Below are 66,160 nucleotides of genomic sequence, written 5' to 3' on the forward strand. Positions count from 1 at the left end.
AGGGCCCCACGGAGTGGTCCTAATACCCTGGCCAGGGCAGCACCCGCCTGAGTGGAAAGCACTTTGTTTTGTTTCTGGCTGACAGAGGTCCTTGTTTTCTGCAAGCACAGCTATGTCCACCTACCCTGATAGACTTTCTCCTGCCAAGAGCTCCATAATAGGTTCTGACCCCCAGAAAAGGTACAGAGAGCCCTGGAAAGTCTGCAAACCAGGGCCTGGCTCTCTAATACTTATAGCCACTACTTTGTGAGTACCTAAACATATGAGGGCCTGCCCCAGGTGCTTTACCCGTGTCATCTCTAAGCCTGGCACGTCCTGCCTGGAAATGTAGGTACGATGATCCCCTCTGGCTGATAAGAAAACAGGCTAGGAAAGGCTCAGCTGCTCCTCCAGGGTCACACACAGAGTATGCAACAGTGTCGGGATTCAGTCTCAAGCTGGTGCATCCAAATCCCTTGTTTTCTACCCTGCGGTGGGGAGGAAGGCCCCCTCCCCTTTCTGGCACCTGCAAGGCTCTTCTTAGTGTTTGGGGAAATGGGGCTATTTCTCCCTCCTTGGGAAGGGCTTTCCTGGAGCCTGCACCCACATGGACACGCTCACCCCATGGCAGACAGCAGGCAATGGAGCCAAAACTTGTCCCTGGGTTGAGGGAGGGGCCGTGACTCAGCCTTCCTGGGAAAAATGATGGGCTCAGAGAATGATGGCTGAGCTGTACTGTGAGAGAAGGCAGAAGACTGATCAGACTGACCGTCCTAATGGAGAGAGAGTACGAAGGGCAGGGCAGGACAGAAACAAACCCCCGTAACTGCGCCTGAAGGCGAGGCCAAGGAATGACTCAGGCAGATAATTGGCTAACCCAATTTCCAGCAGGCTTTGCAGTGTGTCTTTCAGCCACAATCATTTCCCACCAGGCCTCTAGCTTCTCCAGGAGCCCGGACTTCTGCATACGCAGCCACTTACTTTCTTTGCCACTTATTTGGTAAGTTCTAAGATCTGAGCTCTGTCTCCCAGTCTGAAGGGTTGAGGAGGGTTAAGTTCCTGTAGGAGGTGAATTCTCTGAAGGCCCAAGTTGTAGCATTCTTGCATCCACCTGCATTCAACCCGAGTGCCTAATCTATAACAGGTGCTCAAAAAACATGTGCAAATACACTAGTCTGTCCATAAATATTTAGGGACTGGAGCAGGGAACTAGGTGGACATCTGGGAGTTGATGCTTTAGCAGGGAAAGAGGAGACATTGATCCTGTCGTATCATTTGCTTTCAACCAAGAAGCAAGTGAGCTTTGAATGGAGCTGCTGGCTTGTGTCCTGGTGACTCCAGGGTACGAGAAGAGACCAGTTAGCACAGACTGGGAGCCCACCGTGTATCAGGCATCATGCTAAGCATCTTCCTTGTTAACTTACTTCGTGTTCACAACGGCCTCAAATGATTGGCTTTGTTATTATTTGAATTTTAGCGATGAGAAAACTGAGGCACAGGGAGATAACTTTCCTGGGATCACACAGCTTGTAAGAGTTAAAGCTGGGATTTCAAACTCAGTCTAGCCTCAGAGCCCAAATCATACAGGAGAGTACTGATGAAACCCTGGGCAACGACAGTCCTCAGGCTTGTGGCTTTCTGTCTCCATGGCTGGACGTGCAGCCGCTGTGACGTGGGGAGGTGGGGTCGGACTCCCCTCTGTGCTGTGGAATGAGACGTGGACAGGGAGGCAGCACCATGACGGACCCCCACTCTTTCCCTCCAACCTTCAGGAGAGCTTTGTCCCACACATCCTGACGGGACTGGGACAGACCCCAGCTCAGGTGTACCTACAGAAGGGGTTATCTCAGGGAACTCACTTTTGTCTCCCTCTGGCCATGGATCTGACTTTGTTGATATAGATAATAGGACCAGAAGGGACTTTGCTTGTTTTTTTCCTCATTTACTGTGTTAATGAGATGCCCGTATAATGTTAAGTGTTTTCCATCTGTAAGAGACTTCTGCTAAGGCCAGGGAGAGAGAGCTCAGATACCAAAGGCGTTCCAGACCAAGACAGCACTGCTGAGAGGGAGTGGAGAACCAGTGAGAGGGCACTCAAAATCTGGCCCACAGAGAAGAAGGTCAGGGGCTGGGAAGAATGTGTGAAGGTTTGTGGAGAGAGCTGCTAGTGTGCTCTGAGTCCCACCCCACTGGAAGAGGAAGGGGCGGGGTGCCTGACTCTCATCTCACTCCTAGGGAGAACGGGTACGGTGGGTCCCTTGGAGAGCTTGACATGTGTCCCCTGAGACTTGTAGACTCGGTAGACTGGTGTCTGATACCAGCCTGGAAAATCAAAACTGTGCGTAGTGGGCTGGCTTAGGATTCTGGCTGTACAGCAAAGGCAGAGCAGATGCTACCTTGTGATTCTCTGGGCAAGTAAGGCCCAAATGCTTCCAATGGGCCAACTATGGGCCTCTTGAGACAAAGAGACTGGCATGGGGTCATCCTAGGAGCTGTCCAAGAGGGTGTCCTGGAGGGACAAACAGACTGCAGCAGAGAGAAGCTGGGGCACTACCTAGGAAGGAGCAAGCCACCCACCAGTGTAGAAGAGTATTTATCCTTGTAGAGAGAGGTGGAGGGAATAAGGAATCCTGAAGATAGGATCTCCTCCCAGGCCCAGAGAGCCCGAGGCCTGGCCCGGAAAGCATGTGCTTCAGGTGTAACCCCCTTGATCCCTCAATGAGAACTCAAACAACTCAATGAGGAGTCCATCACCTCACCTCCTTTCCTGCTCTTCTTGGTCTTGGAGTGGTCAGAATCACTGCCCCGCCACCCCCACCCGCCACCACCACCACCACCCCTGTAAGCAATTGGGATAAGAAGGAACACAGCAAAGCTGGGAAGAAAGAAACAAATCCTCCCCGGTGGCGTGCCACCTGTCTGCAGCAGCCCAGGCTGCCACCACGCCTTGCCCAGTCCACGAAACTAGAATTTGGGGTGATCATTTGCATTACAAAAGACTTTTTCATTTCACCTAAAGCATTTTCCTTAGAAGAAATGTCAGCTTTCCTTTAAAGAAAGACTTTCTCCGGTGCATTTTTATTATTTGGATTATTATGATTTTCTACATCTCTATCTTATTACCACACCTGAAAAACGAGCTTTTGTGAGCAGATAATACCCCTTGTCCTCCCTTCAGCCTCCTCTGCAGGACCCGATCACCAGAGACACTCAAAAATTCAGTGACAAATGCACCCTTTTCGGGGCACACCGATTGTATAAAGAGTGCAGTCACAAGCCAGACGAATTCCATTTTCAGATTGCCCCAGCTGAATAAATATACAAACCATCCCTCCGCCTGTTCTCTCCCTGCATTTTCAAGCAGTAGGTGGGACTAATAAAAACACTACCTCCTGTTTGTATAGCACTTGACACTTTCAAGGCGACTCTCATAACCCAAAATCATTCTCCATCCCGACACTCATCCGAAACCATTCCCATCCCATTTCCACCCTCACCACGGCCCCTTTTTCTGGTGGCCAGCCCCGTGCCAGCTTCTGCTGGGTGAGGCCGTGTGCCCCCGCCCCTGGCAAGTCCATGTGTTCTGTGAAGCGCTTCCTCGTCAAGAGTCAGCCAGCCAGAAATGTGGGCAGAGAGCGGGGGCCAGCGTGTTCAGGTTCTGTTTATTATGTCTCACAGCCTTGTTTATAGTCAAGGTGAATGACATTATTCCACTTTGCATGGTAATGAAACAACTCAATGAGGACTCCATCAGCCAAGCGCTTTATATGGCAGATGAGCTGCTACAAATCTGTCGTGCACGCTGCGTGACTCAGCTAATGCTACCATGGTTGGAGAGCACACCAAGACCAGCCACCATGTTCTGCACCTGGCAGAGGGGAGGGAGCAGAAGGGCCAAAGGGAGTCAGAACCAAGAAGGGAAAAGGTGATTGACAGGGCTCAGCCCCCAAACCTGGGAAGGCCTGTGGCCCCATCCTGTAGTCTCCCATTTGGTCCACAGCATCTTGTGGAGTCCTGAGAGGCCACAGTAACAGGAAGACATCTCTGCTCTTGGGTTCTTCCTCCACAGTCTCACGCCAAGTGGCACAGGCTTTCGACGACAGGGGTGTCTTTGCCACCTCTCTTGCTTCCAAACCGAAGGGATACAGATTTAAAGAGGGCTGACATTGGCCGATGGAAGGACAGCCTTGGATGGAAAACCGTATTTCCCCTGCCTTCCTTGGAAGTGGCACAGACAGGGTCAGGAGAGTTCTGGGCACTCCTGGGGATGGGAGACCATCCGGCCTCTGAGTGTGCTTCCCGACCCCCCTTCTGGTTCATGGAGAAGCAGACACCACACTGACTGCTCTCTTTTCCCCCAGCTCCTTCCCCTGAAGTCTTCCCCGTGTCACCCTCCCCAGGCTCTCAGCCCAATGGGATTCTCAGCCCAGGACCTGCAGTGCCTGGACCCTCACTGTGCATAGGAGACGCTCCCAGATTGGTACCCGGAGGCTGGAGGCCCAGCCTGCAGCCTGGGCAGGACACCATTTCACAGCTTCAGTTGATTGAGAGCAGCAAGTTCTGGGGAGAGCACCCGAGAGTAAAATCAGCTAGGAACTTTCCGGCTGCCCATCCCGCCTGAGACGAAAGAGGGAAGGGTGAGGGCTTAGAGCAGGAACCCATACCTCACCGTGGCCTTGGAGAAGGAAGCCTCAAAGAGCTTAATATTCCCAGGATGTAACGCCCTCCTCTGAGGAATTTGGAAGTTGTGCTACTGCTCTTATCACTACCACACACCTTCACCCACTGCCTGAGTTCCAACTACCATGTCGCATGGCTGTGGGGACAGAGGCACAGCCTAACACAAAATGGCCACACACAGGAGTACATGAAAACAAATGGGGGGAACAGCCCAGGAGGCCAGCTTGGAGGAAGCAATGTGAACAAGATGGGAGGTGTGGCAAAACCTCTCTCAATCAAGTCCCCCCCGCCCATTGTTGGCACACCTGCCACTCCACAATGCACGTAGCTGGGGCAGAAACACACGGCCTTTGTATCACAAAGGAACAAGTCAGACTGAATGGGCACAGAGGCAGCCACCCCAACAGTCAACCTCAGGGCTGGCAGGTTCCCGGTCCCTGCTTGTTTGCATCTGGGTGTGCTCCAGCCCTCTGGGTCCACACTTCAGTGTTTTCTGCTCAGCTGCGTTCCCCCTCCGGCCCTAGCTTCCTAATTTGATCTGCACATTGAACCACCTGTGGGGGGGATCCCTCGGGCCCCAACGCCAACCTGTGCTGAGGTGGGACCTGGACACTTGGGTTGTAAAAACTCGCTCGGTGACTGCAATGAGCAGCCAAGGCATGAGAACCACTGTCTTAGACTACTGTCTTTTTTCAAATATACGCACCTGGGAGCTTATCAGAAATGCAGACGTCTGGGTCCCACCCCAGGTCTGTTGGATCAGCATCTCTGCATGTGGACCCTGGGAATTAGCCCTTGTAACAGGCTTTCTGAGGGGAGGAATTCCTGGATGCTCAAGTTTAATAATAAATACTGCTCGGAGGACCCTTCCTCACAGCAGAGGCGTCCAGGGCTGTGAATGGTGGTCATTGATTGTGTTCTATTTGGTTTGCCGAGGGCAACAGGAAATTCCACACCAGCCCCCAAACAGCTTAACACTCGAGTGGGGCCGAAAGGCCACTCAGGGTGGAGAACAGTCCTCAAAGTCACAGCTCTGCCCGGCCTACTGCCCTGGCTTGCCCTGGGCCTTTGAAGGTCCCGGGCACAGAGCACACCTCGAGCCCATGAGGGAGTCCACAGCACAAGCCAGAGCAAAGGAAGACATTAAATGGAAGACGCGGCACCTGCAGGTGGCCCAGCTAACGAGGCGATAAGGGCTTATGGAAGAGGAAATGGAAGAGGTCAGGGATGAGGTATGCTTGGATATTGCTCTAGATGTTGTAAACATTTCTCTTTGTTTTGTCACAGACCAAAATCTGGATTGGCATGACCAAAGTGCCTGAAAGTAGCCATGAGCGCGGAGGGCTCTGTGCCTTTTGTGGGAAGCAAGACATAAAGGTATGAGGACAGCTCCACCCCTCGGGGAGATCATCTCAGTGGTTACTAGCTTAACGCTCACAATTGTTAGACACACACACACACACACACACACTCCATGGGAGTACCATAAATATTAGCTATCACATTCCTCTACAAATGGCCCACGTACCCTCCCTTAGCAGCAAAATTCGGGATACCCAACCTTGGTCCTTCATGCCTCTCGTTGTGGGACGACGTCACCCTGTACCACGACACCACCATCTGTAACCTTCATTTCACCAATAGTTGGCAAGAACTCGAGGCCCCGGATGAAGCCACCGCACAACACTCTTGTTCAGATTTGTCTCCTGAGGAGAGTGGAAGTGGCAAAAAGGCCCCTCTTAGGACGTTTCATATTTCCATAACTCCATGCTCTTCCAATTTATATGCACCTTGTTTCAGCAGTAGAGTTGGCAGCAGATGTACATTTTGTATGTAAACAATGTTTAAAATACCCTGTTCGAAAATTTGATCATTAAATTAATTCTGGCAGCTTTAGCTAAGGATTTTTGTTTTGTTTTACTGGTGGGGGCAGGGGAATACTACCTGATCTAACTAGGAACATCCCTTTGAGGCTTCAGAGTTCTCGAACATGAAATTCCACAGGTCTCTTCAGCGTGAGAGCTAGGAGGCATGTGTTCTTTCTCCTTGGTGGTTCATACAGACACAAACTGTCACCTATAGACACGATGGGCCATGGCAGGGCAGGGTCCCAACACCAGTGGGACTCAAGAGCCTTCTTGGCATCGTCTAACTGCAGCCAAGGAAGGATGAGATTCACAAAGTTACTGGACAGAAATGCAAACACTGGAAGCCCTGCATATTTCAAAAGGCCCATCACCTCCGCAAGAGGAGAATGCTTCTGCCCCCTTTTCAGTCACCTGCACTCTAGAGCTTATGCCTAATCAGGTGCTGTTACATTGAGTCAAGCTGAAAGTTCTGAAGAGATGCCGCCACTCCAAATCCATCAGCTGTGAATTATCCCAATAGTTCCTCCAGCACGTTCTCTGGGATTGAGTCTACCTGGAGACCAGCCTCTTCCGGGGTCCTTCTCCACTTTCTGGTCTCCCTGACGAGGATTCATCTCCTTGGCACCGCAGTCTTGTGCCAAAGTCAGCTTTTCCTTGGGCAGCTAGAGGAGGTTCCATGCACCTCACTCATCCTCCAAGAAAGAGTTTCCTGACACATTTCCAAGAGCAGCCCCAGGGTGCCGTGAAAGCATTTTAGGAAGTTTCTCCACAACCCGATGTTCACAGTGATCTTCTTAGCCTCGTGTTCAATCCCAAAATGTCAGACATCAAGAAGGAAGCTGCTGAATAGCCAAGGTGGCCCTCGCAAGAAGGACCATTCTACGAAAGCATGCTCCGAGGAAGCAAGCTAGAGATTTATAGCCTAAGTTCCCATTCTCTCCCATCATAATTACATGACCTGCATGGAAGGTGGATGGAGAGAAACAGGGAAAGTACTAGACACCGTGAGAGCTGTCTATGCTACGGGAATTCACCTCCCTTGCCAAGCTGTCTGTCATTCTAAGAGATCAGTGATGTATGATACCATAGGAAGGCGAGGGCAGAGACTACATTAAGCAGCAGAAAAGTTATATGGTGCCCCATTGCACAAAAGTCTACTGGTGCTACATTTCCTGATGATTCGTTTTCTGAAAAACTTCTTGGTAGAATTGAGGAAGATTTGCCAGCTGTCTCTTCCTTAATAGTAGTTCCACATCAGAAGTCGTGAAGGACATCTTCCAAGACCCTTTCTGAAAGGGTCTTGCAAAGTTAGGGGAGTCTTGTGAATTTCTTAGACTAAGATGGGCAGTGAGCACAGCTTTTCACACTGGTCCTGTGGAAATGGATAAAACAGCCAACTCCATGGAGTTTGCACTTTCTCCCAGAAACCATCTGTCAATGACAGTGCTAGAAATCCGGGATTTCACAGAGACCTCTCTCCTAAACTGTGAGTTCCCAGCACCCAGAACTGGCCATTACACCGTGATAGCAAATCACAAATGTGAGCCAGAGTCTTCTAACTATTCCTCACAGGGATACAGGATGCTAGGGAGTCAGCAATCCTAACCGAGGAGGGTGTGGAAGGGGTGGAAATTGCATTTGCATTATTTACAGATTAGCCCGACCTAGTAAATCTGCCTTCTCAGTGGAGATGACCCAAGGAAGGCGTTCTGGAGGGCAAGTTGCTAATCCACGGAAGGGTGACCACAGCAACGTGCTCCCGCTGACTGAAACACAGGCGTGGATACGTGGAATAGAGTCCCAGCTCTGGTGGCTGGATCACGCTTTGGAATGGCCCTTTATCCCCTCCTCACCCCCAGCCTCCCAACCTAAACGCCACTGCTTTTGAATACCTATGACATTTCACATTAGAAGATGGTCTTGGCAGCAAGGGAAGGGGAAAGCTGATGATCTCCCAGAGTCCCCATCTGAGGTCTAACTGAGCCTCCTCTGGCTTTGGGACAGCAAATCTAAGTACATTTTGGACCTCAGGAACCTGGGGTAAGAGTCTTTCTCCATGAGGCTGTGTACTTTCCCTTGGGCTTGGTCAAAGCAAGTCAGGGACGGCTCTTCCATGTTCTTCCTCGTGGCTTCTCTGGTCTGGAAGTCTATGTTTACCTGGAGACACAAGTAGAGAGCATGGTCAGAAGCTCTGAAGGGCCAAGGCACCTGGCAGCTGGTCCTAGCTATGTAATAACCAGTGACAGCATCTTCTATATGTAAGGTCATTCTTGCTTTTCCAGCTGTTTTCATGGAGCTCCTCCCTTTGGGTCCCAGAAAGAATCCTGTGAGGTCTGAAGACCAGACATTCCTCGTCCTCATTTATAGATAAGGACAGTGAAGTAAAGAGACACTAAAAAGCTGGTCTAAAATAATATGGAAAGTTAGTCATGCGGCCAAGGCAAACCCCAATTCCCTTAACTCTTGACCCAGAGGCCTTTGCAAAGTCAGGCAGAGTTAGACTAGAGACAAGTTTTAATGCTGGCTCCCCAAAGTAAGCTTGCCCTCTTGTCCTTTATTAACTACTAAGAAAACAAACGGCCCTGGGAGAGAGACTATGGTGAGAATGCACATCTCTGTTCCAAGCATCACTAAAAGAAGCGTACAGCATCCTGGCCACTGACCAAAGGCGTCCTGCAGCCAAGTCGAAGTGTAATTGATGAGGTCTAGGTGTGTAGTGCACCTAAACTTATAGAAGGCAAATATTTTTCTTCTCTAAAATCCTCCCAAGTAAAATTTTTGTTGTTTCTCTCAGAACAGCAGTACACAGACATTCATTTTCTTATTATAAGGAATTACAAGTTATCACAAAATAAATTATTGTAATTACTCACTAATAAGCTGTGACAGATACTCAATAGGTGCTTTATCCCTAATACTCAGAGTAATCTTGATGGTCTATCCTTTTACATCAGGGAAAAGGTGACTTAGAGAAGCTAGGTAACTTGACCAAGATCACGCAGCTCGTAAGTGGTGGGACTGAGACTGGACCCAGCTTCCAAAGTGGATGCTCATTCCACGAAGCCATGTTGCCTTCCACTCGGACAGCTCACATGGATTCACTGGCATCCGTCCTTGCAGAATCGCTTTAGAAACAGAGTTCCCTGCAGGCACGTATTTAACTGACAGACAGCTAAAACATGCCTGATGGAGCTCCTTTTATGCAAGCTCTTGGCTCTGCCCCGTAAAATGATCCCCTCTCCATCAAGAGCCATCAGAAAGAGCAGTGAGGCTTAGTTCCAAAGCAAGTCCCCACCCACCCTGGCTCAAACCCCCGCAAGGAGGGAGCTGTGAGCTGGGAGCCATGGACGGAGGTCTGACAAGACGCTTGCCACCACCAACACACCTCCCTCGGAGCCTGCACATCCACAAACTCCTCAAAGATCCTATGGGCCTTGGAGACCAGTTTTGCAGTTGACCTGGTCTTCTTGTACTCCTCGCAGGCCAACCAGAACTCCAGGTTCTCCTCGCTGAACTCCGTCTTCAGGAAGGCGCGGAATGCAGCCACCCCACCTGGGCACATGGAGGGAGGTGGAGAAGAAGAGAGACAGGGAGAAGCTTAAGCTCAGGAACTGAGAAGAAAGAGAAAGGTAGTAATAACGTGAAAGTGGCTCTGACCATCTTGCCCCCCCGGCTCCTCCTCCACATGCTCGTGAAGACTTTATGCCTGTAGACACACAAGTTCTCTTAGAGGCAAGCCCGGCTCCTTCCTCAAGGATCACCGTGATATGAAGGGGAAATGTTTAGGAAACCACAGTAATAACAGTATGGGAAGGCCTGGTCACTACTAATCGCGGTGGCCACTGCCGACCCCCAAATGCAGAGTTGGCTGTCCCCAGGGTCTACCGGGTGAGCCTGTGTTTCTAATTAGTCCAAAGAAATGCATGTAATCCAGTCCTTAACCCTAATCCAAGTCAGCCACCCTGATAAAACAAGCTTATAAAACGAACTAGAGGGAGGTGTGAATTCCTCAGGGCAAATCCATCACTGCTACCAGAATAATGTCTGAAAATGAACACGTACTGAAATTTAGCTGGCAATGCCATTCTTATTATACCGACACGGTTCCCAGCCTTTTTACAAACACCTCTGAGGCGCTGTGTTTTAATGGCGTATGCCATTGATCGTTTACTTGGAAAGATCTTGCCTATCAAATTCTGTGTTTTAACTAAGATTATAATTTTTATACTAAATGAGTTAACAATTAGTACACCCTTTCATTTTGATTAATCAATGCCATGCCTATTGCTAAACAAAGCCTCCAATCAGAATAAGATGAACAGGGTTACCACATAGATTTGGAAAGGAAAATAAGCTTCACTGACAACCTATGCCTTCAGTTCATGTTTTTATTTTACAGTATTTTTTTATGAATTATTTTAATCCTTAACACATGCTTCTCTAATTGAATACCTGTGACAGTTTTCTACAAAACGCTCTCTGGGAAGGACAGATACAGCCTAGAATAAAGAAGTCACTGCATTAATTAAACATGAGTCCGGCTATAATGTTTTACTTCTTTTCTAAAATTCATTAGGAGGGCAATATGTTAACAGTTCTTAATTCTGGGGGATGGGACGCCTTGAGCATCTGAGGTCCACCACTGTGCAGCAAGACAGAGCACCACTGCCCAGGATCATTTGCTGGATGGGTAGCACCGTGCTGTTGATGTATTTAACTGTTTGTTTTTACTTTTCTGAAACATTTTTATTTCTCTTAATTAAAAAGTCATTGTTTGACAACACTATGGTGGTTACCAGAGAGAAAAGTAGGTTGGGAGAGGTAAAAGAGAGTAAAAGAGATCAAATATATGGTGATGGAAGAAGACTTGACTTCGGGTGGTGAACACACAATGCATTATACAGATGATGTATTATACAATTGTGCACTTAAAACCTATATCATTTTATTAACCAATGTCACTCCAATACATTGAGTAAAACCTTTTAAAAAGTCATTATCTTTCAATAGAGACGTCTTAATGTCCATGCTAGAACACTAGTCAAAAAAGCCAAAACTTTTCATTGCAAGAGACACAAACTTGAGAGAGAAACGGGTTTTGATGGGACTCCCGAAGCTAAATTTTAAATCACAAAGAAATCTAAGTTTGGAGGTCTGCTGAGCTGAAAGTGTCTAACAAAACTAGGGGTGGCCATGCAATTAATCACCCCAGCCATATTTTTGAGAATGAAGGGGGCACTTCTGTTAATTACATGGGGACAATGGACAAAAACCATGACCACCACAGGCAAAAACCGGGACATATGGTCACCTTAATTCTAAGAGAAGGAAAATGGTGAAATCAGAGTATGATGTTAGCTTGTTTCCCATCAGACAGGGTGGAAATAAAATTGTTTCTGTGCTAGGCAGGGAAGGAGGAGAAGAGTAACACAGTTTAGACTCAAATAAGAAAAAGGTCTGCTCAGGGCCCCATCCAACCTCATTCCTACATTGGGTTCAAAACCCTGAGAGGAGGGAGTAGAAACCCCAGATAAATTGAAAATCAAAGTGACTGTGAAACAGTGACATAGTCAACTCAATTTTTTTTAAACAAACTGCTAAGGTACAAGGTACTATTTGGGACACATCAGAGAACAAATCAGAAAATCTCTGCCCATACAATCCCTCATTAGGCTCTTTTTGCTGCCCCTTGTCTCCTCCAAGTTCTCCAAGACGAGGTCCAGAGGTTTCCACAGGCTCTGAGGAACTCGGATTTGAGAGCTAACCTGCCTGCCAGGAGATCACCACCATGGCAGAGGTTACAGGCAGGTGTTGGATGGAAAACCACCTCTAGCTGTGGAAGCCTCTGAGGAGACAGTGCCCCTTAAAAGGGGGTGGTGGTGCTGGTTCAGCAAGGTGGCCTCTTAGTGGTGGCCAGTCCACACATCGATGCATGACAAGAGCCATGGATACTGTCAGTGGACCCAGGGAGGACCTGAGGACCACAGGCTAGATTCACCTCCATCCGCAACCCCATTGCCTTTCCACTATAGTCAGGAAGCGGGAAGGAAAGGATGGCGGAAGGACCCTAACACACGGCATTTACCTAAAACAAATGCAAAGCGACTTCGAAAAATAACTTGGAAGAGCCTGTTTTGTTTCGTGTGTTTTTTAATTCTTTTTCTCTCTTTTATTTTTAATTTGAAGAGCCTGTTTTTAAACCAGCCGCGATTTAATTCCTTGAATGGGAAAGTTCATGTGTTGTTTGTGTTAGATTTTGTCTTGTTTTTCATCAAGCAAAAACAGATGCTTGCAAGCAAGCCGACTCTAGTTCCAGATAAAGAAAGAAAATTACCTTTCTGCCTCCCTCAGTGGTATTGGTGAAGATAACCCAGTGAAGGAGGAAGGAAACTGGCCTCGTGCTATGCAAGCTACAGGCGTTATCTCTTTTCATGTCTCGGCTTTGTTGGGTCTTCATGCGATTAAAGAGATAACACCTGCAAAGTGCTCTCAGGGATGTTGCTTGACTTCTTCCCATTTTACAAGAGACTGATGCTTAGAGAAGTGGCTTGACTGAGGTCACTCAAGTGATCATACGTGTCATTTGACCCCTATAAGGTATAGAACCTCCCAGTTAAACACAGCAATAACACCACCTCGATTCATTCTTTCACCCAATATGACCCAGTCATTCTGCGAGGCGCTAAAAACAGGCACAATTAAGCTCTCACAGTACCTGCAGTGAAAGGGCAATTTGAGCCCGGAAAACACCATGATGGTAATCCTGGTACATACAATAAGTGATAGGATAGGGAGAGCGTAGGCTGTGGTGAGAGTACCCAGGAGGGACACCTGAGCCAGACCTGAGGAGGGAAGGGAGGACTTCAGGAGGGAGAAGCTTCTAAGCTGAGACGTGAAGTTGGAGAAGGAAGCTGAGTGACAGAAGGACAGAAAAGATGGGGAAGAGAATTGCAGGAAGGGGGATCCACGTGAGCAAAGGCCTGGAATTAAGGCACTCTAAGTAACCAGAACTCGTTTAGTAAGACTAGTGTTTAATAACGGTAAAAATTATCGAGCCTACTTGTAGGATAGACATACACCAAGACGCCTGTGGAAGAGCTGGAGAGGTAGGATGAAGCCGGGGAAGAGAACGTTTCAAGATGGAGGAAGTGACCTCTGCGCCAGTGCTACCCAAAGGTCAAGATACCAGTAGACATGGTCTGAGAAGTGGTGATTAGATTCAGTGACAAGATTCGGCAACCCCTGGCAGGGACAGTCTTCGTGGTATGATGGGGGCCCTGGCCATAGGGGGGTAAGTATAGTGGTGAATGAGAGGGGAGGAAGTAGAAACAGTTAATTCAGATGTCTCTTGCAAGAAGGGAGGAGAAAGATCAGACCTCATAGCTGGAAGGAAATTGGAGGTCAGAAAAGAGGGGTTTTTAAATATATGGTGATGGAAGGGGAGCTGACTCTGGGTGGTGAACACACAGTGTGATTTATGGATGATGTGGTACAGAATTGCACACCTGAAATCTATGTAATTTTACTAACAATTGTCACCCCAATAAATTAAAAATAAATTAATAAAAAAAAAAAAAGAATATGGACAACTAAAAAAAAAAACAAGAAAAGAGGGGTTTTTTGGGTTCTTTGGGGTTTTCTGTGGGTGTTTTTTTTTTTTTGTAAGGTCATCTTGAGTATGGTTAAATGTTGATCTAATCAGAAAAGAGCTGTTGAGCAGGAGGAATTGAAGTTAAAGGAAAGAGTTTAATTGATAACACGTTGGCCTAGGAAGGTAGAACAGAATTATGATGGAGAGAAAGAGGGAAGGCTGCATATGGATGCAGGCAGGTTTCTAGTTTAGGTGCGTGACAAAGGAGCTGCTCTCTGGTTGTAGCTGGACAAGGAGGTAGGACTTAGGGAGCGTAGGATTTTGTTTTTATTGATTGATTTAGGATTTGGGGCAGGGAGTTTTATTTATTTCCTATAGGCCATGCTTTTTTGCTGGGGATTTTGCGAAACACCAGCTCCATTGATTTTCATGGTGTCACTCTCATTTTCCATAGGAAGAAACTAAAGCTTACAGAAGGCAAATAGATTTCCCACTTGCACAGCTGGCAAGAAGAGCCATGTTTCCCTACCAGGTCTATACGACTGCAAAGCAAGAAATTTCCAGATGTGCTTGCAGGCAGAAGAGAAAGAGCAAGGGAAGAGCAAGATTAAAGAAGCAAAAGTGTAGCATCTGGAAGAGGCAAATTCTAGAGAAGGAGAGAGATTAAGAAGTGGAAGAACTTGTCTTCCTTAGAATCAAAAGGAGAGAAAAAGAGGGCTGCGGAGGAAGATAGAAATGGTCAGGGAAGGGATGGCTTGGAGATGCAGCAAGTTGATCTTCCTTATAAATTTGGGGAGTAGGAGGTCTGCCTCCATGTGCCAGGTTTTGGGGATAAGGTATGAGTAAGACAGATAAAGTCACCACCTCCCAGAATTCACAAGCTAGTCTCATGCAACAGACATTAAGCAATAATTTTAAATAATTAATTGAATAAGTACAAGTAAAGTGTGTGCTATAGTGGGGATACCTAAGAATAGAAAGAGTTTGGAACGGCTACTTTGGGAAAATGAATGGGAAGATCATAAGAAGCAGGCAAACAATTGTAAAGGCCTAGAAGTTAGTTCCTGGAGAAGGTTACGATGCACCAGGAAGGGAGCAAAGACTTTTAGTTTTGAGGTGTACCCATCACTCAAAGAGAGGAGCACCAGTTCTTGGCTGGCAAATGAGACTTGAACCTGAACAAAAGCAAGGATTTAGCACCTGGCAGTTAGAACACTGAAGAAGGGGAGAAGGATAAACAGAAAGTTTAAAAAAAAAAGTTGAAGCGAGACATGGAAAAAATAACCACCCCAGGCATTTACTGAGACTTACTTTGGGCCAGGCGCCGCACCCAGTGTTTTATGAACCCTGTCGCATTTGCTCCACAGAGCGAGGTGGTAGCATAGGTCCTAATATGTTTCCATTTTGTGGGGAGAACAATGAAGCATAGAGCAGTTAAGTAGGTCAAGGTCACGTGGTGAGTAAGTGGCAAGGATGCCAACCTACAAAGCCAGCATCCTGATGTGAGTTGGTGGTCCAGTGTGTGCGGGGGAGGGGCCCGCTCCATGCTTGTGCCAGTGGCGCTGGAGGGAAGGGGAGGCAGTGCCAGTGCAGCAGGAGACAAGGAGGCCATGAGTAACACCACGGATGGAGACGTTTCCAAGAATGATGACAGCAGATGAGACGGGAGCAAGTGAAAAGTCACCGAGGAAGGCGGAGGAGTATCTGAGAGTAGAAGAACACCACAGAGGCAAAGATGGGCGTGGAAGTACCACTCAACTGAATTACATCGAAGCAGTTGAGACCATCTCAGTGGGGATGCGGAGTTGGAGTAAAACGTCTGGTGAACTCGTACCCCGCCCGCAACTGTCTGGCAGTTTCACTGAGGCAGCCTACCGAAACTTGCCCATTCCACCTGGGGCGGGAGCACCTCTGTCTCAGTCGGGAGCACGGTTCTGATCAGAGGCAACCCTGTAATTAGCTCTCTGACCTTAGACAGTGCATTCAACTTCACTGAGTCTTCGCATCCTCATCTGTGAAGCGGGAGGGTTGGATGTGATGACCTCTCCCAGAGGGAGTTGGCACTCTTGCTCTGTGTCCCTGTCGTCACTTAGATACGCCTGCATGAGACACAGCTCTCAGCTGCTTGGTTGACGTCCTCCTCCTCATCCATCCATCATACATGGAGGACATGCCCCGGGCAAAGTTCTATGTGGTCCAATCTACGTACGAGTATATCAGCCCACCTCATGCTTACACCAACGCTGTGATCAAGGCTGAGGTGCTGGAGCCAGGGTTTGAGTCCTGTACTGCCTGGACATCTCAAAGCCAAGTCTTCCATCTTTGAGAGTGTAAGCTAAACGTCTGTGGTCACGTGGGCCAGTGAGAGGGGGAAAGTAGACTTACACACATCTGTGTGACCTCTGAGCCCACAGTGCCTGTCTATCTTCTGGATCACTGGTGGGCCCCACGTTATCATTTCTGCAAAGGAGGGATGGACAATGAATGGCGCCAAATCAGACAATCATGCTGAAAGTATACCACAGCAGGGCAAACGTGCCATTTGGCTTACAGAGCTGAGGATTCTCCCACAGGAGGACATCCGCCGTCACCTTCTCTGAGGCCACTAGGTACCACAGATAACCTGGAATCTGCCTTCACTTTCTTCCTTCCCTTCCCACGGCACTGACACCCACTCAAAGCATCCTTCCTGAGATGCAGTGTCACCTCACAGAGCAGACAGGCACATTCCCCAACGGTGGCCTGGGCACGCTGTAACAAAGCATGGCTGAATGACCTTGTAAAGCTGTCTGCTCTTTCAGGCACCCTGACCCAAAATGTGGTCACCTGTATTACCAGGGCAGGCTTCCAAGGGAGTGGGAGGGGAACCAAAGCAAATACATCGTTTGAAATTTGCCAGAGATTTCAAGGGAAGAGCTTCAGGAGAGATGGGGAAGAAGGGGAGCATGGCCTGGGAGGGTCTGGACCTGAGAAGCAGCAGCATCTCGATAACAGATTATGGCAAAGACTCTGAAAAGCTCGCAAAGCCTTGCACGGACTGGCCTGCCCACAGCCCTCCTCCTCTGCTTGCCCACCCCGCTCAGCACCAACCTCCCTGCGCCCTTTCATATTCCCAGGGCCAGTGTTGAACAAGGTTGACAGAGAGTCATTGTGCAAAGAGAAACCATTGGGTAACAATGGACTTGAGAAGAGGTGGAAAGCCCCCCAGGGCTGCAGGACCCCTTCCCTTTCCCAGAGCAGATGGCCTCAGAGGGCTTCTGTGTACAGACCATTAGTCCCTACTTGGCCCACCTTTCCTGTCTATGTGACCAGCAAAGGGATGGTACAGGACCAGAGCCATCAGAATTTCTTCTTCCCATCTGTATCCTCTCCTCCCCCTTTTCTCCCTTCCCACCTTTTTCCACTAAGTTTTTCACCTGGTCCTCACCCTCGCTCCTCAGCATCTTTTGCTGCCCCCCTCCCTTTTCTTCTGTCCTCTGTCCCTTTTCACCCCCTTTTCCATCTTTCCCTTTCTCTCAACCAGGACCCACCCCTCCTGCTTGTTCTTAAACTACAGTTTGTCCAAACATTCAGGATGCTGGTTTATCTCTGAAAGGCTCATCGGCTGTTCCTGGCATCTTTCAGAATGACCTACTTTGCTTAACTGTGCTTCTTCTGCCAGAGTCCTGCCACGTCTGGCTCCGTGCCCCCCAGACACCACTCCCGCCCCTACACCCAGGGACCTGGAGTCCCCCCTCCATCTCATCCCCACAGATTCCTGGCAGGTAGACAGTGACTTTTCTCTGATCCCTGAAGCTATTCCCCCTGGGATTGTGGCCTAACACACACTAGCTAAATGTGACCTTGGGCAAGACTCTGGGCTCTCTGTGCCTCAGTTTCCCCATCAGTGAAATGCGGATCCTGACTGCACCTGCTCCATGGGACTGTGGCGGTAATCCTGTTTACGTAACACCTTGAAACAGCACACAGAGCCTGACATTTCAGACGGTGCATGTTCCCCACGTGTTTGTGACCATTACGCCTCCACTTCAGTTGTTTAGGGAGTCATCATCCAGAACACGGCCTGACTGGCACCAAAGGAACAGTGCTGGTCACTTAACGTGGTGGGTGGTGAACAATTCATGAAACTGGGAGAGAAGCAGGGGGACCTGCCTGTTTTTCATTTCATGTCTTCCTTTCACTTCGTAGGACGCGCTAAGAAGTCCAGGCGCTAAGAATCTTACCCCATTTTTTTGAGGGTGCCTCTCTAGTCGCAGGAGGGAAAGGCTGTGTCCAGAATTCCTGGAACACTGGGCAGAATATTTGCGTCCTCCTGAGCAATCTCCAAGAACACATGCTGTGGCCACACATGTTACCGGCTGCCGGCGTTCTCCCTCCAGTTCTTTGATGCAGGGTGCTTACATAAGGAGAGAAACTGGGTCACTATGAATGAGCAGTGCAGCTGGTGCAGCACGGAGGGTGGCGTAGGTAACAGTTCAAGGTCCAGGAGCCCTGATTTAGCTGGCATCGGGGCTGGGCTGGAGTCTAGCTCAGTTCCCAGGTTTGGAAAAATACGAACTCACAGGAATGATTTTTTTTTCCTCCTTTTTTTTGAGCTCTCTGTTTACCAAAGTGAAGTCTCAAAGACCAGAGTCCTCGTGCATCCCTGATCAATTGGAAAAAACAAACTGGTGAATGAGTTCCAAGGTCAGACAGAGGACACGTATAAAATCCAGGATACATGGACTAATCGTGAAGTCAAAACCGCTTTCATGCAGAATCACGTTCACTAATTTGAAATTTGTGATGAGACTAGCATGAGAATCAAAGCCTTTCTTTTGTGTTACCTATAAAATACACAAACAAATATTTGTTTTGAAACAAATAACTAGGGCTCAGCAAGATTTAGGTAGGGAGATTGTTTAGAGAACCAACTATTTCCAGTTACTGGCATTTACTGGCAAGCAATTGGTTTGTTAATTATACCTCTGCATTGTAGTAACATAATTTTCTTCAATGATCTCTCCTCTGTTAGTGTACATAGAGCAAGATGATATATTATGAGTAGTAGGATGTGATGGTAGTGACAGCTTTTGAGCCAGAAGGACACAGGAGATCCTGTCACCAAGCAAATGTTGATACTCTGAGGTTACCTGGGTTCTTATTCCCAGGACGTGGTAGAAGACTAAGGACAGCCTCGGTCTTACAACACCCCTTCCAAAGTTCTTTCCTATTTTATCACTCAGAAGCTGAGGCAAGAATCAGAAAGAAGCAAGCTACAGCCGGTAGCTGCAACTATTATAAGACATAAGCAAGGAGTTTTCCATTAATGGGGAGGCATCCGAGATGTGCTCCTGATACAGTGAAAGTGTAGCATCCACAAGTGACTTTTTTAATACCAGAGAAGTATCATAAAGCCCCATGTCCACCAGTCCACAGCCTGAAAGACTGCAAAAGTTAAGTGTCCAGGAATATTTGTCTCGTTGGTTTGATACAGGAAGACCACAGGGACTCTTCATAAAGGGGATATATCACATTTACCTTCTGGGCTTTTAAAAACGACATCCCCAGAGGGGTCTCTTACATATCTTGAGGGGAAATTGGGAAGGGATGAGGAAAGGCTGCCAAAACTTCATGAGGCAAAGAGGGTGAAGTATAACGGAATTTGAAGAAGCCCACCTGTGATTCTACTACAACCCCAGCCTACCCCCAATGTTCGACCTCAAGCTGTCTGTGGGCACCAGTTGCTGATGCCATCTCTAGCATATGGGAAGCACGAGACGCATGTTTTCTCAATGAATTTAATGTTGTGCTATAAGGAAAACGGTAACAACAGTTTTCTCTCATGGAGCCCCTCTAGGTACAATTCATCATGGTCAGCATCTCACAGCCATCATCCCATTTAATTCTCACGACAACTTGACAAGCTAAAATCTTATCGTTTCCCTTGTACAGATGAAGAAAATGAGGTTTACAGAGGTTATGTAATTTGCCAAGGTCACATAGCTGGTCATTGACAGAATGGGTGTGGGGGGCCTGTCCAATTGCTTTCATTCAAACTGTTTCCAACAAGCTTTTCATAGCTGCCTTATATATGCCAGGCACTCCTATTGAGGCTAAGTGCACCCACATTCCTGGGTGCTGGTAAAAATTACAATAGGGTAGAGAGAATGGCATATCTCTTTCTAACACTTATCCTCAAATTACCCAGACAGCACGCCCGCCATATTTATTTACTGTGAACACCCTCCAGCATACCTGCTACAAATGTGGAATCTGCCACACACAGACGACCTGCCATCAAAGGGACGTGCTGCCTGAGAACTTTGGGAAGCTGCGATGCAGTGTTTAGTATGTTTCTTGGAAAGCACAGACCACCTGCCCCACCATGGCTCAGCCTCATGGTTGTACTTACTGGTATCTCAGAGAAGTGCTTCTCAAGCTTCAGTGGGCATGAATATTACCGGGGGGCTTGAGGAAAAACAGATTGCTGGGCCCTTACCTCCAGAAAGTGTAAGGGACATTCAGTATGTAAGGGACATTCAGAATGTAAGGGACATTACATTCAGTAGGTGTAAGGGAGAACCCAAGCATTTTCGTTTCTCACCAGCACCCAGCAGCTACTGGTGCTGCTTTCCTTGGATCGCACTTGGAGTTATACTCTTCTAGAAACTTTTTGACTTGGAGAGGGATATGGGGAGAGCTGTGCAGTGAATGGAAACCTGATTGTTAAACTGTATACTGTAGAGCTAAAGACCAATAGGATGAATAATTACGGGATTTCACGAGCTGGTAATTTTAGTGTTTGTTTGTTTGTTTTGGGTTTTCTGTTTGGTTGCTGTGTGACCAGGTCAAGTCATTATATTTTTCTATATCTCAACCGTTATCCCAAAGGAAGCTAATTTTTTAAAATTAAAAGCTTCTTTATTGGTCTTTTCTCAGAGATGGATACTAACTCTGAAAATGCAAAAGAGCTTTCAATTATACTATTGCACTAACCTAGCCTTCCCTGGGTCTGGTGGGGACAGGTCAGTAGTGACCCTCCATGCTCCATTCAAACAACGAAACAAAGCTAAGGCCAAAGAGATGCCCAGGTGAGGTGCTCTGTCATCCAGGTGTGGGATCAGGCTGAAACGGGTGAGTGGAAAAAGGAAGGAGCCCTGCTTACGCCTTCACCTTAAAACTGGAATGAATCCACCTTTTATGTCCAAAGAAACCAAAGGAAGCATGGAGCGAGGGAGGGCGGGAGGAAGGAAGAAGAGAAAAAGGAAAGAAGGGTGAATTGATTCAGAGTTAAAGACTGAATGTCCCACTAAAAGCTGGACAAATAACAAGCATGTGCCTTACCCTCATGAGGAATAAAAGCAGAAGATGCACTATTTTGGGCCTGCTCCCCAGCAGCCTGTCAGAAAAGGTCTCCCACAGCCTGGGAGCCTTCACTCTCTCAGGTATGAGCTATAGAGGTAGAAAGGCTTCTGGGTGTCCACACACCCACCCTGGGGGGTGGACTACATGCACAATTCAGACACCAAGTCTAATTGTTACTGGATGAACAGGAAAATGATGCCAAATTAATGCACATTAGAAATCCTTTCTTATCTAACGAAGCCATCAGCAATTTTTTATTTCATGTTTCATTTGTTAGTTAAAAAAGAGAATGAGAGAGCACTGAGCAAGTGATTATTTCCCAGACCTCAGTGGGTGCTTCTTTAGCTTTGTACTGTGGTTGTCAGCAAATGTGATTAGAAATAAAACTGCTCCAAATATTTGCCTTCCAGATATTTTTTATTCTCAGATTTAAAAAATAGCAAAGTTGCTTTCTTTCCAACCTCCCCACCCCAAGATTGGAATCTGTGAGGTGCTCCCTAGACAGTGGGACCCTGCCAAGGACCAAGGAGAAGAGAAGGCATCATAACACAGGTGGCTTAGCCCCTCTTCTGGTTGCTCCAGCCTCTTCAGCTTTCATGTAGTTTCACATAACCCTGCAGGCAGCGCTGACTCAAACCACCTGCCTGGAGGTAACTAGTTATAGCCCAGCCTCAGTGGTTTCTATAGACAGCATTTTAGAACAAGAGGGATCGAGCCTCTGAGATGTCCTACTCCAGATCCTTCACCGTAGAAATGAGGAAGCAGCTTTTCCAAGAAGACGGAGGGATTCTGTCAAGTCCGCCCAGCAGGTGAGTAGCAGAGCTGGGTCAAAATCTGACTACCAGCCAAGGTTCTTCTTAACTGTGCAGAAGCATGTTCCCCGATGAAATGGAAACAATGCTCTAAACTAAAAGCACCCTTCTGCTCCCAGAAGTGAGGACTTCTAATATCGACAAGATGGAATTTAGGAGGAGCAAGCCCTAAACGTCCAGATTCTATCAGAAACCCTGAAGCCCCTTTGTCTGTAGCCAGCACACTGCATTATCTGTTGTGTTATTTGTGTGCGTGTCTGTTTTTCTCAGGAAGTGGCGTTGCCCACCAGGGAGGGATTATCCGTTCATCAACCAACCAATGGCTTAGCATAGATTTTGTACATAATGAACACTCGATACACATTTTCTAAAAAGAAATGAGTGCCCAAAACACCCGGCAAAGCAGGGATGGTAAAGACGTTCTGTAGACTGAGAATAGGAACAAAAATAATTATCTGAACTCAGGGAGGACAGCTGCCTAGGTGTGGAGAATTACCAGGGAGTAAGTTCTAAACTAACACACATTTTTCTGGAGCCCCGTCATTCAGTGATTCTCCTTTCTTTTTAGGACATTTTGTTGTCTTAATTGAAAGCCCTGCACACCTCTGATCAACCGTTGTCCCTCCGAAGGGACCAGCATACACGCAATCCCTTCGGAAAAGCTTAATCAACCCTAATTGAGTCACAATGCTAACCTAAATTAATTAGACTTTTAGAAAGTTGTTAACGCTCTCCAAGGTAACCTGGGCTCCACAGCCTTCACGGGGAGTAAATGTTCATATTCTAAAACCTTGAAATTCTGCCAGTGACCCCTGAATAAAGACCCCTTTCTTCTCACAGATGTTCACTCCACTGGCTTTTTATTTCCAAACTAAACAGAAATGAAAACAGAACATCAGGCTTCAAGAAGAATCACAGAATTTCTAAGTCCAAAAAAGCCTATTTCTGTAGTTTATTTCCAAAGAAGCAATCTGGTGCCAGCTTCTCGCCCCTTGGTGGAATCCCCATCTCAGAAGAGTGTTATTGAATTCCTGGAAACCAAAAGCGTCCCTAACAGAAGCAGAACCAAACGTCTTCAGGGCTAAAAGTCATTGAATCAAATCAAAGGAAACCTCTTAAATCTCCAGATCTTGCCACTGCAGCAACCCAAATATCCCCGAAGCTTCCATCCACTCATTTTACCACCCAAAACTCTCTCAATAATGGCTTAACATTACTAATTGGCATCAAAATTTGCAACCTTATTCTCCAGGCACCTTTATTTTGCATTTGATAAATAAAAGCATCATTTAAGAAAATACCACCATATTCTTACAAAACACCTTTGAGCCGAGAACCAAAAACTATCCACAAGGGTCCTCCTATGAAGATTCTCGTATCCAGGTGACAGGTAGCACACAGGTATTTCTAGCCCCTTTTCAGAATGAGGAAACAGCCTCAGGGATTTGTACTAAGTGAGTCAGTCATGAGTCTGAAATAGAAACAAAACTTCAAGATGACCTTGAATCCAATCCAGCCAAAAAGGCGTAAATTGCTAGTGACACTTGTTTAGCCTAATGTACCTCCAGGAAATAAGTCAGAATAGCCTCATAAAAAACAAGCATTACCATCAAATCCTAAGTGTTATCGTACATATGCCATTACCTTGGCAAATTCACCACATACGCTTCTGTTTGGGGGTATAACCATATGTTATATATGCTGTATCTACACTGCTTTATTTTCCTTTCTAAGTGTAATCCATAGAACAGTAAAATGACTATCTCACGAAATTACTTGTTACAATATGTGCTTATCCTCAGATTTTGCATTTCAATGTAAAATCTATTCAAAGGCATTTCTGAATTAGTGTTAGGACCAGGAGCATAGGCAGAGGGAAGTGCTCATCCAGTCAAAAGCAAAATCATTTCTAAAGACATCTTCTGAAGACCGAGGGGCTCCGACAGGGCTACTCAACTATCTAGTCGCTGAGCTCAGTCAAAATCAAGAACACAGGTCTGACGACCAACCAATGCCTTGCACTTCATTGTACAAAATCGTGTTCCCCAATTCAGTGGAAACTATTCTCTAAACCAGGGGTGTCCAAACTGTGGCCCGCGGGCCAACTGAGGCCCGCAATCCATTTTTAATTGGCCCGTAGCAAATTCCAAAAATATATTGAGTTTACTTAAATAAACCAGGTGAGGCAATACGTACTTCACCTCGAGTGAGTGGCCCGGCTGTGTGTGTATTTTACCGCGTATGGCCCTTGGTGAGAAACGTTGAAAAAAGTTTGGACACCCCTGCTCTAAACTAAAAGCAACCCTTTTGCTCCCAGATTAATCAGGACTTCTAATATTGACAAGACAAATTTAAGAGGAGCACCAATTATCTGTATGAAAACGTCTTTTCTCTTCAAAAGACCCTTCTCTCTTCCTCACCCCGGCTCTCCCACTCCCGAGTATTTGGTGCCACGAGGACTTCAAACCCCTGTGTATTGGACTTGCTTATGAGAAAAAAGCCAGGGCTGCAAAGTTTGGTTTCCATCAAAGTGCTCTTCCCACATCAAAATATGCACAACTATCTCTGCCTTTGTGGGAAACAAAAGGCATAAAAGACGACGAAAGGGAAAAATGGAAGAAGAAGGATAACAGGTGTGTTCTAGTAAAACTAGCACCCTGTCAGTAACCGAGGGGCATAATACAGCTGAGGTCATAAACCCCCAAATAAAAAACAAGAACATCAAAACTCTGCCAACTCAAGTGAATAACAAAGTGCACAGAATATTTATTTCACTGCGAGTAACCCAAGGTTCTCCAGTGACTTGGAGGGAGGTCATTTTATAACTAACATCTGGGATGGAATCTAGACTCTCTCCTTCCCGCTGAACCCATCACTCTAACTCCCTACGCTAAATTCTTTCTTGTTAAAATGAGAACGTGAATGCTGCTTGGGACCACTTTCAACCCAGAAAATGGAAAAGAAGGAACTGTTTCCACTGCATGTAAATTATATTTTATTATCTATGTGCCTCCAGGCAGAAGGCTCTGCGAGGGCAGGGAGTAGAGCTGTTGGGGATACCTAGCACAGTACCTGGATCACGGGAGGCCTTTGATGCAACTTTTACTAAATTATGGGTGATTTGCCACAAGAGGATAAAACCTGAATTCTACTTACACTTGTGGGAGAGAAGCACGTCAAAGGAATCTGCCCACCTCGTAGCTTCTTCTGTGGATAGTCTCCTAGGAAAGAAGAAACATCTCTCTTGAATATTTCTGAAATGACCGCCTCTCCTCCAGCCACCTCTGAGATTTGCTCGGTAGAACAAATCGAAACAACCGGGGCAAATGAAGACCATACCTGGATTCCTGAAATTCTATCCCTGTAAACGTGTACATTCTTTCGTAACTGATGGAAAAAAAAAATCTCAGAATTGGAATTCAGTGAATTTAGTATATTGGCTTTCAGTCTAAAAAACAAACCTAAGTAAGTCCATGATTTAAAAATGTCAAGAGAACAATGGAAAGAGACCGGTCTTGGAGTCAGAAAAGTTAGGCTGACCTCCTGAGTCCATCTCTTATTGTCACCTCAGTTTCTTTACCTCTGTAATGGGGACAAGAACGCCCATCAAGGAACCCTGTGAGGGTTAAACGAAGTAACATCTTTGATAGCTTATAACCTAGAGCCTGCATAATAGAGGCACTGAATCCAGATTACCTGAACCTAAGCAGATTTTTAGAGTAGATTGAAATGTTCGTTTCCAAACTGAGGGCTCAGATTGGCCACTAAGTAGAATGAAGAAATATCCTTCACCGCAGCTTTAGAAGAGTGGTGGATACTATGGTTTTCTAAAAAGTAAAAGGAGTCAAAAAGTATTCTGAGTTAAGTCATACTCATACATTTTGAAAAGGAAAATAAACATTCTCTCGCTGTTCTGGGATATAAAAGAAGCTACCAGGAGGCAGGAATTTATTGTCACTTTACTCATGGGATCAAACAGTCACTAGAAAAGGACGAGTTCTGTAGCCCTATGGCGGGTACCACATGGTGGGCGTCCTGGGGATGCCAAGCAGCCATACTACTCACTACTTACTTCAGAGCACGGTTGGGTTTGTCGGGAAGGATCGCTGTGAAATCACTACACGAGTCTGACTTGTGAGACAGGCATCCCAGTCGAGTTCTCATCCCTTTGTTCCTGCAACAAGCACAGGGGCAGAAGGACGGGGACTGTCACGATAAGAGCTGTCAGCTCCATCAAGTTTCCCTGGAGCTGCCACTGCTGCAGGAGCCAGTATTGCCTCCCCCGACCCCTAGCCTCCCCAGGGTGCCCCTGAAGATTTCACGAACAAGAGGAGAATCACCTAGAAGATCAAGGAATATACTCACTCCCTATCTTGACTACAGGAAAGGTAATAGGTCCCCTGCCCCCAGAGGTCTAATGCTTTTTAAAGCTGACATGCAAGTTGACGGTAAGTCAATGAAGGTCGTTAGCTTGGTAGAATTTCTAAATTAGGATTCTCTGTGGGGAAAGGAAATACAGCGATGATAAAATAACATTCCACAGTTTGCTCTCCCCTTAGGAGGGCAAAGCAGCAGCAGCAGCAGCTCCTGATTGCAAAACCCCGGAAGTAGGACCCACATGGAGAGTTGGAGGGTTGCTTGCACGACACAGGGGTACATATCAGAGTCTCAGAGCACAAAGCATGGGGCTTCAAGGCGGGTCAATTCTGATTCAGGTTCTTCCCACTCACTCATCCCACAAACCTGAGGATATACACGAATGGCTACAGACCAGCAGGGACCGAGGCCTGCAGGTGAGACGAGCCACTGGTACACTCGACCGTGAAGAACCAGTGCCCGCTTTGTCAGTTCTTTTGTTTACTTAACCAAGCTCTCATATTCCTATTTATAGTTTGGCTTATCTCAGTCAACATGTCTAAAATTTTAACATGCGTGTTTCAAACTCTCATATATTTTATTTTCCTAAGGGCCAAACACTTAAATAGTTATCTATTGTGGAGGATCCAATGAGAAACGATGCCTCTTTCTCAACCCCAGCATAAAGGCTCCTTTTTACCTTTAACCAGGCGTTGGCTGGTTAAATTATAGCCTGTAAGATGCCTGTTTGTGCAAATAAAGTTTTATTGGAACACAACAACCCCCAGGTGTTTACATATTGTCAGAAGCTGCTTTCGAGCAGAAGGTCAGATTGAGTGGTTGCAACACAGACTATATGGCTCCCAAACCCGAAAATATTTACTCTCTGGCCCTTGACAGAATAAGTTTACTGATCCCTGACCTTTAACCATGGCAATTCCTCTCATGGAGGGTAAAGGTAAGTGGGAGGGATTTGGTATAATCAGATCAGGACTTAAGAATGACTTATAAAAGGGGACTGCAAGGCACACATTGGTAACAACTTGCCACGGAAATAATCCTAGACGATGTCATTCTCCATGTTGAAAGGAAGTTCTTCCAGCCTGGCTTGTCTTTCCTCTTTTCCACAAATCCTAGGCCTAGGCAGAGACGTTGGAGGTCATCCATTTCTATCTCTTCCTTTTACTTCAAATGGGCTTTTATCCCTGGGGTAACTGTTCACAGAAACCTAACAAATGTCTACTGGGCTGGTATTATATTTGGTGAGGATGGACAAAGTTTATATTCCACAGCCAATCTCCAAGGAAGGAGCCTGGGAAGGCTGGAACATCCGAGTTCCCAGAAATGTTGCCTCTCCTATGGAAAACTGGGCCTGCGTATCCAGTGCTCCCAGCTCCCCTCTCAGCCAGGCGCATTGTGAAGCCATCGATTGCATGGCATTTCAAAACATTGACTCTAGCCATCCTGTGGCCTGCAACTGTGAGCATCTCATGTCCACTCCCTCTTATAAATCACAGGGTGCTCGAACACCAGGACATGCTAGCAACTGATGGAGGGCCCTTGAGTCATCCCATTCCACGAATTCAAGTAAAGGTTTTGCTCAGGCTGCAGCCCAGCTTCAAACCCAACTTTCAGTGAGTCAGTTCCTCGAAACCGTCAATCACAGAGCAGTCAGGCCAGTGCCCCCAAAGATGAATTCAGAGGATTACCAAAAGAATGGCAGATCCATGCAAGCCATTTAACAAGGTTTCGCAGGGACCAGTGTAAAGGGTGCTACTTGTTACCAAGGCAACAGTGATTCTGCCCACTAGTTTTCAAAAATCTTCCACAAAACATTCTGAGACCTGAGTTATAAACCTTTTAGTTAGGTCTATGTAATAATGAGAGTACAAGCAACAGTCAGAGGTTAAGTTTACTTTAAAAAGAAAAAAGAAAGAAAGAAAGAAAGCAAAAAATCTAGTTCTCATCTTTCTTCCTTGTCCCGGTAACTCACAGAGGTCCCTAGACGGTTCAACACAAGCTCATGCACATAAGTCCCACCGGTCAGTGGGACGGTTTGGTGCTAAGGCGGGTCCTGCTTGCAAGGCCGTAGCTTTGCAAGAAGCACCAGAGAAGGATAGCACAGCCCACACAGGAATCCTGGGGGACGGATGCAAGTTGCCCACCCCTGGGAGGCTCGAACAGCAGGGGAGGTGGGAAAGTGGAAGAAGAGCAGAGGGCCAGGGGCAAGAAGACAGGTTGGCATCAGTTACCTGCGTGGCATCAGTAAGGCGGCCATACAGGCACCCGCTTACGGTTAACCCTCTGGCAGGTGTGCAGGGACGTCAGGGCGAGAGATAAGCCTGCGGGGCACAGGGATTTACCCTCTCACGTCCTCTCACCTAAAATCAAAGAATCTGCTGTAAGAGGGGGCCACCCTCTCTTATCTTACTGTGCTACAAATCCTCTCCGATGGCTTTCTGCCAACCAAATACCACCCCCCACACATGCCATTCCCCAAAAACATCCGCTTGGTCTGAGCCAAGGAAACCTACCAAGGATGGACAAGAACAAACTATTGGGTGGGTTCACCTGGCTGCCTATTACTCAGGAGTTTCTGTTTCCCCCAATTCCTGGCCATCCTTAGGAAAGTGGGACACATGCCCCAGGGGAGAAAGGCATGGGCCTGGCAAGCCAAAAATTACTGTTCTCTTTGCCTTACTCTAGTAAGGCCCAAGTGACCAGCCAGTCAGAGGTGGGGGGTGGTAGGGGCAGCACTTGCTCCAGAATCATTTGATTGGCTGCTGTTCTGATTTTCGCCTCCCTCCAAGACTGGAACCTGTCCTAGAGGGGGGAGCAGGGGAGCTTTGGGAGGATGTGAGCAGGAGGAAGATTGGATAACTCCCAGAGAGGCTTGTCAGACACCGTCACTACACAGGCTGGCTCCTTTGCAGGGATCACACACACAGGCTGAAGAAATGAACATGCAAGTCATTCTTTCTTGCCCACATGGAAGCTGCCTGGCCTTCTGCAGCCCAGGCACTGGCCTGTTTCTGACCTGAGGTAGGGAAGACATCAGGGAAAGGGGATACAGAGCTTGAGGCTGAGACTGACTGATAATCTCTCTCTCCTGAGGGTCCCATTCTCAGGGCTTCAAACCCTTTGTTCCCACAGAAGAGAACTGATAGGAAGACACACGTGAAGACAGCAGTCTATCCATAAAGGAATCCCCTGGGGAAGCCTGACACCAAACATAGAATCCATTTTTTAAAAAATCTTAATTTAGATAGATAAGGCCCCTCCACGATCCATTTAAATCATTTTTATCCTACCTGGAACATTTCACAAAGACTTTTAAAAATACCTTCTTCAATATTAGCATGATTAATACAATAAGAAGATTGCTTTGTTAAAGCTAAAAATAAAAAAAAATTAGTTAGATTTTGTGCAAGGCTCACCCCCAGGAAACTGACATGGGTTGTGTTCCCTGACAGTGGGGACATTTCCTTAAACTTGGCCCTAAGTGTGTGTATACCTGCTTGCTCAGAAGGCAGGAAATTGAAGCTCTTTATACCTGTAAGGATCTCCAGAAATCATTATTTGGGGCATCTAAGCCTCACTTTCTCTGGCTTGTGGGATACAGCCCCAGAGGAGGGGGAAGCCCATGCCAGAGCCTTCACAATCCTGGACGTGAGCGGAACCAGGGACTACCACCCACATACAGAGCAGGCAAGGGCATTTGGGGCAGGTATCACCAGGCCTCCTGTCACTGCCTTGTCGCTCTTCCCATTCCCCCTGCTAGCCCACACTGGCTTGCCAGAGCTGCTTAGATGCCTGCCTCTCTCGCTTCCAAATCCAGCACTGCCCACCAGTGCCCCTCAGACCGTCCACCACCCCTTTGCTTAGCCTTGGAGCCCATTCAATAAGAATCTGCAGGGTTCTCTGACCCCCAGCTTCCTCATTCATCCCAGCACCTGGGGGCTGGTATCCCATTTGGCCCTTGACTTTAAGGGGGGCAGAGTTTGGGGTTAGGCAGAGCCCAGGAAGGCCAAGGGTGTGATTGAACCCACAATACATGTGCCTTCCTTGGTGGACATCAAATTACAGGTGACTCTATAGGATGGGATATAATGGAAACAGAGGAAGCTCCGGGGGGGGAGGATAAAAGCAAAGAGCAAAAATTTATCAAGAGAGGAAGAGAGACTAAGAGCCTCAGTAGGGAGAAAGCAATCAATATGGAGAGGCAGGTTAATTAAATATGGATAATGCAATCAGCCCACACGGGCACCCAGAGAGGAAGGAGAAAAGCAAAAGCAATACTCACTGTCTTTGACCAGTCCTCATGGTCTGCGGGTCTTGGCCAACGGGACGGTCAGAGAGGCTGCGAGTTAAGGAGCTCTGGGGAAAAGAGCAGATCTTTCTTTTAGCAATCAAATCCTTGGCGGGTGAAGGGCATATGTGCATGAACACACAGGCACACGTGTGCGCGCACACTGCTCTACACACGCATGCATGCACAATACACCTCCCACCACTTGAGCCGGGCAGCAAGCAGCCCCGCTGAAAGCTCTTCTCCCTGCTTGTCACATCCAGTAAATACTGAAGCAGCCTACACCCAGCGGGCAGCCGCTCGGCTCCGGCTCTGGGGCACAGTCTGCACGCCCATCCTCACTGGCAGGATGCAGGAGGTGCCCCTGAGCAGAGCACGCCTGGCTCTCCTCCCGCACCTTCCTCCTCAGCTTCACTAAGCTGCTTCCCTGGTCCTTTGGCTGCAGCTCAGGGAGAAGTCCCCACAAGCCAGAGGCTGTGCAGGGGGCAGCGGAGCCGTTCGTGTTAACTCTTTCTGGCCACCAATGAGCTGAAAATCAAGTGTCCAGGGGGCTTTCTTCTAATGAGTTGTACTGCTGGCTGAAGGCTGGTCGCTGCTTGGGGAGCAGGGAGCATAAAGATCTTGCCCCAGACAGCTGCTGACAGCAGGAGCCAAGCCGAATCAAATCTCCTAATGAGCCAGGAGGAGGGGGGCTGTCTTGCTGGCTGTGATGTGATGTGATAAATGCAGAGAGCAAGAAAGCTACGGGGCAGGTCACACATCTAAATTCCACCCCCTTTCTCCCAATTTCTATTGTGCTGCACTACCAAGCCAAACCACACAGCCCCGAAATTAATTAACCCCTCTGCCACATCTCAGCTGCCCCCTTACTCTACAGAGGCATTTCTCCACTCCCACCCCCACCCCCAGCGCCCACCACCACTCCCCACTTCTTAATGAGAAATTTCCACCTCCCCAAACATGTATATTTCCAACTCTGTGCTCCTGCCTCTCACCTGGTTTTTCCTACAGTGGAAATCCACCTCTCTCCCTCATCCATCACCTAGCAACTTCCCCCCACTTTCATTTGTTACGGAGCAAGATTTTCCCCTTTCTTCTGCCCAATCTGCACGTTAGCTCTATTTTTCTGTCTTCTACATTTTGTCTTCTGCACCGCCTTACCCATATAGACCTTCACGTTTCCTCTTCCGTTTCAGGAGGACACTCTTCCTGCTTGCCCTAGTGCAGTGGTTCTCTGAGTGTGATCCCTGGGCCAGCAGCATCAGCACCACCTGGCTACGTGTTAGAAATGCAAATTCTCAGGCCCCACCCCTAGACCTACAGACTGAGAACCTCCGGGGGTGGGGCCCAGCTGCCCAGGTGATTCTGATGCGTGCTGAAATTTGCAAGCCACTGCCCTGGCACAAAGCTTAGCTTCTCATTCCTTTCTAGGTCCCTCAGGCTAGACCCAGCTCCAAATGTGACTAGCCTCGGCTGCCAGTCATTTCTGAAACCCAGAAGACAGCATTTGCTGGAGGTGGCAGAAATCTCTATGGAAAGTGATGGCTTCTTAATAAAAATATTAGATTCCATCTGTTTAACCTTTTCCACTTTAGAACGTATTTTCATGTATTGTCCCTCAATGACCCCATGCCACAGTCAGAGAGTGTTATTATCCCCATGTTACAGATGAAAAAACTGAGGCTAGAAAAGGTGACATGCCTTTTTCAAAGTGACACGGTACTTAAGAGGCAGCTCAAGGACCAGAACTGGTTTTCTTATGACTCTGACAGCAGGGCTTTTTCTACCACGTCATGCTGGAACCCAGTCTTTCCTAGCAGATCTATTGGTGAACAACCTGTATCCTCTCAGTGAAATGATTCTGCCACAACCACACGTTGCCTGATAAGAGGATGAAATCAAAATTCTGATGCTGCCTCCACAGTGATTCATTGTCTCTCTCTGAAAATGTCCACAGCCCCTCTTGTCAGGTAAAGGGAACTTGGCATTTCAAAAGGAGATGCAAAAGAAATGTTTGCCATTCCTTATAAGCCCTGTCTTTCCCAGATGCTAGCTAGGGGTTAGAATTTAAGCATAAAAGAGAATCCTTCACTTCTGGGCATTTTCCTGCTACACGGCACCATAAGAAACAGGCACCCAGATAAAGTGGTGAGAAAAAAACCCATCGATCAGCACTTCCCTAATCCGAGATACATTTATACCATAAGGTGGACCCATCCCTGGATTCCATTCACACAGCTAATGTTTAATGAGCCCTCAGTATGTGCCAGACACTGTGCAAAACACGGGACTTGTGTGATCTTATTTAACCCGCACAACAGTTACAAGACCGACAAATTTATCCACCCCGTTTCGCAATGGAGAAACAGACAAGCCACTAATAAGTGGCAGAGCAGGTGTGTGATACCAAACGTCATGCTTCCAGCCTCTGCTCTGGCCCTTGCTTTAACACAAAGGTAGTGCCATCAATGGGACTCCTGTACCAGTGAGAAAACGGTGGCATAAAGCCGTCGTTCAAGTCTCACGCTGCCCAGTCTGGCATCCAGGAGGCAGAGCAGGGCTGCAGATGGGCCCAAGCCTCAAATGAACGCTGACCGACCCTCATCAGGCATCGGAATCTTCTTGGCCTTGAGAGCAATCATGCAGTCACAGGAAATCAATAGCCCGCCCAAATGTTTAAGGAAAGATATGACAATAGAGTTTTAAAGGAAAGAGCAGGACTATAAAGAGCAGAGACAAGATTGTGTGTGGACAAGCACCTAGCATGAGTAAAAAGAGAAAACTAAAACTAGTCCAGACTTTTTTTTTTTTTAACCAAAACCCTCCTGAACACCAACAAGTAACCAACCACACAGCACCCTCGTTTGAGAAGCACAGACCTAGTTAGCACACATCCCCCTGGGGGATGGGGGCCTCTAACTTAATCTTTCTTCCTACAGAGACAGGTGCAGAAAGAATTCCGGGGGGGGGGGGGTGGAAATTAAGCTGACTCAAAGGGATAAGCACTCTGGCATGGCATCCCTTCCTGAAGGAGAGGAGAGGCCAGGAAAAGGCAAGCCGTGGAGTGCTGACGAGAAAGCCACTCACCCACTTGGGCTTGGACTCAGCATCTGCGGGCTCGGGAGCCGGGGCCCAGGAATATAACTCTAGGTTCTTTCCAGGTTACTGCTCCTGAGTTGCTGCCTGACGACCGCGCACAGGATGTCTCCACTGGCCACGACGCAGGTTTTTTTCCCCAGGCAAATAGTCATTATAAGCCCTGCTCTGGCTGCTCAGGCCACCCTGCCCCTCTCGGCTCTTCCCCGTCTACACTTACCCTTCTGGGAAACCCACTCCATCCAGGCGCCAGCCACCACTTCTCTCTAGAATCAGTGTTTCTTTCGTCCTCCCTCTCTTTAGCTCTGGACCGCTTTTCTAGAGGCCTGCGAGATAGCCCCACCCCCTCAGACCCCATAGATGCTGCTGCCTCCGAGAAACTACCACCTTTCCCTCCAAATCCTGCATTCCTGCTGGGCTCCTTATGTGTGCTTATGACAGCACTCCACCCTGACCTCTCCGGGTAATAAGTGCAGGCATTTTTGGCTTCTGTTTCTCCATTCCCCTTGCAGTGATTTTTGCACATTGTCATTATGTGTCTGAAGTATTTCTCAACTTCATTGTTTTCCATTCATCACCTCTGCCATGTCAGATGTTATTTGGTACCCAGCGCAGTGCATGACCTTTCACCGCTCCTAAATAACTGATCTTTCTTTCTTTTTTCTGGTTTTCACATTTTTATTGGGGCCCACTGGGGAGGGGCTCCTCCCCGTCAGTGGAGCTGCTCGCAGTTTCTTCAGCCACTCCAAGCTTGGGCCGTGGGGTCCTGAGGATGGCTGGGCATATCAGGCATCTCCCCATCATGTCAGACAGCCACGGGGTCATTGTAGGGTGGGACCTTGTCAATCATATTTGGTGGCAGCATACTTGGTGGAGAAGCTGAGGCGGGTCAGAATTATAGTCCTGGCCATCTTGGTCTCGACAGCGGCCCTAAATCATTCATTTACCTGTCCCGTTTCATCAACCCCTGCCCCCCACAAGCCTCCTGGCACATACACGACCACGAGGGTTACCCACTGAACAGATAGCATAAAGCAAGTCATCAGTCTAATAATCTTTGATGGACTCCATTGCAGCTCCTTGTCCTGCCTGACAGTCCGATAATTTGGTCCCATTTACCTATTCAATCTTATATCCCATTGTACACACACACACACACACACACACACCACACTCGATTCCTCTGCCCAGAATGTCCCCACCCTGGATCTGCCTCGTTAACTCCCAGCTCCTGCTCATAACCCACTACCACCAAGCTGAAAACTCTCCTCTCCAAAGCTTTCTCAGAACTCCCTCCATTACAAGGACCGTCTCCATCCCAACACCACCCTACCACAGTGATTCTCTGACAGCCGGCATCATCGTCAGTTGTGTACCCTTGTGGTTTATGTTTGCTGATCCTGTTAAATGACCACATGATCCACAAAGACAGATTTTACAATTGACTCCCCTTGCTATCCACTCCCATTGCCTCGTGTGGAGCAGGTATAGGCTGTGTTAGATTTTGAGTTCATGAAAATAAATAAATATAGGCTACGTTAGATTTTGAGTTCATGAAAAAAAAAAAATCTGAAAAACTGCCGAGGGTCCCTTATGGCAGGAATACGTTAGAATTCCTCAGTCTCCAGGTCTAGATTGAAGCCAGCCCAATGCAAGTGACACACGGGGCAGCAGTCTGGGTACCTGAGGCATTTGCAAATTCTTGTTCCCGACAGCCCGGTCAGGGCAAGGTGGAATTAATCAAGAGCAAAAGGAACTCCTGGCATCATCAACAGGCCACAAAAATGTAATTAAATTGAAGACAAAAGGAATTAAAGTCTGCAATATAATATTTTTAAAAGTCACGCTAGTGAAGGAGGTTCATTGCCACATGCCCCTCTGTGTGTTTATTTACTCAGCATACCACCGTGGATAGTCTCGCATTAAAAGCTTTTAATAAAAATCATTTGGATATTGGATTTGAATTCTGGTCAGCATGCTAAAGCTCTGCACAAATCTTTTAAAAGCAATTTCCACTGTGTAGCTTCCTAGTGACAGTAGAAACATGAATCAACATATGCTGCATTGATTTGGGGTTTCCATGGAGATAGGAAGGACACAGGGAAGGGAAGGACAGAAAGAGGCCACTTGGCCCAAAATTCTACTAAAAAAAAAAAAAAAAAGCATCTCAATTTCATTCCTCTGAGCTTTAGCAGCCTCATTTCCTGTTCGTCAGTTCAAGCATCTGGATATTTAATTTCTAATAAGCCTGCTCAATTTCTCACAAGGAACATCAAAGGGGACACGGAAAGAAGTTGCAGCTAACGGTGTGGGCCCATGAGGTCCACAAAGACAACCCAAGAAGCACAGGATCTGGAGTCAGAAGACAGGGCCTGTGATCCTAACTCTGCCATCAACTAGCTCCGTGACGCTAACTACCCTGACTAGCTATGTGATCACTAACTAACAGAACCAAAACCTTTGTAGTTCAATTTCCTCATTTGTAAAACATAAATGCACACACCTGCCCTGTCTATTTTTCAAGGCGGTTGTGAGAAAGACATGAAAAAGGCTGTGGGCAGAAAAATGCCTTGCGAATTCCAGTACACTGAACACTATTATTTGGCGCTGCTCTGAGCTTCCCTTTAAGCGGAATTTTGCCAGCGAGCAAGTATATGCAAAAAAAAATGGCTGACTTAGTAGAAAGTAGACTGACCTGGAAAAAGAGAACAGTGGGTTTGTTTGACAGCGCTGAGTTCCGATCCCCATTCCTAATTTTCCAGAGCTATAAATGTGGGCAAGTTACTCTCTCCCTCTCTGAGTGTCCTTTTCATCGTGGGCAAAATGACTATCACAGCACCAATATCTTAGGCTTGTTATAACGATTAAATGAGAACATGTAATTGAGGGTGAGCACAAAGCTTGACGAATGGCAAATGTGTGAGCCACCATTGTTAGCCTTATTAACTGCTTCATCATCTGTAAAATGGGAATTAGAATCCCTACTACTTTCCTACATTACCGAGAGGATTACTTGAAGGACGTCTGACAGCTCTTTGCTAAGCTGTTTGGGGAAATACACTAAATAAGTAGAATGTTATTATTTAAAGATTCATTCTTACCACCTCCTAACCGAGGTGATACACAAGTGAATGAAACACACTTGAAAGGATTGTCAAGCTTCTTGGTGGATAGGAGGCTTACACAGTTTCTGTTACCTTTTTCATTTTATTTTCTTCCTCTTTGAGCCCTCATTTTTCTTCTTCCACTTGCTGGAAACTTTTCTCCTTTCTATCCTCTTTTCTTTACTCATTATCTTGATACTTTTTCTGAGAGTGTCTAGAAGGATTTTTAAAATTAAACTTAGGAGGCTTTGGTGTCTAAACTGCAATTATCCCTTAGGTCTCCTAAAATTAAATTATACAAACACTGGGGAATGTGACAAAATAGGTAGACACAATACGATTAAGGACTTTCTCTCCAGCAATCATCATCAGGGTTAAAAAAAAAAAAATCTTCAGAAACACAATTAAATGCAAGATATGAAATTTCTTGTGGATCCTGATTCAAATTTAAAACCATAAAAAAACATGATGAGACAACTGGGGAAATTTGAACATGGATTAGACATCAATATTTGTGAGATACCAATACTGAGGTTACTTTTTTCTTTAAGCATCCTTATGTTTAGAGATACACTCTGAAACATTTAGAGTTGAAATGATATGCTATTTTGGAATTGCTTCAAAATCATCTAGGGTGAGGGACAGGGGGCGCTGAAGCTGGGTGGTAGTATGGTGGGCTTATTGTTCTAGACACTTGACTTTGTATTTGAAACTGTGCATACATCTTTTTCAAATAGTGTAACCAGTGTGTGCTTCAGTAAAATAAGCATTGACGTCTAAACTATTAGTGCAAGGAAACTGATATATAGAAGAAGGGAGCAATGTGAGTGGGAAATGATTTCTGTTATATTTTCCATTGTAAGTTTTTTTCCTCATGTATAAATCCATTTTCAGCAAAACTTATTATTTAACTACTAGGGAGTAGGTGATAAAATTCATAGAGGCTTAGAGGGGGAATGACTCTTAGATACCACGGGCAGAAACTACACTAAGAATATGCCCGAGGTCTTTTTTTTTTTTTTTTAGGAATCGCCAGGACTCAAGCGCAGAGCTCCTGGGGCAGAATCCAGCCACATCCTTTCATCCTGAGCTGCCCATCTACACATCCAGAATCCAGGACAAGTCAACCTTGGGTGTGGATGCAAATGACGACGTCTTCATTTATCTCCCCAGCCCTCTCCATTCCTATCGTAATCTCAGCCTTAAGCAGTGACCTCAGTTTTTACAAATTACCTTCCCAGTGGCCGACCACTTTCCCCATCGCCTCCCCTGCAAATCGTTCCACATTTACACTCCTTCTTCCTTCCTTCCTTCCTTCCCCCCACTCTCAGCTGTGTCTACTCGTGGTGAATCCTTCCCCTTGTGGCCTTGAGCCCATCCTTCCCCACTTACTTTATCTACTACTTTCTCTACTCTCTCCCCCCATGTTATCCTACACTTACAAATAACTTTCATTAAACAAAATGCCCCTTCAGTATTCCTCCCTTTGTCAGCAAAGTTGACCGAAAGAATCTCCTGTTTCCACACTTCCTATCCCCTCCTTAATCCTTCACAATTTGTCACCCCCACACACACACACTCCCCGGAAACAGTGACCTCCGTATTATGAGGTCCAATGGCCCAATCTCATGAACCTCTTTGGTGTGTTTACCACGGTGACCATTCACTTCTGGTGTGTCCACTCCCTTGACCTTGTGGGCCTTACTTACACGCTCCTTCTCTGCCCACCCCACACATGCTGGTATTCTCCTGCCTGTAACCTTGGTTTCCTGCTCTTCCCTCCTGAAATGCTCTTGAAGTAATCTCATCCTTGCCCATAGCCTTAACAACTGAGTATACTATTTCTAAATATTCCCCTCTCATTCTGGCCCCTCTCCCACTCATACGGGTCTTCATAGCTCATGGGTGGCCGAATATAACCCTCAGATATCTCATAAGTGCAACAAATGCAAATTTATCTAAAAATTGAGCACATCGTATCCATTTCTTTTCCTGACCCATTTTATTCCTCTCCCTACCCCCCTTCCCCCCGCCATCTCACACACACACACACACACACACACACACCTTGCCTTCTTTAGAATTCCTGGTATCAGTTTCTGGCACCACCATCCACTGAGTAACTCAAGCCAGAAGAAAGAGGGAAGTAATTAGCGATGACTCCTTTTCCTCTCATCTCGTTTAGTCAACCACTGACCAAATCTTACTGATTAAGTCTCCTTCCTAGTTTCCTCATGTGTCTCCTCCTCTCCAGCCTTACTCCCACTGCTCTGGTTCACGGTCCCTGGTTCACATCCTTGTGGTCTTTGGTCTCTGTGATCCAACCCATGTCCTTCAATTCAACTCCATTTTACAGCCATACCCACCTGTTGACATAACAAATGTGACTGTGTTCCCTTCTCTCACAAGCTTATCAGCCCCTCTAGCCTAAGGATAAAGTTCAAGCGTTAGTAAAAACCCTGAGACAGAATTTCCCCAAGATCTCGGTCCTGCCAACCTTGAGAGTCACCGACCACTCACCTGGTTTGTGCTTTATGCTCCAACAACTCCACACTGTTCACAGTCTTGCACACAAATCTCTGGGCCTCGTTTCTTCCGTTCCCTATGCTCATCCATCGTTCATGCCACACTTCAGGACCACTTCCTCTAAGCAGCCTCCCCCGTACATCCACGTTCTGTAAGTACCCAGTGCTCCCACGCATACTTTTCTACCTCTCCCCCCACCCCCGGCATGATTAGGTGCCTATAACTCTCTTTTCCTAACCAGACTGTAAGTTAACCAAGGGCAGGAATGTGTATTCATTCATTCATTCATTCAACTCACATTTAAGTGTCTCCTATGTGCCAGATACTGTACCAGGCATAGGTACACTACATCACATCAGTAAAATATATTTTTTTCATCTGTCTCTAACACCTGGCACAGTACCTGGCAGGAAGAAGACGCTTAATAAATGTTTGTTGAACTTAACTGAACAGTCAGCAGGTAGGTGAGTGAGACCATGTCTGGAGCAGGATGCCGGCCAGGAGAGGCAGCATGGAGTCACAGAAATGGCATAGGCTCCATGGCCAATGGCACAGGCTCCATGGCCAGGTGACAAGGGTGCAAGCTCCAGTTCTGCCCCTTCAATGTTGAGTCATGTTGGCTTAAGACCTTGCTTTCTTATCTCTGAAATCAAAATTACTAAGGCGATGCCCACTTCTTTTGTTATTGTAAGAATTCAATGGGATACATGGGTCGTAAGTTATTCGTCCTAATAAAAACATGAAGTCACGTTGATAATATTGGAATCATACAAAGCACAGGCCCAACACCAAATGGGGGTGGAGTTGGAGGCTACAGAGGAAGGGGTGGCAGGATCAGAGATGGAGAAGCGGTGGGACCTAGTTTTCAAAGCCCTGGGGATGAGATGTCAGCACGAGGCCCTGCCACAATTGAAATGGGGCTCTCTTCTCCTATCTCGCAGTGCCAGGGCGCTGGTTATTAATCTCTTCCCCTTTGCAGGCAGTAACAAAAGCTTTACCATTTGCCATCAGGGTCTACAGCTGTGGGCAGAAAACAGCTTCAGGACTCACCCTCTCCTCTGCATATAAAATAAGCTCTTTCTAATCCTCCATTTTTAATGACTTCAGCCAGTGGCTGTTATGTCCTCCCTTCCAGCTCCATTCTAGCCAGCCACCTAGAGTCATGCAAACAGGAAATCCACAGCCACCTGACCCAGGGATGGGCCTGGCTGCAACAACAATGGCAGGAAATAATAGAGTGGAGACCTGGCCTCCGGGAAACTGCTCTCCCATCGGCCTCTGCTCCTACCTTCACAGAGCCTTCTGGGAAATGAGATGCGTTACTTTTAGGCAATGCTGGGTGTGCATTAATGCCTGCACTGGGGGCGGGAGGAGGGACCAGGGCTGTGTGGGTGCAATCAGATGCACAAAGGTGCTGAGCAAATTCTGACACTTTTCCTTGAGAGACAAGGCTCTAGTAGGTATCTACCTTAAGCTATTTAGCTTTTCTGAGCCCCTCTTGTTTCTAGGATCTTTTGTTGAAGAATTCAAAAGCTTTCTGGAAATTCCATACAGTATGCACTGATAAAGGTCCTGATGGGTATGCTGATGCTTCTTGGACAGGGAAAAACATCCTGATCCCCAAAGCACAGAGGGGAAGTAAGGAGCATTTCTAGCATCTTGGGAGAGGCAGGTGTTTCGACAAAGAGGAAATAAGAAAGCACAAAACAGAGATGCTGGGATAGGATTGACGGGACAAAAACTCTAAGCCATGATGTCATTATACGCAACAAAACTGGCATCTGTATAGCACAGTCACAACCCAAAAAGTGTTTTCACTTTTTCAGCTGAACTTGATCAGGTTCCTTAATGTTTTGAGGCCTCGGTTTGTACTGGGAATTTGAGAGGATTAAACAGCCTAAAATAGGGAAAATAGTAAGCTGTTGCCCAGCATATCTTGATAATTTGAAGTTATCATTATTCCTATTAGTTGATCCTCACAGAAATCTTTGGAGGTAATCTGGACACTTGTTATTGTGCCCATTTTACAGATGATAAAACCAAAATTGTTCAGTCGCCCTGAGTGAAGGGCCCAGAGAGACTGAAACCTGGGACCACCAGAGCTTTCTCCATGTTATACAACACCTTAATGTATTTAGCTGCTGCTGCTGCTGACACATCACGAGATCCACATTTGGAGGGTTTATTAATGGAAATATGATGGGTTTTGCTCAGCCATCCACCCACACTGTCACTCAGTCCCCTGGGAGTACCTTGCTTCTGTGAAATGGCTATTGTGGCTAAGGACCCCTGTTCTGCAGATCAGAGGTCACTGACCCACAGGAGAAAGACCTTGGTTTCATTAGCAGGTTTAATTCAACTGGAAAAGAAGACAGGAAGTTTTTGGATTCCTCTGCATGTTAGGCACTGTGTGAATTTTTTTTTTTTAATCCCAGACGGGCCCAGTCCCTAAGGCCTTCTTGGCCATAGTGGGGGCTACAGACCACACTGTAATCCCCACTCACCCCACTCCCACTGACCTCCTCCAGGAAGGCTACGCTAAGGAGGGAGCAGACAACGAGTGGTTAATAATAACTAGTTTGCCATTGGCTGAGTGCTCATGGAGCTGTCATTCCCAAAATAATAATAACAGCCATCCTAATAACAGCCTAATACCACATTGCATGCTTAGAGCTTTGAACTTTTCCCAAGCAGTTAAATGATCTCATACTAACAGTTATCTCATTCCCTTACTTTCCAGCATCTCCTCTATCTTCCAAAAAAACTCTGAAGTTTTCCAAATCTGTAGGAACAAACAATCAAAAATAACCCAGGTTGCAGAATAGGCTTTCCTTCTTATTTCATTAGATTGAAAACACCCCGAGATAGGACTGACAACAAACTGAAAGCCAGGTCGTCCGTATATAGTAAAATAACGGACTGATATTAAGTGGCTGTAACACAGAAAGAGAAAAGTTACCCTTCTCCTCTGTATCCCCAAAAGTCTCTACCTAGACAGCTCTGGGAAGAACCCATTTAACTGCTACTAGGGACTCATCACCTCCTGTAGGTGGCAACTGTGCCCCCAACTCACTGCTTAGAATTTGGTAACCTGCACCCCACCCCCCCAAAAAATTGTACCTAGGTATGTGTGGTGATGGACGTTAGAGTTAGTGTCGTGATCATTTTGCAATATATACATATATGAAATCATTATGTTGTATACCTGAAACTAACATAATGTTTGTTATCCATCAATTATATTTCAAAAAACAAAACAAAACAAAAAAACACAAAACCTGGTCCCAGCAAGTCTACTTCTAAGAATATGTCTCAGAAAACAATCCAGTGTGTGAGCAAAAATTTAACTATGATGTTATATTCGCATTGTATATAATAATAAAAAGCTGAAAAAGATTTAAGGAAAAAGAATTGGTGACCTGCCGATGGACGTGGTAGTTCATGCGATGGTGGGAGCCCTTTCACGATGTATACATACGCCAAATCATCACGTGGCACACTTTAAACATATTATAATTGTATTTGTCAATTATACCTCAACAAAGCTGGAAGGAAAAAAAAAGAAATTGGTGACCTCCAGCGTATTTAAATGTCCTTCTGGTTGGGAGTCCTTCTGCATCGGAATGTGTCACTAGTGTTAGTCTGTCACGACACCGGAGACCTGCACCCTGACCAGAAACAAAACAGACGCTGTGCATGGTCAGACTGCTGTGCAGGAGACCCGCTTAAAACAACAGCAGAAAAAAACAGGAATGAGACTGAAAGAGACAGTGTCCTAGTCCAGACATCAACCTGTGATATTTTCAGAGCCCCTAAAGGCACCTGAGGGAAGAAACAACATCCCTTTGGACCAGAAAGCAGTTTCAGGGAATCTGGGGAGTTGGGATTGAGGAGAAAAAAACAAGAAAGGACATTTGCAGCTTAGCACCCACTGACGGGAAAGAATGGACAGATTCCTGCACCCCTGCTCCTGGCAAGGGTGATGGGCTTAGCCCGCTCTGAGGAGCTCTGTTAGAGAATAAACAGAGGATCACGACAAAAGGACAGTGCCTTTTCTGCCCCGAGGCATCCTGTACCTCTCAGCATGACTCGTGGCTCACGATGGCCAGTTCCAGGACCTGCTCAAGTCCTACTGGAGGGAGCTGCTGTCTCTTACCTGTCTGGCAGTGGGCAGTGCAGCTGAGAAGATGTGGCTGGCACGGGCCCCAGCTGGGCATGGCTTGGTGAAGCCCTGAGTGACAGTCAGCCACCCCCTGGCACATGGGAGAGGCTGGCGGGGGGCGGGGCAGGGGGTGACCACCTCACCTCAGGCCCCTAGCAGAGGAGCTGCAGCGTGCTGCTCGCTCCCTCTGGCTCCTCTCCTCTCAGGCTTTGTAGCTCATGAACAGGGGAAGAGTGAGCGGCAGGGGAGGAGGTGGGAAGGCGGAGGGAGGGGAGGGGGCACGCTGACACATGACGTGCACTGCCTGGCAGAGTCCGGGGGAGGACCACAGACTCAGGCAGGATGGCACTGCCTGAGTGTGTGGCTGTCCCGCTGACAGCTCCCTCACTGGCAGCTGCCTCCCAGGGGCTGGCCACTCTGGAGAATTCAGAGACGGGCAGAGTGCACAGGAGGTGACAGAGGGTGGAGGTGGGGCAGGGAGGAGAGCCCCTGGAGGGAGGAGGGTTGCAGAGTAGGGAAGCAGGTTCTGGCATGGGGGAAGAGGATGACCTGCTTGGCTCAAAAATGGACCAGGCTGGAAGCATCTGCTTTGTGAGGGACAAAGCCACATACTTCTGGCCTGTCTTCACCGTTTTCCCTCCTTCCACAACCAACGAGCAAGGCCATGCTGGCTTAGGGATTTGGAATGTAAGTAATCTAGAACAAGCGCAGCTCCAACTTTCTCAAACAGGAGAAAAACACAGGTATGAAAGAGTACAATGCCTAAAATATTTAGTGTTATTTGTCACTCTATGCGCAGGCAAGACTGGATGCCCTCTGTGCCATCTATCTGCCCAACTTCTGATCTGGGGGGCTGTGGCAGCCACAGGGGAGCAAGAGGGGAGGCCCAGGCGGGGATGGAGAGAGTGTATCATGTGATGCTTCTGTCTGTAAAGTCCCATTTGGATGGGCAGAAGCACATCCTTCTGGACAGCTGGGGCCCTGGAGCAGCTTCTGAGAGTGAGGGGTAACACTTCATGTCTGATTCTAGAGTCTCCTCGACCTGCCACCCACCTGCGATGGGTTCACTGCACAGGCCCCGGAGCTGGCAGTCATCGGCTCTATTTACAACCACAGCCAGAGAAAGAGGCTGACAGAAATAAACAAACAGTGGAAGCTGGAAAAGACCAAAAGAAGCCACAGCTGGGGAATACTCAACAAGCGCAGCTAATGATGGGAGAAGAGATCTCAAATAAGGGCCCTCTCCAGAGGGAGAGGACAGGATGCAGAGGGACGAAGAATCAGACGGTGACAGATTTCTAGGGAATTGTCCTTCCCGTTACAAGCTGAAATCCTTCCTTCGGGCCTATCTCCGAGGTCCTGACAAGCAGTGACCCAATGACCCCTCAAGGGATGACTGCAATGCTTAGGAGACTGCCTCTGTCCTCTGTAGACTTCATGATCACCATGTCACCGCTGCGTAAAACACTGCACCAATTCCACAAAATCAGGTCAATTCAGCAAACAATCGGTGGAGCCCACCATGTGCTGTGGGAGATGCAAAGATGACCAAGACATACTTGTCATGTCTCAGGCGATCCAGAGAAGGAGAGAGGGATTGAAATACGTGATTCTCATGCATGGATAAGTGGGCTAAGGACTCAAAGAGTGGCCCAGAAACACTGGGGGGAGGAGAGATTGAGTCCACCTGAGAAATCAGAGGCGCCCTTTCAGAGGAGGTCTCGTTGGACCTGCACACTGAAGGGAACCTGTGGATTTTCACAAGTGGAGTTTAGAGGAGAGGAGCATTCAAGGCTGAGGAACAACCTCGGCAAAGGCACAGTCTAGCGGTGCCTGGTGTGTTTTGGGGAACCACGAGTGTTCTTTCTAGAGAGACTGGAGCAGAATGTGAAGTGTGGTAGGAAGCCGCAGCGGAGGAGATGCTTTAAAGGGTACGTTGTGACCGGAGGGTAAACAAAACACTTTAAACAAAGGAGTGTTGATCAGATCATTTTCATGATCAGATCTGTGTTCTGAGAAGACACTGAATGGAGAGGGATTAGAGGAAAGTGAAGCCAATCCAGGTTATTGCTGAGTCCTTAGGTAAGAGAAGAGAAGAGCCAAAATAAGGCAACAAACTTGAGAAGAAAGGACAACGTCCAGAGATTTGGGAAGGCCAAGTCAGCAGGTCTCGATTTGATGTAATAGATGGGGGAGGAGGGTGTTCAGACCAGGGGAGGACGGGAAGGAGTTGAGAATGACTCTATAACCTCACCTTTGAAAACCGGCTTAAAGGCTAGGGACCTAGGAGGTAGAGCAGGTGTGGGCTGTTCAAAGAAAACGATAGTGTGTTTGGTTTGGGATTGACTGAACTCTGTTGATATCCCAGGGCGAAAGATGAAAAGGAGATGGAAATATAGCACTGGAGTTTTGCAAAGAGGAAAGCCGGGAGCTGTCTACTTGAAGATAAGAGATGTTGGGAGTAGAGGAAATCGCTCAAGGACAGCAAACAAGAAGAGAGGAGCTGAGGACAGGACCTTGAGAGGTGACCACATTTAAATGAGTCGTCGAGAGGCAGGCGCCAACCAAAGATGATCAAAGAGAGAGTAGGCAAACCGGAGGAATGAAAAGCCATGGAAGCCAGGAAAGATGAACTTTCGAGAAGGAAGAATCAAAGACCACAGAAAAGTCCATGTGGGGGATGACTGAGACGGCAGACTTTGAACTTGAGACTGACGTGGTCGATAGACAACGCAGAAGCAAATGAAAGAACAGGAGTTCCTGCCTGAACACTAGAACCTTTTTCCAACCCACACCCAGTCCTTAGATATGAGAGGTTGGAAGCAGATAGCAGAGCACACCACAGTTTGAGGTACATATGCACGTGCTTAAGATAAATGTTTACTAGGTGATTGATATACATTCTGTGCCTGGAAGCTGTGGAATTTCAAAACTTCCATAGAATCTCACACCCACGTCTACCCACCGAAGACCATCTACACTTGTATAAAATTTGTTAAAAGCGTGAATGAACAAATGGCCCTTCTATTACTGAGACGGTTTATTTATTAATTGAATCAACTTATATTAATTTAGCGCCTCCTGTGGGCCAGTCCTGTACTAAGGGTACCATTGCTGGGGATACTCCCCAAAACAAAACAATTTTGGTGCCTTTAGATTTCATTCTCCCTACTCTGCCTCTGTCCCTCTGTCAAAACTCATCCAATTTAAGAATCCACCAGCTATTCAGAAAGATAGCTCAAAGACATCCCAAAGCCTTTCTCAACACTGACCCTCTGAACTCCTCTTTTGTGTTTCAACGGCTATTGTTCCAGGTCTAGTCTCTGTTTTCAGCTAAACCCTGAGGTCTGAATTGATTTCTAGAGTTTGAATCTCTCTATTTGCCCTGTTGGTCTCAACCTGGCTGAGCTCTCTGACTTTTCCAATCGTTCTGCCTTAAGTAAGAGTCTCCACTCAACTTTCAACCCATTTGGGGACAACCCCTGAAGCCAGCCCCTTCCTAACAAGAAAGAAACTCAGATCTCCTTCCATGAGTCGGTTCCCAGGTTCTTAAGTAATCCTTCTCTTATCTTGGAGAAAAAAAAAAAAAAAAACCCTTCAGCTATTGTTAAAAATAGATATCTGAACCAGGATGAACTCCAGCTGACAGCTGTAATCAAATTTCTGATATCCAGAGAGGGCAACACCACATCGGAAGAACCCTTACAAAATGCTGCTTTACAAGGCTTATCCCTTGTTGAAAGACAAACTACTATATTTTCTTAATTCTAAAACACGTTTTTTTCCCTCACGTTTTAACATTTCTACAGCCAAGATGTCTTATCATCAGCATGTACCTATAATGTGGTAAAGTGACCACCCCCTCCCTCAATGCCCCTCAAGAAAATAAAGCGGTTTTTAATACAATCTTGTAATTGATGGAATCTTGTAACTGAGAAAGCATTGTAGTGGGCCTCCACTCTTCTTTGCCAGCTGAGTGCTTATTAAAACAATTCAAACTGAAGTAAAGTAGAAGAGAAGGAAGGTCATGAAAACTGGTCGAGTTTCCAAAATCTTTAATGCGTTAATGGCTCTAACTCTGGAAATCACAGGTAAGACTAGGAAGGATGGCATAAATAATTGATCGTTTTCCTCATGTGACATTTACGAGAATGGCCGACGATCACTGAAAGTAAACAGGTTTGAGTTCCCCTGTCTCATCCTTCTCCTTCTACCCTCTGTCTGGCACAGGGGCTGCTGGACAATACAATGAAGAATAATATGAAATGGGAGAGAGAGAAGAAGCCAGTTATGCAAAATCTACAAACTAGTTGATTTGATAGCTTTTGAATGAAGAACTGGCATCATCTGGTCATTGTATGTTTTTTTTTGTTTTTGTTTTGTTTTGTTTTGTTTTTTGCTTTATTGTGTCCAGCATAAAGGTGAAGAGGGCAGGCTCTGGAACCAGACTGATGATTTGAATCCCAGATCTACCATTTAAAAGCTGTGTGACTTTAGGCAAGTCACTTAACCTTGCTGTGCCTTAGTTCTCAGATCCATAAAACAGGGATCATAAATGAGTTAATACTATTATACTTACGGTAATGTCTGCCACATAGAAATGCTCAATAAACTATTTATGTATTATTACTTTCTACTTAAAATTTCCTTGAAGAAAAATAATTCCTTCTCTCTGGAAAACCCAAAAATAATTCCATAAATTTCTGGAAGAAATCTACGTCCCTCCGTGATGCATAACTTTCCCCCTAAGATGAAAACCACATATACCTCTCCCTAAGACTTTCTCTTTTTGTGGGTGATAAAAAAAAATCAGCATCATTTTCTAGGTGAAGGCGAATTTGTACGGTGCAAACTCCTTTTTCAGTGTCCAAAATTTCACTAATCCCAAATAAGAAAAAGGTAGAGTCATCTCAGCTGGAGTTGGATGCTTATCATTATTTTGTGTAACCGTGAAATAATCCTTATTGCAGAAGCAAAGAAATGACTTCAGAAATGAGAACAAGAGGAATCAAAACAATGGGTGTGCCACTGTGTGAACACAACGGTGTAGTGAAAGTGCAGTTACATATATTTAGAATGTCTAGGGGCTCAGAGACTTGCTTACTGTATGTCTGAAAAAAAAAGAAAAAGGAAAAAAGAGAGCGAGCCCAGAGCGACATCCACTATTTATTTGGATGAACAGACTTTATTTTATGATCCTGAAAAGGTTAAGGCAGAAGACAAGTTATTGCATGATTTGCATACTTGGATTCATCGTTTCACATGAAAAGCAGCCTCTCCTCCTGCTGTCCTTTCATCACCCTGCACCCCACCCCTGGGCGAGAGGGTTTTCACATCACAAGGGTTTGCACTTCACTTTATTTATTCCACCAGGCGTTAAAGATATGAAAGGGGATGCTAGGGCCGCACAGCTCAATGTGTGTTTCTCGGCAAGGCTCTGAATTTAGAAATCAAAGGAAGAGTTTTCACAGCACGTATGGCAGAAGGTATAGGAAAAGGAGAAGGTGGACATCTCCCCTCTCCCAGGGAGCCAAGACTAGCTTGGAGATGCAGGCCTCTGTCACAGAGAAGGCAAGGGAAGCAGGCCTGAGCATTTTCCCAACTGTAAGCCTCTGGGGACAGGCGTTTGCCACGGGGAAAGTGGAAAATATTTTACAAAACAGGCGAGACACACACCATATGGCTACATCCTCAGAAAAGCCCATACGGATCCGTGTTGGAGGCCCTGCTCCCTGTGTGGCTCTGCAAAGCCAGCTACCTTGCTGCAGGGGCCTTAGAAATCCGCCAGGACTCCCAGAACCCTGGGGATTGCAATGGGGAGGCAGGGGAAGTCCCTCAAGTGGCCTGCAATGTGCTGCAGGCTCGGGGCCTTCCTGGCAGGATGGATGTCTCTATTTCAGGAGCCAAAAGGTCTGGGATCTACAGAAAGGGATCTCTGGGGACTATAATGAACGTGCTCTAGCAGTGCCAGCGCGACTCAGCTGCTTGGTTTAATGACACATGAGAAGACTCAGATGTGAATTTAATAGGAGAGCAAACCTTTATAGGGTACCTGCCCTGGATAAGATCCGGCCTCTCCCACCCCACTGCAGAGATTGCAGAGGGACTCATAAGATTCCCTGGGGGACTTTGGGCCAAGGGCAGAAGCATGTGAAGAGTCTGCTGTGGTCTCAGCTTCTGCGTCCTGAGTGCAATGTGCCTGGAGAGTCAGCCAAGGGGAGAGAGGCCTCCATCTGCTGCTTCCCAATTTTCTGCTCCAAAGAGGGGGGGCGAGTGGGGGGGGCGGAGGGAGGGGACTCAGCTGTGAGGCTGGTCCTTGTCCTGCCCAGCTATTGGCTGACACATTTTCAAAGCTACTCTCAAAGGCTTTGGTGACCCGGCTGATTCTGGACAGCAGCTGGAACCATCTGCCCTGGAAAATGGAAGGAAGCAAGTGTAACCATTCATCCTAACCTGACCCCCACACGCCCCCCACATACTCCCTACTACTGATTGGATCACTTCATCCCTGTATATTTTATTTGTTTTTCTTAATTTTTCTTTTTTATTGGGGAATACTGGGGGACACTGTGTTTTTCCAGGGCCCATCAGCTCCAAGTCGTCCTTCAACCTAGTTGTGGAGGGCACAGCTCAGCTCCAAGTCCAGTCTCCGTTTTCAATTTTAGTTGCAGGGGGCGCAGGCCACCATCCCATGCGGGAATTGAACCGGCAACCTGGTTGTTCAGAGCTTGCACTCTAACCAACTGGGCCATTGGGCTGCCCCCATCCCTGTGTATTTTAATGAGAGCACCAGTCTCTGACCCCTTAGCACTCCTCCCCTAACTGTAGCCAGAGCATCACTCTTCTTGGCTCCTGTTTCAAGAGAAAGGAAGTGCCAGTCCGTGTATCTATCTAGATGAGACCTCAGGTTCCGCCTCAGGCTGACTCTGGCTGAAGAAGCAGGATGGATCTTCCACCGTCTAATTTCCATAGCTTTTGTGAAAGAGCAGAGTTGCTGGAAGTCATATGCATCTTAGGAAGACGGAATACTTTTAATTACATTTCTCATTTTAGCAAGTGAAAAAAAAAAAAAAGGAAAACCACCCTGAAATCAAGCACTTTGCTTAAAAATTACGGCAATCTCACATTTTTGTTAACTGATGAAATTTTGTATTTGAAAGTGCTTTGAATTTAAAATTTAATATTTGAAAGAACTCGTTCACAATTATCTAAGTTGATCACCACAACCACCTAGTGGGCTAAATACCTTTCAGGAAATTGAGACACCAGAAGAAAAGTAAATTATCTAAGGATTTATTGCGAGTGATAGAGCAGAACTGGTATTCATATTCAAGTTTTCCCAAGCCCAGTCGAATATTCTTTCCAAGCTTCCCAATTTTATTAAATAAATTACATATATTGTGAATCATTCTAATAATTAGTCATATAAATTTACCCAACATGTTTATCCTGTTTTCTTGTAAACCTGCTAAATGTGTCCAACGTGACATTGAGGCCTCTTCTTCCCCTACCTGTAACTGTGTCCTAAATGAGGCAAATAAGTGAAACTGGTGGCACAGAATGAAATAGTGGGACTTGTAGTGGATGGACAATAGACAACCACTGGGTGTCTTCAGGCAGAATCATGACATCACAACAGCAGCATTTTAAGAAACTGCATCTGGCAGCAAGGTGTCAGACTCAGAAGAAAGGGCAGATCTGAGTTATCACTTTTCTTGGGCCATGTTTATGTCCAGTCTTCCTGTGGGACAAACGCAACTTTCTGTCCCTCAAAGTGTACCGTAAAGGAGATTCCTGCAGAGTTGACATCAGAGGTAGCTGCTGCTCCCAGGAGGAGCTAAGGTGACAGGGGTGACCCTAAGATTACTCTTTAGATGCATCTGTCATATCTAGCAGCCTGGAAAATTGAATTCTATGAAGGATCTTGACTTCCATCTGGGGATGGGGCAAAGTCTGCATGAAATTGGGAGACAGGACCCTCTATTTAAATAGACAGAGGCATCTTCCCTTCAGGGTTCAGTCAACCTTTGAGCTGAAATCCCTGAGCTGTCATCTACCCTCAGATCTTTCCTTCATCATTGCTGGGTTCTCTGCTTTATATCTCATGCCTTATATCTCAAGCGCTTGTTAACGAAGAGATCTACCAGCTAGCCTGGGAGAGGGTTAAAGGTCCAAGCCTAAGCAAAATACTTACATTATCTGTGACTTTCTAAAGAAATAAATATTGCATTTTTTCCATGACATCCTAAAGAAATTCAATTCTTCGACTTTGATATCTAACCCCTAAGAGATAATAGTGATGGGAATTTCAGACCAGGTCAAAGACATGAGTCACCGGGAGAAAACCCAATGTTTTGAGGGAGATTAAAACTTTTGTTCCTTGATTCACAGCAAATAGGTGCCCACCTAACATACTTCAATCACAGTCCGCTACCTGCGAGGACACAGACCAGTAAGTCACCTCCTCTGATGTGGAAGGCAATGGGTCACAAATGTGTAGGCAAATGACAAAAGGGCAGGAGCATTTTATTTCCAGCAAGGTCATTCATGCACTCATCCATTCGTTTTGAGAACCTATGATGTGCATTTTGCAATGCTGGACAACACAGAGGGGTTCCGAATGGTCCAGGCTGAATATACAGCTCCTAGTCAGCACGCTGACCTACATTTTGTAAAGATCCCTTACACTCCAGACTTCAACCTCTCCAACTTCCCTGCCCCTGCCCTCTGGAATGTGGAGAAGGACCACATTCTCCAGCAACCCAAATTTTGGGGAGATGATCTCGTGTTAGAAAAAGCTGTAAACTAGAACTGTTCCCTGGGGGCAAGGCATGTTGTGTCTTGTCCAGAGGACAATCTGAGTAACTGCTCTGGTTTCACAATCCACAAATCCTATCTGCCACCCACACCCCACCCCCAGCCCTGATGAGATTGCAAGTAGTTAGAGCTTGTGGAAAGGTGGACTAATGGTAAATTTGTATAGACTTCAGCTAAGAAAAATACAGTCCCCCTGGTGTTTCTGTGTCTTCAACTTATCACAACTCCAGGGTTTTTATAACTTTATTTCTCCTGATCTGTGCTCACAGCAGCCTCCAACTTTTTCTCCTCTGTCCTAAAGTGGAAATACAGAACCAATATCAACTATAACCTGATTATCTGTAAAAACTGGGCCAGCCTAGGCTCATGGATAATAACCACAGATAATTCTGAAAAATCATTTAAATTTGCGTTTGGCCTACATTTGTCTATATGAGTGCATTTTTTTTTTCCCAAAGATTTACCTTCCTAATTGTGTTTGTTTGCATTCCCTCAGCACACATTGCCTGGGAAATGGGGTGGGGGGAGCGGGTACATGCAGTGGGTGTTGGGAGAAGCTGCTTTGACATAAAAATTCGTAGGAGTTAAACCACAGAATGTATCATTTATTTAACAAATATTTATTGAACAACTCGAAATGGTAGAGCGTGGCACTTGGTTTGTTTTTGCAGGAGACCTAAAGTAGGAAGGAGATACAGTCTCTGCCCTAGAGAAGTCTGCCATCTTCTTAGGAAGACTATAGAAAGACTTCACGTTTATACAATTGAGATGTCACTAGAGCTTTAAGTGTGAGCCTAAATAGCATTGTTTTAACCCATATATCCATGGGGTCCAGGGGGCTCCTGATCTAATAGATAAACAGTGATTCCTCCGGTAACCATACTGCAATTTTCTGTCTTTTTCTGCTTGAATAAAATACAAGATTCTCAGCTTGAATAAAATAGCAGAGGAATCACTTCCCAGGGTACATGAGCGGTCAGGGTAATGGAGAGGTTCCCTCTTGAGACCGCATGTCTGGGTTTACTGATGAGTTAATCACTGAGGAAGTACATATTCAGTGTTTCATATTGTCCTCGGTGAAACCATTTCCAGGCAAGGCCCGTCACCGCCTTCCTTTCAGTTTCTATCCCTGTGCCTGGAATTGGTGTTCTATTGACCATCAAATTGACAGGAGTCATCTATTGACAGGAGCCTTCTCCAATTCAGTCATTCACAGGAGAAATAGGTGCTAACTTGGGAAAGCAGAGAAGGGGGTGAGGGGCCACCTTGGGCTCACGTGCAAAGTGGGACAGAAATGTAGCTCCATAAAACGAACCCCAGGTTCTCCCCAGAAAAACTGGTTCCTTTCCGCTCTCTCTCTCTGCCATTTCCACTACGGCCAGAAGAACTGATGGTGTGGCTTATGTGTGCGTCACTTCCTGGGTGTGGATCCCAGACCCACCCTCACTACCCCACTCCTGGGAGACCACGTCGGACCCAAGATGTCCTTGGTATATTGCTGGGAGAGAGGGTGACCTCATGCTAGGTGTGAGGAAAGAATTCAGAAAAGGCACCTACAGCCAGGCTTACCAAGGATCAACACTCACTCCACACCTGCCCATTTGTGTTTGTTTTGTGCAAGCCAGGTACCAGCGTGAGTCCTGGCCTCCTAACTGCAAGTGACCTATGAAATCACTGAACTCAGTTTCAGGGGTTAAACAGTGTTTTTTACACATATTGTGTGAAATGACACATCCTTTATGTATACTCTTACTCGGTTACAGTTTGGTGTTTTGTTTTTTAAAGTTACTCTATCTAAAACATCCAGCATTGATGTGGGAGATCACGAAGGAGAAAGCCTTAGAAATGATCCCATAATACTCACTGAATCAATGGCAAGGTTAAGGGTACATAGTTGCATCATATACAAGCAAACAACAACATAAATAAAAGGACAAGGGATGTGGAGGGTGAAGTTCCTTTTAAAACAAGGCTGTGTGCAGGGCAATTGTCGCACCCTTCCAATTCTTGCAATGGGTGTCAGGTTCCCCCAAATGCCTCTCATCCCCCGGACTCAGCAAGGAAACAAGCAGCCACTTAACTTCAATTGCTTCTCCTATAACTGAAGCGTTTTAGGAACAAGTCGGGGAAAGAGGACATGAGATTCAGTGCCCCGATATCTCTGAGAGACTTTTCTGAAACACATGTTGTAAACCAGGACAATAATTTGGCTCCTCTGTTCAACTGGTGCTGATCCTGTCACTTGCTAGAGATGAGCTACAGAGGAGAGGATTAACCACCTAAGGAGGAAGTCCTGTTGCCCCCAGCATGCCTTCCCTACTCTTAAAATTAATATGGGAGTGTATAACTTTATATCAAAATCCAAATTCCCCTGAAGAGGTCATGCGTTTTAAACCACCAGTCATTGACGTCTCTGTGTGAATGTGTTTCACATTCTTTTCTAAAACCAGATATTGATAGGAACAAGAAAAGATCGTGAGGCCCGCACGTACTTTGGAAGGTACTACTATTGTAAAAGGCGCCTGGAGGAAGGAAGCTGGAGAGGCAAAGCAACCTTTTCTGCTACGCTTTGCTCAGAGCTGGTCCATGGCTATCTGCCCGCTCAGAACACTGGAACAAGTGTGGTTTGAGCCAGCTTTCTAAGAACACCGGCCATTCAAGCTTGGCTTTGAAGCTCTCAGTCAAATCCAAGTCGGAATCTGTGTAGGTTGTGCCCAGAAGCATTAAGAATTTGAGTTTCATGTTTGTCAAGCCATCCTGTCCCTTGAACTGCTCTTCCCTTCCCACCCCTGCCCCACCAGAAGAATCTTCGGATAACCCCCTAACTTGGGGACAGGTGATCTCGATGCTATGGCCAGGACAAGACCAAGGGCAGAGGCATCTAAGACAACTATCTGGACATCATCATCACCAATAAATAGTTCCTATATGCCACATGGGTGCTAAGCTTTTTATGTGAATTATTTCTTTTGACTGTCCCAACACCCCATAAGGTGAGTTTCCCATTTATGATGATACAACTAAGGCTTAGAGAAGGTAAGCCGAGGTCACATGGCTTGTAGGCTGGACTTCCACCAAGGCAGACTAACTCCAAACTCTTCACCAATAGGTGAAGCAGCAGCAACTCTTGGGAAGAAGAGCTAGTCAGCAGAATGAGCGGCCTCGAAAGTTCTGCTTCCTTCTGTGTGTCTTCCACTCCAGCTTCATCCTGAACAACCTAACCTGACTAAAGAATTTTGGCCCATTCTACCTTCCAGGTAGTAGTGGAAAGGAAACCCTGGCCTGGGCCCTAGGGTGTCCTTCAAGGAGATGCGTGAAGAGGAGACAGACCTGGCTCACAGGCGCTGTCACACCTGCGCTAAAAAGCAGCCCTCTCTCCAGAGGTTTGCCTGGGCTCCCCACCCCTGAGATGAAATAATGGCTGAGACAAAGGGTTTGAAGCCATCCGTGGCCTGAGAGCATAATGCCCGTGACTTTCACAGTATGTGTCTTTCAGCTACAGAAATAAGGGCAGGATAATTTTAGCTCTGTGTGTCTTAGCACGACTCCATCTCTTCTGCCAGCAGGCTGCCTCCAGAATGCATCCTTCTGCACTGAGGCCCTGAGATCCTGCTAAGAACCATGAACTTCTAGGCCTGGGGAGTAAATCTGGGTCTTGGTGGGGAACAGGGCTCAGGGCTACCATCAGCTCTGACCCCAGACTCCAGAGCTGTGCCAGCAGGAAACCACTTCCTCTCTAAACATAGGCCTGAGGTGGTGACCTCTGAACATCCACGGAGACACTGCTACTTCCAACATTTGCTAACTGACGCACAGCTGTCCTAAGCAGTCAAAATACAGGGGAAGGAAAGAATCGCCTGCGCAGAATGCTGGTATCCTCTGACCTAGAAAGAGTGACCTCATCAAAGTGGCTTTTCCACGCAACTTCTCATTTTCCACACAACTTCTCTTCCTCTATTGTTTTGGTTTCAGTAGCTCCTCTTTTTCCTGATTTTGTTTCTATATCTGCACGTGTGATTTTGTGTGTGTGTAGGGTTTTTTTAATCCTTTCTCGGGCATTGTACACCTTCCTTCACTTTGCCAATTTTATGAGTTTTATTTAGTGGTAAAACCTAGGGTCTCATCATTTCCATCCTCACCAAGTTCACTCTCCTTAGTCCTTCTTTCTTTGGTCACCAAAGGCCAGGTATAAGTACTGATGGAGGGAAAAGACTCAAGAATTTGATTTGTGAAGTACACACACACACACACACACACACACACACACACTTCTCACGGGGGCTCAAACTCATCAGAGTTACTGTAAGGTGATGGCCTTTCTCTCTCTAATGATGGTCTCCACACCAATGTGGCACCTTGTACCTAATTGTGTTTAGAGCCCAGGTACTGAGTTTCCTTAGCTGTTGGTGAACGTAAGTTACCCCATAGGGCCAAAGACTGGATGAGCACAGACCAGGTGATATGCCAGCAATATTGCCACTGGATAACACTATATTTCATGATCACTCTCTAGTCTAGTTGAGATTTAAAGTTCTGAAAAGCTATCTACGCCATGTCTTTAAGAAAAAGATACCTAGTTGTAGACTATTTTCAGGTTAATTCTTATTTTTTGCAAATCTCACCATTGCCCCTTACCAGAAAAGTGATTCCCCCAAAATGTAGGTAGTAGCAATATTATTTCCACATTGTCAGAGAAATCAACAAAGGCTCTGAAAAGAAACTTCCCACTGTAGCATTTTCCATGGTTACAGAGTACTTTTTGTCTCCCTCCCTGGCACCTAGCCTTGGACAGAACAACAGACCTCAGGAAACCAAAGGCATCTGTAAGGCAACCACAGGCGTGGTCCCAAAGCAGGAAGTGCAAAGACAACCCCTTGCGTGGGATCCCTGAGTTGAGCCAGTAGATGAGGCACCAGGACTGTATCACACGAGGACCTTGCTCTGCAAAACAAAGTCACTGTCCCAAATGCATCAGGCTGGAAGTGAATAGGGAATGAGTTGGTACCCCTGGACTGAGCCACTCCCCTGATTATTCACTTCCTCCAGGTAAGAGTTAAAACACTATTTCTGGCAAGAATTGATGGGCCTTCTGAGCAGAAAGTGTGTCCTCTGCATCACGATGTATTCTAATCACAAATGCCAGACAGAGACCCCTGACCCCAAACTTCAACCTGTGGCCTGTCATTCTGCCATTAAAGTGTCATTCCTCCAGTTTCTGAGAGTCCTTTTCCAAAGGACACAGGTCCTACCTTGTTAGCAAATACTTTACCTTTGCAGAGGTTTGTTCTCCTTGGGCTGAGAACCAAAATAGGACACAGTCTGGGTACCTGACTGGAAGCAGAACACCTGACTAGGACAAGACCCAGGAGGGAGGAAAGGAGGACTGAGGAGTGGCTGGGGACACATATCAGTGACAAATATCGAGACAGCTACTCGGTGGACAAGGGTCAACCAGCCCTGGCCCCACCTTGAGCCACGGTGGGACCATCCAGCTACGTGATGTGACCGCAGCCTGGCATCGCCCTAACCTCTGTCTGCCGAGCACGAGGCCTCTGCAACAGCCAGGAATATGCTGGCCCCAGGTGATAGCTAAGCTCCCCAAGTCCCCAGACACGGCACAGGGCCAGGGAACTCAGCTCCTTGAGGACAGGAAACCCTAACTTGGGTTTCCCACAGTGTCCATCCCCGTTTTCCTCCTTTGCTTTCCACTGCCCTAGCACTTCTAACGTGTGTTATGTTTAGAAATCAAAATTCCTACGTAGCGACATGCATAGCTCTCTGCAGTTCAAAAGTATATATCATAACACCAGTAAGGGCAACCATTAAAGAGCTTATTAAATGCCAGGCACTTTATAACTGTGTTCTTATTTATTCCCCTACAATAACCCTGCTGGGTGGGCTTTGTTACTTCCATTTAACAGGTGAGGAAATCTCATATAGGGTGTCAAAGGACTTGTCCAAGGTCATACAGATAGTAAGTGCCACAGCTGGAATTCAAACCCAACTGCGAAGCCTCAAACACATTCAGTGCCTCTTGGAAAAGGGTGCCGCCTTGTCATTATGTCCTAATCATGCTGGGAAGGTTAGCCATACACCCATGAAGGACCCATGAAAACATGGCAGCTTTCCCTGAAGTTCTTACTCTGGAGTTTAGAATGTAAATTCATACAACTACTTGGACAACCATGGTCACACCTGACCTTATTACTCAGGTTGCAGAGAGCCCAGACCCTGCCCAAGAAGCTACATAAACAAACTTATCTTGTTGTATCTGAATTCCACCATGAAACCCAGCTATCTCTTTAATCTGTTTCTAGAGTCCTTTCTTATTGATACATCTTTTAACTGTGTTCACATTATCACCCACGGTTAGAACATAAAAATGTCCCTGGCTTGGAACACCATATGCACAGCATTTACCACCTTTTTAAAATGTGAGCATCCTTTAAAATATCCACATTTTACAGTAAACAATACCATTTAGGATGTTCCAACACAGAAGCATTTTTTTCCTTCTGTTCTTCTATTGTAGTCATGGAGACCTCAAATTTGGTTGAAATGAATAGACAAAATTAAAATCTGCACAAAAAGTTGGTATCAGAACAAGAAGTAATGATAGTTTATATTTCAGTGGTATTTGTGTCTGAGGAAATCAATCAATCATTCACCAGACGTTACCTCATTCGGATCTGTCACTAAAGTAGAAAAAGGACAGGTGGTCTCGTCCTTGTAGGACCTACAGTAAAGACCATATCATAAAGGGAGACTGGGTCTACCCTGAAATACAGAGGGTGCCAAAAAAATGTGCACACATTTTAAGAAAGGAAAAACCTGTGTTAAAATTACACTGATGGTCACCACTTTGAGCACCTCTTGTAACTGCAGAACTCAACCGTGACTTGTATTCATCTTTTGTTATCTGTATATATTGAGTATTACAATTTTAATACAGTTTTTTTTCCTTTCTTAAAATGCGTATACATTTTTTGGCACCCTCTGCACACAGCTGAAACGTAAAGAATTTTACCAGTATATTTATTTGGCATCAGGCTGCTCAAATTCCTCATTTGAAGCTAATATCTTAATCAGTCAATTCAGTCACATTGGTCCATCTGGATAAGAATTGCCAAATTTACCAACAAGCCATGGAGAACGGCCGACAATACACCTCAGGTCGCTCCATTGAATGTGCTGCTTTAAAACACCATTCCCCTGTCCCACCCAACGTTGCCCACCATAACTACAGCTGTCCCACGTATCTCCCCACGGTCACCAGGGGCCACCTCTCAAAACGGATCTGATCACCTGTCTCCCCACTGACGATGGACTTGAAACTCTTCCCGATGACACAAGGTCCCTTCTGATCTGACCTCTTGCCTACTTTCCTATCTTGTTTTTCAGTCCCCACCCCACTGCCATGCTGCAGTTGTAAGCTATTCAGGAACTAGCAGTTATTTAAATATTCCAGGCACACCACCTCTCTCGACGACACACATACACCCCAACCTCACGCTCATCATTGCCTGTTTGAAAACACTCATCTATCCCTTTCCTTTATGATTACTTTGTTACGTAACTTTTTTATTATAAAAGAAGTGCACAGAAAAGATAGTAAATAAGGGAAAACAAAAACAAGAAAATGAAAAATATACGTAATCCCATTACCGAGAGATAATATCCTGTTAGTCATTTGGTATACAGTTGACCCTGTGAACAATATGAAGGCCGCTGACCCCACCCCCAGGGCAGTGGAAAACCCAAAACTTTACTAATAGCCTACTGTTGCCCGGAAGCCTCACAGATAACATAAATAGTCAATGAACACATATTTTGTATGTCATATGTATTATATGCTATGTTCTCTACACTTGATCTTAGCCAAAAGGCCGAGAAGTGATATATGCTGTATACTCCCAGTAAAGCTAGAGAAAAAATATTATTAACAAAGTCATAAGAAAGAGAAAATACATTTACAGTATTTATTGGAAAAAATCCGCATATAAATGGACTTGCACAGTTCAAACCTGTATTGTTCAAGGTCAACTGCATTCCTTTTAGTCTTCTTTATTAGCACATATATAGACGTTTTCTACCACACCAAATTGATTTCTGAGACTAAATTCTAGTGCTACTTCCTAGAAGAGAATTTTTTTTTAAAACTTTCCTCCCCCTCATCCCCCCAAACTTAATCACGCTCACTCCCACTCACCTTTCAGGTCTCAATTTAAATGTCACATCCTCAGACAGTCCTTTCCTGACCCCCCAAAGTAAATTACATCACTCCAGTTACTCTCTCTGTTGCACAGTACTTTTTTCCCATCACGTTATCTGAATTTATAATTGTATATTTATTTGTGCATTCTTATAGTCATGTCTTTCTCATTAGACTGTCACCTCCATGAGAGTAGGGACCATAGCTGGTCATGCTTATCACTGTACCCGCAAAGCCTGAAACAGCAACTGGTGTCATTCAACACTCATGCACTGTGTGTTGGTTCATTGTGTGAATGGCAGCTCCCTTCTCCATACCCACACTGACACCGTACCAGTCTCTACCATGTCAACTTGTTTTATTAAACCAGTTGTTCACCACTAAACTGTATGCTCCTGGAAGACAACGATTGTCTTTAAGTCTATGAAGTAATATTTACATATGAAATCAAATTTACATCCCTATTACACAACGTCCCGCACATGGCAGATATTCGATTCTTTTGAGTGATTGCTATATGGGCAGGACAGCTGGCCAGTGATGCTGCTAAGTGATCCTATTTTTTATGCAAATCCCTTATTTCTGGTTTTGCTTAATAGTGGTTTCCATATAATACCAAACTATAGCTGAAAATTGAAAACATTGCTTTGTGTTCCAGATGTTTCATTTTCATATGCCAAACTTCCAGATCATTGCACACATATGAGCAACTGTCTCTTCATCCAGGTGTTTGACATCTGCTCGGTTCATTCAAAGTCTAAAGGAAAAAAGCAGTGATGCTTTGCCCCTCCACCACCAATAAAACTGAGTCAACCTAATTTTAGAGAAAACGAAAATAATTACTGTGACGAAAACACAGATTATCAATGCACCACAATCTTTCTACATTCCAAAAAGCATTGGTTTACCTAAGAGACAACTGTTACGTGAGAATATCAGTGAGTTTGCTTTTAGCTGTAACTAAGAAAACCTGACTGAAAGTTGGCTTAAATATCAATAACTTTAGTACAGCACGTAGGAGGAAATCTGGAGATTGGCTAATTCATCAGTTTGGCAACATTAACAAAGACCCCAGTAGTTGTGTACCTTTCTGCTCTGCCTGTCTTAGAAAACATCTTCTTCATAGTTTCAAAGTGGCAGCAGCAGCTCCAGGTGTCACATACACCACAAATAACACCTTGGCAAAAAGGCAGTTATTCCCGTGCACCTCTTTAGTTAGCAAAAAAAAAACTTTAGCACCCTCCTCTTTCCCATCTTACTTCTCAAGTTCTGTAGACCAAGACTGAGTCAAATGTCCCTGCTTACCCCAATTATTGGAAACAGAGATAAAATGATCACAGTTGCTTTAGATCAGACTCAGTCAAAATATGCATAATCGGTCTTAGTTTCTGAGCTAGTCATGCAATTTCTTTCTCTTTTAAATCATCTGATCATTTTATCATTGCTGAACACTGATCTTAATTATCTTATTCATCATTTTAAATTTTTCCAAAAGATGAAATGTACCTGAAGAGAAAAAAGCCTTTTCTTCATTTTCCTTGTTTTTCTTTATCTCCCTCAGGCCTTCATATTTCTATTTCAGAGTACCAAAATTTGCAAATAGTCTTTTGAGAAATGGCTGAATTTAACTCCAACTTATCATAAGAAAATGACGAGTCATATAATAGCAGTGGCGTACATGGTATAATTTGAGACTATTAGCAGTTCTTTGACAAAAAAAATCTTCACCAACCTGCTTTAGGATCTCAAATTTCTATTATGTAAGAGTGCATCCTTTTAGGTAGAAGCTTTGGGTTTTCTGTGAAAATGAAACTATCCATGAAAGGAATAGTATCTCACTCCTCTGCTCAAAAATCACCCATTGATTCCCCACTACCTACCAAATAAATTCCAAGTTCTTTAACTAATCGTTCAAAGCTCTGAGATGGGCTAACTCCACTTTCTCAGCATCATCCCCCAACCCTCTTTCAGAAACTCACGACCCAACAGGACCACGGCATTCACGTGTTCTGAGCACGCCCAGTGCATTCCTTCCTTTAGCTTTTGCTTATCATGTACCCACAGCACCCCTCCTTCTCTATTTAAACATGTATGCTCATCAATAGCCTACCTCTAACATGTGGTCTGCGGCACTTAAATTCCACCTGGATTATTATTAACTTTTTAATTCTTCCTGATTTAGTAAGGCCTTCTTTCATTGAAAGTGACAGAAACCCAATTTATTCATTCATTCAACAAATATTTATTTAGTGCCCATCATGTGCCAAGTTCTAGGAGTTGAGGGTGCAGCCGTGAAAAAGGCAGAAAAAGACACACAATTCAAGGTCAGTGAAGCAAAAACAGGGGAGGGGGGCGTGTCTCAGTTCGTGCCACTGAAAAACTAAATTTGGTTTCAGTTAAGTGGATCTAGGGATGGCATCAGAAATTAATCTCTCACTCTCCTGAAATATTTAACTTAATTCCAGTCTTCTTAAGTATGCTTCCTTCTCTGGCAGGATTTCTTCACAAGGAGATAGAAATGGCTACAGCAGCAACGTGCTTGTATCATCCTAGAGGCAAAAATGCTGAAGAAAACAGAGTACTTTTTTCCCAGGGAAAAGGGCATTTTAGGGATCTGCTAAGGAGATGTCGAGCCAGGAACACCTTTGGCCTGAGCTTTTCTATGTGTCTATCTGTCACTGTCACAGATATCAAGTCATTTCTAGCCATCCTGGTGTAGGAATGGTTTGCGGGAGTCCTCCAATCGCCCGCTGTGCTGACCCATTCAGCTTTACAACACAAAGATGCAGGGCCACAGTTCAAATGGCGACATGAAAGTGAGTGACCTTGAAAGTACTGAAGGTTGTCAAGAAGGGAGGTTTGAAGCTTTCGGAGTCAGAAACTAGTCTATGGAAAACTCTTCCAATCACATGTAAAATTCTAAGCAGAGACTTTGGTTTCATTAATGTCTAGTCAAAATGTGCTCTCCTTAACACAGTGCCTATAATTATAAAATACTCCCCCCACCATGGAGATAGGCAAACCAAACATATCAGGATTGCTACGTTGCAGGGCACAAACCTATAGCAGCACCCTAGGTTCTATGCATGAAGTTGCCAGCTTTGTGCGTTCCATGGTGACATTACTTAGCATATTTCATCCTTCTTGTTCTGATGAAGAAGGGAGTTCCAGATAAAATTTTGCAAAACTGCCAAAAACACAGAAAAATGGCCCAAAGGAATAAGTGGATTTTTTTTCACTTGAAGAAGTTAATGAATTCATTGAAAAGTCAATGAATACAGTATAAGCGTAATTGGGTTACATAATTGTTTCTGTTATCCATTGCTACCTCACAAATTACCCTATATTAGTTTCCTAGGGCTGCCATAACAAATTACCACAAACTAGGTAGGTTAACACAACAGAAATGTATTCTCTCACAGGTCTGCAGGTTAGAAGCCCCAAATCAAGGTGTTGGCAGGACCATGCTCCTTCTAAAGGCTCTAGAAAAGGACCTTGCCTGCCTCTTCCTAATTTCTGGGGGCTCCCAACAATCCTCATATTCCTTGGTTTACAACTGCTTCACTCCAATCTCTGCCTCCATTTTCATATGGCTTCCTTGCCTGTTTCTTGGGGTATCCTCTCCTCTACTTATAAGGATACTAGTCACTGGATTAAAGAATCATCCTACTCTAATACGACCTCATCTTTAATTACATTTACAAAGATCCTTCTGGGACTAAGAAGAACATCTGAACCTTCCCACAAATTCACAACTAGCAACACCAGCTGGTCATCCAACACAGCCCTGAGAAAGAACACACGAGACAGGGACATGGTGATGGGAATTAGGGTGAGTGACAGGACTGAGATCCAAGAGCCACCTCATATCAGGTGGAGCAGTAAGAAGTGCTGGGTAGCTGTGGGACCCCCTGAACCTTAGGAATGGGGAGAAGAACCTAAAAGCAAAACTTGGTGATGTATGCCATCATTTTATACAGTTGAGTTTATAAGACTGGTATTCTTAGTATTCTAGAGGTAGTGTGTTTTCTACTCGATTCTACATCTAGAATTCTGGCATGCTTAGCCACACAGTGGTGCCTGAGGTTAAGGTAAGGTGACTCAATCAGCCAGGCTTTCCCCAGTCACAGGCAAAAGAAAGACATATTAATCAAGCTTTACAAATCAATGAAGCACAACCCTATCAAAGTAAGAAAACATTAATGTTAACAATTCATGAGTAACTAATATTTGCACACATTTTAAAGGTTGCACTATAAAGAAGATATTTAATAAATTATGAACACTTAAGCATAAGTAAAACAGCCGTCTCAGCTTCCACAACTGCTCTGAGTGCTACTTGAATTTTCTCTGAATCTTTAACATCTGGGCTCAGTAGTCCTACACAGTGGTTTCTCAGTAGCTTGCAGTTTGCAGTTCTGAGTTAATTGCAGTAAGCTGGCACTGATTGCCCACAGGAAAGAATTTTATGTGTGCCTATGTAATGCTAATCCCAGAAAAATCCTTAGGTTTCCAAATCTTTGTTTTAAAGAAGAAGGCTTTGGGTTTCACTAAGCTTTCTCTGTAGAATGCGTAGGAGCTTCCTCAAAACAACCCTAGGTAACCCTCTTCTTATCTCAGGGTAGAGCTGGGTCTACACACCGCCCCACCCCATCCCATGCCACTCAACCGAAGTTTTCATTACACCACAGTCCTTCCCAGCAAAGCGAGAAAGTAATGCACCCAGTCTGAAAGAAACTGGAAGGTTGCAACTGTTCTCCTGGTTGCTCTCACAAAGTGGAAAGGAAATGGCTGATGGAACCCAGCCACAGGACCTATGCATTCCAGCAGGTCCCTGGCTTCAAGGAGCTCTCCAGCCAGGCATGAGGCTTTTGAGAGGGGCTTTTGTTATCTTGGAACCTCTTGGCTGAAGCTGGCTTCTTGGCTCCCTGGATCCGTGTATGTTCCTCTAGAGGCTGGGACAGAAGTGGTAAATAACCATCAGCTCCTCCCTCTCTCATTCCAGTATTCCCCACCCCATTCCAGCAACTGATGATAAGAGCAAACTTATATTGGATGCTTATCCCATGTCAGGAACCCATATAAGTATTCTTCAGGTATATCTCATTTGAAAGATGACACCTTGGTTAAGAGTCTGAATTTGAGTCAGATTGTCTGAGTGCAAATCCTGCCCTACCACTGCCTAGCTGTGTGACCTTGGATAAATTACTTAACCTCTCTGTGCCTTAATTTCTTTATCTGTAGAATGGGCTAATAATAGCCATCCTTATGGGACCATTGGGAGAATTAAATGAGTTCATA

General features: G+C 45.9%; 1 protein-coding gene across 13 annotated transcripts; it reads right to left on the bottom strand.

Moving 5' to 3' along the window:
- Nucleotides 1-7,627: 7,627 nt before the first annotated feature.
- Nucleotides 7,628-44,029, bottom strand: RGS8 (regulator of G protein signaling 8). Of its 13 annotated transcripts, none has more exons than XM_033093006.1 (7): nucleotides 43,825-44,025; nucleotides 30,937-31,010; nucleotides 28,886-29,014; nucleotides 26,350-26,451; nucleotides 25,434-25,498; nucleotides 9,913-10,079; nucleotides 7,628-8,684 (listed from the first exon to the last, which is right to left on the bottom strand). In XM_033093006.1, the coding sequence occupies exons 3-7, from the start codon at nucleotides 28,909-28,911 to the stop codon at nucleotides 8,502-8,504; spliced, it is 543 nt and encodes a 180-aa protein (XP_032948897.1). In that variant the 5' UTR covers nucleotides 28,912-29,014; nucleotides 30,937-31,010; nucleotides 43,825-44,025; the 3' UTR covers nucleotides 7,628-8,501. The 13 variants fall into 13 exon arrangements, with proteins under 13 accessions (XP_032948897.1, XP_032948893.1, XP_032948898.1 ...); XM_033093002.1 differs by lacking the exon at nucleotides 43,825-44,025 and adding an exon at nucleotides 32,104-32,332; XM_033093007.1 differs by lacking the exon at nucleotides 43,825-44,025 and adding an exon at nucleotides 31,938-31,956.
- Between the last annotated feature and the right edge of the window lie 22,131 nt (nucleotides 44,030-66,160).

The sequence above is a fragment of the Rhinolophus ferrumequinum genome, chromosome 22 (genome assembly GCF_004115265.2).
Source record: "Rhinolophus ferrumequinum isolate MPI-CBG mRhiFer1 chromosome 22, mRhiFer1_v1.p, whole genome shotgun sequence".
Classification (NCBI taxonomy): domain Eukaryota; kingdom Metazoa; phylum Chordata; class Mammalia; order Chiroptera; family Rhinolophidae; genus Rhinolophus; species Rhinolophus ferrumequinum.

Bases quoted from the DNA above. Each gene is read 5' to 3' on its own strand.
- RGS8 (XM_033093000.1), bottom strand. From the start codon at position 31,076: ATGCACATATGCCCTTCACCCGCCAAGGATTTGATTGCTAAAAGAAAG. The intron at 25,499-26,349 runs GTAAGTAGTGAG...CTTCTTTCCTAG, and splicing joins AAACCCAACCGTGCTCTGAA to GAGACTATCCACAGAAGAAG. The intron at 10,080-25,433 runs GTAAGTAGAATT...CCATGTGCCCAG, and splicing joins CGTGCTTCTCTCCCACAAGT to GTGGGGTGGCTGCATTCCGC.